Consider the following 72,089-nt stretch of genomic DNA (forward strand, 5'->3'; position numbering starts at 1 on the left):
CTTTCGTTGGAGACAGCCAATGGCGCGATGTCCTGCCTGGCCACAAACAAAGCAGTGAACACAGTTCGTTTGGTTGTTCTGTACACAGTCATTACATTTACCTCTGGTCTCAGATAATGGTGGTTGAGCGCGAACAGTAGGTGAACGACAGTCTTGCAGCTTCACAGTCTCAGCGGGGGTGGACATCTGAGCTAGATGCTTGGTTAGAGAGGAAACTTGAGCAGTTAGTTCTTTGATAGCATCACGGTTTGCTTGTAACTCAGTGTCAACTCTTGTTGGAGTGTTCAATTCACTTTGGGAATGCTGAGCTGCGCTTACAGTAACTGATCTGGTTTTGCCTACTGAACCCAGTCTCTTCAGTCGCCCTTCTTCTTCAGCTGTTGATTTCGTGATTTGTTCCAAGAGCAAGTCGTCACTAACCTGCATGTCTGACAGTAACGGTTTAAGATCATGTCTGACATGGCTGTTTTTCTCACTTAGCCCCTGATAAAGTGTGTGTATGAAGGTGCCCTGAACAAGCTCTTTGTTATAGCTAAACCCTACACCAGGATGTTGTGACTCAAAAAGTACACGCTGTTTCAGACCCATTATTCTGTAAAGAAACTGTTGTGGGCTTTCTTTTTCACTTTGTTTAGCATTAGTTAACTCTTGAAAAAGTTCAGTCACACTTTTGTCTCTAATGTGAGAACGCAGAAATCTTTTCAACTCATTAACAGTGAGATCATCCTTATTAACTAACATCTCTCTGAATGTACCAGGTTTGGTTATTTTAAGGACTGCTCTGATAATTTCAGACCCACTGAAACCCTCTTGCAACCCTTCATCCATTTGTTTACAGAGACAATTGAAAGACATGTCACAACCCGTATCACAAATTTGACCACCATGTAACTTAAATTCTCTTCGTGGTAACAAAGCTGAAACATCAGACAATCTTACAACATGGTCAGAAGTGTTAGATGAGTTCATCCTACCCGACGGAGCAACACCACTGTGGTCGGGCATACCAGGCGTTGATGAGGTGACTTCTCTGGTAAGTGCATAGTTGTCTCTGCCCCGAAATGAGTGCATGTGGGTCTCTCTGTCCATGTGTAACGATTGCGTGTGAGTGTCTCTGTCCATGTGTAACGGTTGTGTGTGAGTGTCTCTGTCCATGTGTAATGGTTGTGTGCGAGTGTCGCTGTCCATAGGGGATGGTGGTGTACAAACTTCTCCCTGGTCATCAGTTGGAGTGTGCTGTGTTGGTGAATCCCCCATCAAGACAGGTGCCACATTACCAGGTTCAGCGGTTCTGGCGCCTGGAGCTGATAGCACGTCATTAAGTAGGTCAAACAGGAGGAGGAGTTGAGTCATGCCCTCATCTTCTGCAGCTTTTAACTCCTCACTTCTGATATAGTCAACAATTAGGTCGTAAAGTTCAGGTTCACTTAGATCTGCCACATTGTAAGTTTCATGGCCGTCATCTATCGAACTTGCAACAGTCTGCAGCTGACTAAAACTCAAATCTGAAAGTTTCTTTTGGATCTTGAAGAGCAGCACTCGCCGTGGGCTTAAAGTAGTCATGTTGCTGTATCACCTGTGGCAGTTGTTCTCTGGAGGACACTCAGCGAAGTAGCCTTCCCTGAAACACTGGGCACAGGATTCCACCGTTGCTATGACAACCGTCCCCGACGAGATGTGCAGAGGATCCCGGACGAGCCCCCAATTGTTACCGGCCTCAGACCTAGGGGAAATCTGGGCTGGCAGCAAGGGTACACAGGCAGTGAAGCACTGTGCACCTGTGAACCACTGTGAAATAATAACGAGACAGACAGGGTAAGCGTCTTTTCTCTTGGCGCGTCAGCTTTACTTCTGAGATCGCACAATATTAACTGTAAACATTTCTTGAATTACATACAGAAAAATAACTTCATCTGCACATTAGCTGATATGTAATATGACTCATACATACTCTCAGTATATGAATACACACCTGTAATCCATCACCAGTTTCACAAATGTAATATATGAGCTACATATTATGTGCATAGAAGAATAAGTACAAAATAAACCAAGAAAGATTCACATAAATGTCACTTTTAGGTTACACACATAAGCAAAATATTCCCACACACAAATGTGTATAGCTTAAATGTCCAGTATGACAAATACATAAATCAAGAATACCTCTGAACCCCGAACGCCATGTTCTATACACCATTTCACTCTCATTACCTCGTGTCACACATTTACACGACACGTGTACCCGTAAAACACTCAAAATGGCGATCGAATTAAAACTGCGTCACATGTACTTAACTACTCAGTTTAAACCCAAATATAACAAATACCCTCGCATTACTAATGCGATTCAACATTACAACAATGTCATCTGTCTTGTAACACTTTTAAATGCATTGAATAACTGATTAATCTGTTTATATCTATAACCGTCGAGTTAATGAAATCTATATAAACATATTAAACACGAAAAATGTACTTCAAACACTTCACAGTTACTTCCTCAAACCTTCTCGTTATCTCATGAACAGTTAGAAGTATGTCTAAAGTGTATTTTATTTACCTGTGAAATAATAACGAGACAGACAGGGTAAGCGTCTTTTCTCTTGGCGCGTCAGCTTTACTTCTGAGATCGCACCCGAGAGGAAGCTAGTCTCAATCATATACTTCACAGGAGCGCTCCAGCACCATCTGCTGGTGTGTCGGCGAACTGATTCCTAACTGTTAGTGTTCTTATTAAAAAAATAGGGGGGGGGGGTGGCGTTTTCCATGAATTATATGGTAACATCATAAATGGTAACATCTTTTATCACACCCGTTACATATACGTCATTTTTTAAGGTCAGTGAGCGACTTACACAATCTTTGACATCACTCTTCTGTTCATCTGTGCTTTCATTAAGCTTGTTGACAGGCGTCACACTGCCTATGTAAATAACAAAACAAAGAATGGTTTTAAAAATACATTGGTCAAATCTTTCTATTGTAATTTATGCTGATAGTAAGCATAGCTTTTTTAATTTATGTACCTGTACCTGTACTTGCTGACGTCTTGACTTTTTTCCTGTACTGATGAACAGCAATCAATCCAGCTACAAGTATGATCCCTGCTATGACCAGACCACCGACAGCATATAGTGTGTATCCTGTGTTCGAGGATGCTGAGTAAGATAGAGATATTTTTGTATCATTAAAGTCATTCGGATAACCGTCATCTGCATAATTTCCCTCCAATTAAAGGTGCATTGACTTCTTGTTGCACTCAAGTACACCGTACAAGATCGCCATGAATTTACAGGATTAAAAAGTATTATTTGACAGTAAATGAATGTAGTAAAATTTACTGTGAAATTAATGCATGCTGTGTCATTTTCTTACAAATGACTGTGAATCAACAGAAAAATAATGCTTACATCCCAGTAATTTACAGCTCGAGTTTTACCGTGAATTCACATGATACAGTTGTCTTTAACCATGCCACTGTAAGGAATATTGTTTAATTGATTTGTAATTTATTTGAAGTCACCATAATGGTGATTATTGTTACATTATTGTTACATTAGCTTGGGATTTTGGACCTTGTATATTTATTTTCATATTTGTGATCTAGCCCAATCAGAAGAGTGAATGCGTATATTCAAACTATATACTATTATTAGTGTTATTTTAGCATTAAGATTGACCAATATCTTATTTCAAATTTATAATTGTTTATAGATGATTGTTTCGGATTAGAGAAATGTATCTCCATGTATCTCTATCTGCTGAGATTCATCTTTGAAAGATAAGGTATCATCTTGCAACTCAAGTTCCCTCGTCATTCACATGACCGATGAATAGGAATCTCGCTAGAGAGGCCAATCTACTTAGAGTGAAACTAAACGAGCCAATGAACATCGGCATGTAATGATTTGCAGCAGCTGCTCTGCCTTGCAGCGCGGGTATATAATGAGCAGAAGGTGGATTGCATCTTTTTAGGTGAGGAGCCGAGTGTTTCATGTATGCTGTTGTCTGCAAGCAGTGTCTTCTGAACGAGCAAGCTCTTTAAGGAGAACCTCTTGATTGCATCTGTGTTGGTGTCATGGCATGGCAGTTGAATCAATTTCCTCTTTTTTACAAAAAAAAGTGTCTACACAGCAAGATCCCCAGTGTTATATTAACACTGCTCAGTGTTTATATGCGTCCACACTCAGAGTTACTTTTTTAACTTTAGATTTTGTTTGGCTGCTGTAATTCAGTTATAAAAGACAGATGAACAAAGAGAAAAGGTGAGCTGATGGTTTTGGTTGTGTTCTAACATAAACGACATTTGGCCTGAAGTACTGAACTCATTGAGAGCATAATTTCTGAGTTAAGTTTATCTTATGGATTATAACAGCACTGTCCTTGTAAAATATGCCTTTTTCTAGCCTTTTCAATTAAATGCAAATGATCAAATATATTGCAAAATAAAAAAAACCTTTTAAAAAGTATTTCAGGGAGGCACACAAAAAGATCAAGATTTAGCGCATGAATCTCAACAATGGTGACAAACAGATCACCTCTGAACATAAGTTCATTATTTATTCACGCAGCAATGCATGATGGGAGCCATGAATGAGATTTGATTGGTGGCATCCAGAATGCACTGCAACATGCTTTATAATATTCACCATTGTTGAGATTCACAGGCTGATTCTTGATGTCTGTGTTTAAAACAAAAACATAAAAGTTTAATATGTGATTTAGTTTTAAGAAATTATTTGGATTACATTGTAAATGTTACAAATAGTGTTGGGTCCGAGTCCACCTTTGTCGAGTCCGAGTCGAGTCCAAGTCCTTAACAACCGAGTACAAGTCCAAGTCCGAGTCCAAAGAGGGTCGAGTCGGACTTGAGTCCGAGTCCTTAACATCCGAGTCCGAGTCGAGTCCGGCCGAGTCCACAAAGATTTAAATGATTTGAAATTGACCTTTCACAAAGACCCGCCCCTCTTGGTTACTGTTGCTACGTCCGACAAGCCATTCCTCTCTCACTCCACATGTTCTCGGTCGGAGCAAAGAGGACACTAACAATGTGCCAACAGACAGAGCAGGGTACTTTTGGTTTGAAATAAAGTCTCAGCTTTCAATTTTTTTAATTTTTATGAAATTCAAACGATAAATACTGTTTTGTGGTGCTTTAATGTGTAGGCCTCAGTTCAAGCAGCACGTGAACTGATAATCTCTTCTAGTTATAGCACAAATTTCTAAAAAAGAAATCAATACACACTATTTTTCAAGTTCAAGTCCACTGCCTTTAATCTACTAACTGATTTGGTTTGTTTGTCGAACAAAAATGGCGTGTATCTGCATTATAATTGGTCAGATCACCTGTCAATCAAATCCCGGCGAAAGGTCTCAACACTGAGCTCTTAAATTAATATTTTAAACCTTACAAAATGATTGTAATGTATAGTTACAGTCATACGTTTACCTTTTGTACATCTTTTAGAATCTGCAAGGTAATGCTTAATAATGCAACACGATGCATTAAGAGCCAGGGGTAAACTTTTGAGCAAGATGATGATGTTTAAATTTTTCTTATTGTGTTGTACATGCTAATATCTTATTTAGCCTCTGAAGGGTTGGACTAAATTAATGAATGCATTTTTAAACAAATAAGACCAATTTACACCAATGATCCAGTTCAAAAGTTTACACCTCTTGTGCATCACTAAATGTTTGCAGGGTTTGTAATAGTTGTGTATGAGTCCCTCAGTTGTCACCAGTGTGAAAGTATGGATCTTACAATCATAGTCACTGCTAGTAAGGAGTCAAATATGCAGAAGATGCTGGAAAAGCAAAGAATGTGCAGGAGCTGGATGATTTTTCCTCAACCATTAAAAAAAAAAAAAAAAAAAAAGTTCTGGATCATTCAGGTAATGACACAATATTAAAATCGAGCCTATGTAATTTGTCTTTATTTTGTGTTTGTATTTTATTTAGGCTATTAAACATCTGTTATGTGAAAAAGCTTTTTCAGGGCAGTACTAAATAGAAACAATGTGTATGATCCGTCTTATTAAAAAACATATAAAAATAACATTTTGGAGATTCTGCAAGGAGTATGTAAACTTATGACTAAAGTATAAATGCAACAAAAATGATAACATTATTAGACGCCAAAATGTTGCTATGGTTATCACGTTCTTATGTTGCTATGTGTCAAATCATCGCAATTTCATGACTCAAAGGACAAAAGTTATCACTCTTTATAATTTACAGTGTGAATGTAACCACTGGTCCTCTAGAAGTATGAAAAACAAAACTATTTAGATTGTCAACAGCGCTCCCTTTAAGCCATCACTTACCGCGTTCGGCACTCTCCCTAAAACTCTCGTCATAAACACTGACTGAAGTTGTCCGCACTGCACAGTGAATATCTTATTTATATTGCGTCTAGAGAGACTTTGTTGTTTATGAGGGGATTTGCGAAAGGATAAAGCTGTGCTGATTCTAAACATACATTTTGAGCGAATTATTCGCATGCGGACTCTAAAACGCCTCTGATTTGCCACTGTGTTTATGCACTTAACTGTGATTGGCTACAATGCTCAACGCTGAAACAACGTTGTTTCGTTTCGTTTTTAAATAAAACAAATTCACAAAATTTCGTTTTGTGTCATCCAGTGCCCGGACTCGACTGGACTCGGACATTTTTCCGAGTCTAAAATGTCCCGAGTCCGTGTCAAGTCCGAGTACAAATTCATTCGAGTGCGTGACAAGTCCGAGTCCATTCAAAATTGGACTCGAGACCGGACTCGAGTCCGAGTCCGAGTTCGAGTACCCCAACTCTAGTTACAAATATTATGCTTTTAAGGACGGTAATGTTATAATTAATAAAGTAAATGTAATTCAGTAATTGGGCTCTATATGAGTTCAGTGATTCAGGGCAATTGATTGTGAAACATGATAATGTTATAAAACACAACCAACATCATCATATCACATATACTCGTTGATGATCTGGCCGTTATAACTCATGTACAGCAATCAAACAAAATCTGAAATTTATGATTTAAGGGTCAAGAACCCAAATAAAACAAACACTGATCTCCATAATGGTAACATACCAATTACGATTTTCTCCTTCAGTGATTCTGCTTGTTAACATCAGGTGTCTTCAATAATGCTCAATCATAACTCAATTAATCACTTAATTATCGCATTAACTTTAACACTGCTTCAGTGTTCATTTAACACTCTCTGAGTGTGGACTCATATAAACACTGAGCAGTGTTCATTTAACACTGTGGATTTTGCTGTGTATTAAAAGGAGGTAAACAAAAAGGTGTATTTTTCGCAACTTGTGTGGAATATGTGACAATCAGGTCCAGTCGGGTCTGTGTCTTCCCGCCGGGTTCGGGTCCAGCTTTCAAAATAATTGATGGGTCCAGGTCGGGTCTGGGTATCACATTTATGGCAGGATCTACACGGATCCGGGTCCAGCTTTTGAAATAATAGACGGGTCCAGGTCAATTCGGTGTAGCACATTACGGGTCTCTACGGGTTCGGGAACAAAAATGTTTGGGCCTGTGTAGACCTCTACTCTATGGGTTCCAGGCAAGAAGGGGCAAGTGGCTTGCACAGGGCACTGGAAGGGGAGAGCAGCTGTGGCGCTTTGGTAGGGTCACGACTAGGGCTGTGACTTTTGTGAAAAAATCCTTTTCGATTTTCGAGACATAAGTGTTCATTGAATCGATTGTAAAATCGATTTTCCATGTCTAAAGACGTTTCCATTTTCAACGCCAAATATAGGCCAATCCACGGACAACTAACAGGCATTAGGATGAACGCAAAGAGGGCGCTTGAGACGCACAATATTTCTGATGATTTATTGGTATGAAATTTCGTGTACAATTACAAACAGGAGTGTAACATTCTCGAAAAGCCGAGTGGACTGCCATAACATCAATGAAAAACATTACTGCAGGCTTTAGCATGGCTGTTTTCACGATTAGAAATGTCAAACAAATTTCACCTACGTAGCCTGTAGCCGAGTCTGTAAGCTATCTGTAGCCTATGCTTGAACTTTTCTAAATACTGGCGACACCTTATGCAGAAGTAGGCTATAATTTGCTGTCATGTGTGTTTATCAGAACCTGCAGTTGCTGTGTGATGCGCGTTCGCTGCGGGCGTATCGTGACGAGCTGGACGCGCTCTGAGAGAAAGTGCCTTTCAGACAGGGCACGGCATTCGCGGCGATATGAGACCCATTCATTTCAATGGCTTGCGAGACATTCTGTTTTGTGAAAGCAGCTCTTTTGTTTTTACCTTCAAAACACACCAACAATTGGTCATATCTATGCCATTGGACTGTGCGGTTCAATGGCTGAGCCATTCAATAGGCTACAGATAGCGCGAGACGTTTTGTTGCTGGGTCGACCAAGCGGTGCGCACGCCACGGTCAAAATTCAATCGCGCAAATCGCGTTGTATCTGAAGTGCAACGCTGAACCCAGCGGCCAGCGCCGCGCATTCTGTGTCCTGAAAGCCGTTAAAATCGATTCCCTATTTTCATTTTCAAAACTTGTGTTGGTTGGTCCGATTGATTGTTCAATCGATTTTCGAACAAAAAGTGACAGCCCTAGTTACGACATACATAGAGAGTGACCAACAGATAGGGAACGTCTCGGTTACATATGGTAGCCCGTAAACGAAAGTCCCGTTGCCACAACTCCTGCACCCTGTTGCGCGGCAGGGTCATCTGCTTGGACTCCTCAGCAAAAAACTGAAGATGCAATACACCTGCTACTTTTTTATACCCAGCTAACAGACTTTTGTTATAAGAACGTTCTCCAAACATTCAGTGTTGGTTCCGGGAATGTTAAAATGTCCAGTTTTCTTGACGTTAGAGGAACGTGTTTTAAAAGGTACACAGAAAAAACTCCAGTGTTAAATGGACTTTGGACTCCATGGATTGGAGTTTATTTCCAGTTATATGGAGTTATATAGTTCCTCTAACGTCAAGAAAACTGGACATTTTAACATTCCCGGAACCAACACTGAATGTTTGGAGAACGTTCTTATAACAAAAGTCTGTTAGCTGGGTATACCCGTGCTGCGGCAGAGCAGCTGCTGCAACTGATTGCATGTCGTTTAGTTACACTCCAAGTACATTGGCCTCTCTAGCAAGATTCCTATTTGTCGGTCACTAAAAGTAAAACAAAAATAAGTTCAGCAGCACAGATAAAACCAATAAAACTTTTTCTGCAACATGGCTGATTTTTAGATTAGACCCCACATTTTTTTATTTCCCATTAATTTCTAATGTGGTCATTTTTTACTATAAGGAGTGCAAGTGTGACAATTTTTAGGCCCATTTGACTTTTTCCAATCATGGTAATTTTGTGTGTGTGTGTGTGTGTTTGTCATTAAAATTAAAACAAATAGATACCTTTAGATACTGTCAGATTGACTTTCTGATACGTGTCTAGAATAGTTCTATCCACTCCACACCAGTAAATCCCAGAGTCGGACTCCTGTAGATCAGTGATGGTCACGTTGAAGGTTCCTGTCCCAGAATCCTCTAGTGTGTATCTCCCTTCAGGTGACCGGTCAGATTGAACTAAAATATCTCTGTCTTCACATGGATCTCTGCAGAAATACTTTATGTTGTTTGAAGCCAATTTATGAGAACAAGAAATGATGATGTGTTTCCCACTGTATCCATGTAACTCAGTTCCATCCGTTGCTGAATCCCTAAATCCTGATAAATGAAATAAAATGTCATTAGTTCTCTAAAAATATCTAACATAGTGATACAATGTGATCTAAGAGTCTACATGGAAAACATGGGTTTAAATATCTAATTTAAATCATGAATTCAAGTTTTTGAACAAAACAAGGAAACGTTGTGTTGTAAAATGAATAAGAAATTGGTGAATGTTGGTAAATGAGTGTCAGTCATGTGAACCTTTGTACAAATGGTCAAATGTTCTTCCACTGAAGCTTTTTGGAACATCTAAGGAGAACATCATGAGGTTTTGTTCATGTCATCTTCAGTTATGTTGCCATCAAAGTAAAAAGAGGATGTGGAAAATAGTAAACTTTCATAAAGAGACTTTTGAATCCCTCTGTGTTTTTCCCATTTAAAATGTTCTGAACATAAGTAAAACTCTCTTCCATGTAAATCTGAGTTGTGTCCTAACCAGCCACAACATGGAATTAGGCTTGTCATGATAACAATTCGAGCAATATATTCTCCCAGAAATAATTGCGATGAATTAAATTATTGTCATTTTAAAACCATTTAATGCCATTGAACGGCCCCAACTGTGGACTGTCTAGTCATTAAAAACACTAAAACGCCTCAAATAACGCCTTTTTTCACCTGTCGTCGATGTTGCCTGAGCCCCACACAGACGAGATGACAGAGACATTCATTATCATGGAAACATAATGAGCTATAAATCGTGTGACCAAATGTTATCGAGGTCATGCCCATAGATATGGTATATTTATCACGACAGGCCTACACGCAATGATAAGCAGGACACTAGCTGCATTTAAGTCCATTTTTTTATGCCCTTTCCTCACTTCTCTACTCGTGCAACGTAAGCAACAACGTACATCCAGGTGAACTAGTGCCCAATACTGGCGGAGCCCTTGAAATGTGACTAAAGGGAACAAGCCCTTGATCACTTGGAATCCAATATGGACTTGATTTATTATCTACAGTTTTTTCCTCATAAATTTGTTTACACACCATTTTATAGGCCTGAATGTACAGTATGTTTGGGCTGGTGATTTTTTATATTTTATATATATATACGTGTATATATATATATATATATATATATATATATATATATATATATATATATATATAAAAACACAAATTTAATATTAATATAAAATATATATTAAAACGAAAAAGATAACAATATAATAAACTATAACGGTGCACAGCAAAAACTCCAGTGTTCACAGCAAACACTCCAGTGTTAAATTAACACTCCTGGGAGTTTATATGAGTCCAGACTCAAGAGTGTAAAGTGTTAAAATATGAGTGTTAAAAGAACACTCAAGAGTGTTAAAGTTAATGAGATAATTAAGTTAATAATTGAGTGATGATTGAGCATTATTGAAGACACCTGATGTTAACAAGCAGAATCACTGAAGGAGAAAATCACAAATTGTAAGCCACCATTATGGAGATCAGTGTTTGCTTTAGTTGGGCTCTTGACCCTTTTATTATTTACTTAAAATTCTGTGTGCCTGCTGTTATTAATTAATAACAGATAGATGAACAAAGAAAAAAAGTGTTCTGTTGGCTGTGTTATGTCAATCATAATATGAATTTGATCACTGAACCCTTATTTCTGATTAAAATTTCTGTTGTTTATTACAGCATAACTGTGATTCTATATAAATATCCAGCATTTTTGATAAATAAATATTGAAGAATTTATTTTAAAGTTGTTTTGAAAAAAAAAATCTTCATTTTAGGCACACATAGAGATCAAGATTCAGTCTATGCATCTCAACAATGGTGACAAGCAAAATGTTCAATTAGGAAAATGAAATTACTTCATATAATTTGTTCATTCCGCAATGCATGATGGGAGCCATTAATGAGTTGATTGGTGGCAGCCGCTGCAACATGCTTTATTATTGTCACCATTGTTGAGATTCACAGGCTGATTATTGATGTCTGCGTTTCTATATAAAGTATTTAATAGTCTCTTGATCAGAACAATGTTTATTAAATATTTTGGATTATATTAAAAATACTGAGAATCATACGCTTTAGCATCAGAGAGCTGCTTTATAAACAAGTTAAACCAAACTATGTAAATAAGTTTTGTTTATTTCAGAACACAATATGATTATGTCAAAACATGACCAACACTATCAGATCACATTTTTTCTTTGTTCATCTGACTGTTATTAATCAGTAAACGCAGACAAGCAAAATCTAAAGTTAATAATATAAGGGTCAAGAGCCCAACTAAAACACAATGGTGACTTACAATTTGTGATTTTCTCCTTCAGTGATTCTGCTTGTTATCATCAGGTGTCTTCAATAATGCTCAATCATCACTCAATTATTAACTTAATTATCTCATTAACTTTAACACTCTTGAGTGTTCATTTAACACTCATATTTTAACACTTTACACTCTTGAGTCTGGACTCATATAAACTCCCAGGAGTGTTAATTTAACACTGGAGTTTTTGCTGTGTGTAAGGTGTAAATAAAAAGTGTCAGCTAAAGGGGCCCGCTATCACATATCAGGGCTTAAACACACACTGTAAAAACATATTTTCATTATTTGTTATCACAACTTTGAGTTTCTGTTTATTAAACCATTCCTCTTCATTGTATTAACTCAAACTTTTAATTACAACGAACTCAAAATTTGAAGGCAACAAGGTAACTTTTTTAAGTTAAACCAACATTTTTTTTTACAGTGCAGACCTGTTTCACATCGCCATATATTAAATCACAACTATGTTCAGATTTGTTGTGATTTATTGCATAATTCAATGTGGAGAGACAAACGAAGCAAAGCACATACTAATGTTAGTCAAATATATGCTCTTTAGTCTTTTATGCACTTTAGAGACACTCTCCTGTTACTCGCAGACGCTGACAGAATAACAGCTTCCTCTGTTTCTAAGTTCATTACCCTTGAACACAGAGATTGGTTTCGTAATTCGCATTTAGTGAGAATGTTCAGCATTTGTTGAAAAGCTGATTCCAGGTCAGTATTTTAAGTTGGAGCATTTATGTTAAACTAAATAAATGTTTCATGCACTTTAAAAGTTTGATTTCAGTCAAACTAAAGCAATGATTTATATGTTTTTATTTTTTTATTTTATGTGATGGCAGTTATGTTTTTGGATTAACAGACTATAGACGATGTGATCTGTCCAGCATGTATAGTAGTACTCAATATGTGCACGTTGGGCTAGTGCACTTGCTTCGAAAGACAAAGGTGATTTGCAATCACTTAGAACTGTGCATTTGTTGTGCAAATTATATTTGACCGTACTCTAGAACGAAAGTCAAAATATGAAACAAAAACTGACCTGACAGAAAGATCCAGATCCACAGCACATGAAAGGTCTTCATTGTCATCAGTGCTCTCGAGTCTCCAGGCTATTTCATACTGTGAAGTGCAGCTGATTCTTTATTCGTCATGACTCAAATACTGCATCCTAAAATGTCAGAGATGCTTTAAATAGAGACATGTCTTCCTCTTGTTTTCACACTTCATGTGTGCATGTTAACCATTTTGCACACAGGTACATTATGTCTTGGTGCTTGCTTTGTAATTTAAAAAAGTTTTTTTGGATATTGGGAACGCCTGAAGAGCGTACACGAGTACATACTAATCCTTATTGTTTGAATAAGACATTCAGCAGTCCAACAACCCAAAGGTATATTTTATTACACAATGACAAAACCATGTTAAGACATGAAACTTCAACTTTTTACAGCAAACACACATTTAACAGTCTATGATGCTGATATGAGCATGTTAAAGAGTAGGTTTTGGAAAATTCACCGTGTCATAGGTTACTTTGTTTTCTGGCCCTATAATTGTAAGTGATCCAAAACCTTTAGCATGTATGCTAATGGCTGCATATGAAACTGACTCTACCCAATCAGAACTGGGCTTTGGGGTTTGTTTGCAGCTGGTCTCTGTGGTGATGGTGGAGTATAGGGGAGGATCTTGGATTTGATTGGCTGCAGGAATTTGATTGACAGTAGAAGAAATGGTGATGTTTGCAACCTCCTCATAATCACCAGCAGTCTGTGGATTCAGTGATGATTTATTATATTGTGAATAAAGAAAAAAACTTTCATTTTTTTTGTATTATGAGAATATTGGGGCATTTCATTGTACATTAATTTAATACATTAACTTAAACACTGTACACTCAAATTACACTATGAGCGATATTTAAAAAAATATATATATTTCAATTAAGTCAGTACACCACAGTATATATCAGTAAATAAATATGATACACAAATGTCCACTAGAGGGCAGTATCTGTATATTCCCTCATTACATTGAGATCATGTGTTCCTTTCAATTTGTATTTATTGTATTGTGCAATACTATACATAGTTCCCACAGGCCAATTAATGTCACATGACCTCCCCGGAGACGCCATCTTTGATGGCATAAGCTGCATACTGTCTATGATAAGCTGCTGTGTTTACAAAGTTTTACAAGCAAATTTCGAATATTTCTTTGTTTATAATGTTACGATTCATGAAGTGACAGAGATTATAAAGAGACTCTATTAACACAAGACAGAGAGAGGTACAATGTGAAAATGTCAGTCATAAATGGTGTGGATCTGTATGCGCTAACGAAGGAAGCACTGCATAAGCACTTATTATGCAGCTTTGCCGCAGATAACGTTACAGTATTATCATGTGTACCATTATCTGGTATTGGCTAGGAGTTTTTACACATGTGAGTAATTCCGAGCCTGGAAATCACTGGAGGCGTAACGTTACAATCAGTTTGGCGAGGGTTGGGTTGGGGACGTTTCTTTTAGTTGATGCTTTAATATATTTAATATAATATATATAATGTGCAAATATAGGTGTTTATGGAGAAAATTTCTGCATTGATAAAGCAATTCAACATAGGCTACTGTATAAATAACAGTCAAATGATGGCTTTTTCTGTAATGATGAATTAAGGAATTGAAACAATAATTAAAAATATAAAACTCAACAAATGTGAAAAAGATCATTTGTAACATTGCATGATTGATGATAGGGGAGCGCGGGGCACAACCTAACGCGGGGCTAAATGTAACACGGACCTTTTACGTAGTTACTCAGGGTCACGCGGGTTGTGTTTACGATCTTTTTCTCTCGCTGCCAGAAGACGGTCTCCCATGGATTTGTGAAAATTTTTGGTAATATTTTGTGAAGATACGGGACAAAGAGTGTTTTGACACCATGTTAGTATTTTTTTTCATCATACGTATTTTTCTGTTTCTGAGTTGTGTGTGTACGTCACCAAATCTAACTTTATATTGCCTTAATCACTGTCTTGTTGGCTAAAACATGGCACCATTTTGAAACATGTCAGCAACTCCTAGCAACTGTTAGCTAGGTTTAAAATATTTTTTACACAGCGGGGTTAGTTGTAACACAGTGTTACAACTAAGCCGCCAAGTGTTCACAATATTGTAGGCTATGGGATTTGTTTACTATATTGATCACTTGTTTATTTATTAAAAATATTGCCTGTTTTCATGTAATAAACACTTTAAAATGTGATTTTAAGCTTGTTTTTATTATTATTACTGTTACTATTAATAATAATAATAATTTTGCCTGCAAAACTGTTCAGCCCTTTCCTATTTCTCTATCCATGATATTGATCCATAATAGAAGGATGATTGGATGAGGGATGGATGTATGGATATCTATCTATACAGATGTACAAACAATATCAAACTATACAGATAAAATAGTACTGAATTATGTGTGTTAGACACAAGTGTTACAACTAACCCCTCTGTCTGTTACAACTAACCCCGCATATGGGGTAAGTTGTAACATTTGCACTTCTGTCACTTTCAGTGCAACTGTACGAAAATGGAAGGTCCTAGAAAAAAACTTTAAGTGTTCATTTGTAGCAGAGATGTGTATGTTTCTTGTGTAAAAAAAATAATTAATCTAACCTAATTCTTTTTTAAATAATTGACCGTTCGCAAAACCCCGCCCTCTAACGGTTCTCGTCCAATCCTAGCTCAGCAACTGTAACTAAGGAGAAGGACCTCCGTCAAACATTCCGATTTCAGCAAGATAGTGCAATGATGCGCCTATGGCAGTGAGGTCTGCACGGGCTTAAAACTTGCTGTATTTTATGATTGCTTGCAACTATTATTAAAAAATAGGCTACATGTACAAACACCGTTTCATTACGGCACTGCGGCCCCCTCATCAGTCAGCAAACAAGAGAAAAAAAGAGAAAAGCACGGACTTACTAACTTAATTACGAAACGTTTATGTGGTTGAACAGGAACACAGTCACAAATTCCTCTGGAACTCAAACATTAAACTTCAAAACAAAGTTTGCGCAGTTGCACAACTATTTACACAAATATATCCTTCTCAGTCAGTCGGCTACGAGTTATGAATGAAGAGAACAGCATCGAGAGTTGATGTTTCAGCGCGTCCTCTGTTGCGGTGTTGTGACTGAAATAGCGCGCGCGGGAGCACATGCGCAAAACAGTTTTGTAAAATGATTGTAAAAATTAAAAATTATTGATATATAATTTTACAAAACTGTTTTGTGCATGTGCTCCCGTGCGCTATTCTGTCTATACTTTCTGTCGTGCCCTGGAGGATATATCTGCTGCATTACTCCAAAACCAATCACTTAATGTATGGATCTCAACCCAGCCATGGCTATGGTTCTCAATTGTTTGACGGGCGTAGTAACAATAACTAAGGGGCGTGGCTTTTGCGAACGGTCAATTGAGCCAAAACCAAAATGCGTTAGGTTGTGCCCCGCTCTCCCCTATATATATATATATATATCATCAATCAGCAGCTGAAAAAACAATAATATTGTTGCAAATGATATTTTGATTGTTACACATATTTTCTGTGTTTGGGTCAGACTCAAAAAGCCCTTTACCACATTTAAAACCCAAGATGCATTGTGATTGAATCACTAAAATGGCATTCAGAGGGATTCATTCAGCAGGTAACAGTAAAACAGTTTTATAACAGCGCAAATGTTGTTTATGAAGATCACGAGCCCTCGCTTTCCTTTTATTTAAACGGGTGAGATGTTGAAATCCGTTTCTTTCTGTTGCGATTATGCAAGGTATTTTACTCTAGTTGTACTGGATGTACACAAGACACTTTTCTACAAGCCCAAATTCAGAAAAGTTGGGATATTTTGTAAAATGCAATTAAAGTGTGATGCCATGCAACCCCCCTGTTTTAGCCTGGCCGTTCACACCTCTGAGCTGGAAGAAGAAAAAGAGTTAATGGGTGGAATAAACATATGGCAGGACTTTTACTCTCTGACCCCTGGACTACACACCTCTGCTACAATACCAATATATGCCTCCATGTCAGTGATACACACATGCAAGTCACTCGTGCCGTTTGCACTGATGCACCTCTACATGACAGATGTTTGCTTTTGTACCTCTCCCTGATGAACGTCTGGATGGTCCCTTTCATCTTTGAGACTGAGACCTCAGTGTCCGTTGCTGAAACGTGGACTCATCTGACTGCACAGATTTCCACTGTGTTTCGGATCATCTGAGATGAGCTCGGCCCCTGAGAACACGCTGGCATCTCTGTGTTGAACTGATGTATGGCTTTCTCCTTCAGTTACAGAGATGCAAGTGGCCTTCCTTAATGCAGCAGCAGACTGTGTTTAGCGACACTGTTTTCTAAAGTTTTCCTGAGCACATGTCGCTGTATTTAATATGGTTGCATGATGATTTCTCAATCAATGCTGTCTGACGGGTCAAAGGTCACGCACATTCAACAGAGGTTTCCTGACTTACCCTACATGTACTGAGATTTCTCTGGATTCCCTGAATCTTTACACAATATTATGTATGGTAAAAGGTGAAAGACTAAAATTGTTTTCAGTCTTGCATGCAGAAATGCCATTTTTTAATTGTTTCACGATTCTCTCATGCTCCTTTTACACTCGATCACCCTAACCTATTACCAATTTATGCTTTTCAGCATTCTGTAAAACAACACAACCCTATTGATACTCGATAGATGCTTTCCTGAAATTATGTAAATTATGTGTGACGAAAGTTTTTGAATATGTGAGGGCTGTGTGATATTCTCGACTGAATGCAAATGCATCTTCCTCGGAAGCCGTAGTGATCACATCAGTTAACTGTTCAGAGGCTGACAGTGGACACTACTTTCTCTTTAGAGGATTATCAATGTGAAGCCTTTTCAAGATCACAATGAACATCATCCTTCATTTAACAGGTGAGTATTGTAACGGCCACCTAGTGTTAAGTAGTGTTCATGACATGAATGTTAATATGTCTTTAAGATGACTTCTGTGCTGTACGTTATTGTATGCGCGCTGTTCGTATGTGAGCGCGCACGCACAGTGAGTGAGAAGGCTCGCGCAAAGTGGAAGATGACCGCTCTACTGCTGACTGCTATGTTATTTTACTGTGTTTACTTTCACTTTGATTTGTAGCGTATTTCAGAGTATTTTTCTTTTCCCTGTTAACATTCGCTCTCTGACATGCATGTGAAGAGTGTGCTTAACTGAGAGGAAATATATAAAAGACTCGTGGAACTACCAGTCCGGTGGCACTGTCTTTTTCTATTCTTCATCTGGGCAGACTTTGAACAGACGTTACAGTATCTGCTTTCTTAGCTCATGTTAAACAAAATACAAATGTTCCTTTAAAAGGGAATGAGCAAAACTATTTTTCAAAAGAAGTAACGCAAATGGAGCGAATAGCTATGTGAAGACATGTAAAGCAGTTGGTCTTTACCCACAAAATATTTTTTAAATAATGTTTATTGTAAAAAAATATATATATTGCCCTTAGAAATATTATATTACCAAGTGCATCAAAAGTGTTATTCTGTTATTCTCCAAGGAGTTCACACACATATACTTGACTTTGCAGGGAAAAACACCCACTATATCCAGTGCTTTTCTCTCTCTAGTAATCAAACACGCACTGTGGTTATATTTACAGTAACTGATGGATTTATCTCTCTAGCGCTGCAGCTGATGATAATCACAAGTAACGCAATCGTAAAATCTCAAGGAAGCTCTCCTCTGGCGAACACAAACTGCACAAATGCGTCCAGTTATGTGAACTGTAGTGGACAAAAAGACTCTTGCACGGCGTATTCCTGCAAACCTCAGAGTGACGGCTGCTCCTGCAAGGTCGGATCCTACAAATGCAGCAGTGACTGTAGCTATGAAGTTTCTCCAGATATCTGCAGATACAATGCAGAGTCCCGCTCCTGCCTGAGAGGTGTGTACAGCACTGTCCTTCTTGGCTTCTTTGTGTGTCATATGCTGTTTTTATTCAATTTCATCCCGTTTTTTTCCCCTTCCAGAGTTCACTCCAAACAAATTTCAAGAGGTATGTGAGAACGGGTTTCTAAAAGATGGTTTATAAATTATATGTTATACACTACAATTCACAATTCAAAATTACTGTTATAAAAAAAAAAATAACGGTTTGTTTCTTTCACCCGTTGTCTTTTTCTTTTTTAGCAGACGTTAACTGCAGATCGCATAGTGAGTCTGGTTGATCTGATTGCCAATATGACGGGTCAAATGTCTCCTGAAGTGAGTCACGTTTCCTGGACCTGAACCATTCTCAGGTCATTCTCAAAAAATCTAGATTTGTCTAAAATCATAAATAAAGTAAGTCTGGTTTAATAAGTGAAGCTGGTAATGTTGTTTGTGGAGTTGTTTAATAATCCTCTGCTGAGATCTTCACAGATTTAATGTCTTCTTTTTATCTTCAGTTGATTTAATTTAAGACTGTGACTGGAAGTCCATTGTAGTTCTGTTTCTCTTTCCTTCAGTGATTCTGCTTGTTAACAGCAGGTGTTCGTCACTAATACTCAATCATCACTCAATTAATCACTTAATTATCTCATTAACAACTGCTTCAGTGTGGACCATGTGTGCTCTGAGCAGTGTAGATTTAACACTGGGTGTTTTTGCTGTGTTGAATAAGCCCATTAATGACATGTTTGAGTCATGCTCTTAACAAACTATGTTTTATTTCATCTATCCATTTTGTGAATAATAAATGTGTATCATTTTAATTAGCTTGTTACACAATGGAGCCTAACTTATTGTAATAATTATTTGACATACCCTATTTTTACACTTATAATTATTCCTTGGCATCTTCATGTACTAAACTGAATTTTTTTTAATTGTTGTGCTGGAGGTATGCTATTACGTCCTGTGCAGAGTGATGTTAACATTTATGCTGGCACTATCAAAGAGTCTAAAAAGGAAAGTTGACAGCGAAAATAGGGTATACAAAGAAGAATGGAAAGACAACTATGTGTTCATCCTACCTATTTGGTGTGTCTAGCGATCCACAGACTCTTTTGAATGTCTTTCAAAACTTTTCAAATTAAAAGCTCCCAATTCATCTCAAAATTAAACATAGGCCATTATCACGCTGATACGTATTACTTCCGCATTCAGTGATCTTTGTGCACTGCCACTTCCGGTGAATCCCTCAGGTGAACCCATGATGGACGACCCTAAGTTTTCTTATACTGCATCCCTGGTAAATTTACCCAAAATAACTTTTTCTGACGTACATCGACTAACTGAACAACACTCCATTACAGCCCGCTCAAAAGTGGACAAGGGATACAGTTTCTTTATCGAGAACTTCATCTCCGACTACGAAGTTGAGTGGCTACTAGCTACATACATTACACATAACATAAGCTAGGTAGGTTAGCTTATGCTAACGTCAGTTTGGCGTCAGCTCAGATGTTTGTATGGTTATAAGGTGCTTAAACCCTCTGGGGTCGACAAACGCGCCGGCGCGTTTTGCTAATTTTTTTTTCACATAACAGCAAAATAGACTTAAAAAACTCCATCATTTATGGTCATACAGACTTAAGAAATAAAAATAAATAAAATACAGAAAATAAACTGTTGAATGTCTACTTTTTATGTGTCCACTTATAAGTGAAACCATTGTGCTTTTGTAAAATAAAGAAAATAAACAGGGTGTGCTTTCTGCCTCTCCGTCTCCGTGAACTTTTTTTTGGGAGCACTTCTCTAAACTTAAACAAAACTCAGCGAATACTCTTCACCAAGCCATGCGCAATATATCTTTATAATCAGTGTGTACTTTTAAATTATCTAATTCAAAACTAAATCAAATATTCTTCTGTTTATGTAATCTGTATGAAAAGAGAAAGATGTTAAACCCAACTAAAGGGTTGGCGTTGTTTGTTCGATTTACAAAGTGGAACAGAGCAGTGACATAGCCTTCGTTTCAGCCATTGTTGAACTGCGCTGGAAGTGGACATGCACAAAGTTGAAAAATCCCGCCCATGAAACCCGGAAGCATGATAATCCCCTATTGGTGCAAAAACGTTCTGGTACTTTTATTTTGAAGGCAAAATCATTTAAGTCGAAGGGATGGTGTGTAACTGTTGCTGTCATGACAGATCCATTTCAGAACCAGCCGCTATCAAAATAATCTGTCTGTAGATATTATCACCTTTTGCCGACCCCTGTCCTAAGGTCTAATACTAAGGTCTGATCTAAGCCCTGTCTGTGAAACCAGGCCTATGTCATTTAGTATACGCAGTTCTATGAATATGCAAATTAGCCCTGTCTCCACACAGCAAAAACTCCAGTGTTCACAGCAAACACTCCAGTGTTAAATTAACACTCCTGGGAGTTTATATGAGTCCAGACTCAAGAGTGTAAAGTGTTAAAATATGAGTGTTAAATGAACACTCAAGAGTGTTAAAGTTAATGAGATAATTAAGTTATTAATTGAGCGATGATTGAGCATTAGTGATGAACACCTGATGATAACAAGCAGAATCACAGAAGGAGAAAATCACAAATTGTAAGCCACCATTATGGAGATCAGTGTTTGCTTTAGTTGGGCTCTTGACCCTTATATTATGTACTTAAAATTTTGTGTGCCTGCATTTATTAATTAATAACAGACAGATGAACAAAGAAAAAAAGTGATCTGTTGGCTATGTTATGACAATCATAATATGAACTTGATCACTAAACCCTTATTTCTGATTTAAATTTCTGTTGTTTATTACAGCATAACTGTGATTCGACATAAATATCCAGAATTTTTGATAAATAAATAATGAAGAATTTATTTTAAAGTTGTTATGAAAAAAAAAAAATCTTTCTTTTAGGCACACACAGACATCAGGATTCAGTCTATGCATCTCAACAATGGTGACAAGCAAAATATTCAATTAGGAAAAGGAAATTACTTCATATAATTTGTTCATTCCGCAATGCATGATGGGAGCCATTAATGAGTTGATTGGTGGCAGCCACTGCAACATGCTTTATTATTGTCACCATTGTTGAGATTCACAGGCTGATTATTGATGTCTGTGTTTTTAAATAAAGTATTTAAAAGTCTCTTGATCAGAACAATGTTTATAAAAAATTTGGTTTATATTAAAAATACTGAAAATCATACGCTTCAGTATCAGAGAGCTGCTTTATAAACAAGTTAAACCAAACTAGATAAATAATTTTGTTTATTTCAGATCACAATATGATTGTCAAAACATGACCAACACTATCAGATCATATTTTCTCTTTGTTCATCTGACTGTTATTAATCAGTAAATACCAACAAACAAAATCTAAAGTTAATAATATAAGGGTCAAGAGCCCAACTAAAACACACACTGATCTCCATAATGGTGACTTACAATTTGTGATTTTCTCCTTCAGTGATTCTGCTTGTTATCATCAGGTGTCTTCAATAATGCTCAATCATCACTTAATTAATAACTTAATTATCTCATTAACTTTAACACTCTTGAGTGTTCATTTAACACTCATATTTTAACACTTTACACTCTTGAGTGCGGACTCATATACACTCCCAGGAGTGTTAATTTAACACTGGAGTTTTTGCTGTGCACTCACTCACACCAGCTCAGAGATCCACTCATTGAGGATCAATGAAAACCTTTTACACAAATGTTACTATGTAACACCAAAAGCTATGTTTGCGTCCAAAGCTGCGAATTTAACTTGTGCGCAAAATTGGAATATTCCATAAAATAACTGTAAATAAAACATGCAGCGTTTCTATCCAGTGGGTCGAAAATAACAAAATCATCACTTCCAGATAAATTGGCGTCCCATTGCAAAGAGAGCATGCGCTTTTTTAAATGTCTGCACATCTTGGCGTTGCCATCCAACATTTTTTAAAGCAATATCCTAAAATGTGCATAAAAAATAGGTGGATGGAAACATAGCTATGACTAATGTCTATATTTTTGAAATAAAATATATTTTATTAATGCAATATAAACACCATATGTCTACATTGTGTGTTCCTGTGTTCATCTGTCAACATTCGCTCTAGGTACGGGAACATTCATAGTGAGCATTGAAGAACAGCACAGATTTGGCACTCATGTACTCTGACATGTTTTCTCAGAGCGACTCACTGATGGAGCAGCGGAAGCAGCTGGAACTGTTGAATTGGGTGTGTGTGCCTGTTGGGCTGGTGTTCTTGAGTTTGGCCCTGTTGACCTTTGCCCTTTGTCAGTGGAGTCCTGGAGTGAATAATGTGGCTCGAATCAACATCTGCGTCAGTCTTTTGTTGGCTCACCTTCTGTTCCTGCTCACACAACAGTTCCTGAGACTCATACGCCCTCGTCAGGTGAGAATGATGAAGGAGTCCTACAGCTCAGCACAGTCTCACTGAGAATCTTTATAACCGTCTCTCATGATCTCCAGGTGTTGTGTGCCGTGATATCCGGTGTGCTGCACTTCCTCTTTCTCTCCGGCTTTGTGTGGATGTTGATTGAAGCTGTGCTGCTCTTCATCTGTGTGAAGAACCTATCACAGATCAGCACCAAAAAGAGGGAGGTGCTTAGCAGTGGATTCCTGTGTGTGATTGGCTATACGGTTGCTCTGGTGGTTGTCGGTGTGTCTGCTGCGGTGGATCATAAAGGCTATGGCAGCGAACAGTAAGTAGTTGTTGTTGTAGTTTAAAACACTTTACAATAAGGTCTCATTAGTTAAAGGGTTAGTTCACCCAAAATTCTGTCAGTGATTACTCACCCTCATGTTGTTCCAACCCCGTAAGACTTTCGTTCATCTTTGGAACACAAATAATATATTTCTGATGAAATCTGAGAGCTAGCACATTCTTTCATAAGCTTCAACGTAATTTAATCTGCCAGCCCAGAAAAGTTAGTAAAAACATTGTTAAAACAGTCCAAGTGACTACAGTGGCTCAACCTTAAGTTTATCAAGCGTCGAGAACACTTTTTGTGCGCAAAAACAAACAAAAATAATGACTTTATTAAACTATTCATTTTCTTCTGTGTGGGCATCTGAGTGAGTTCACGAGAGCCAAAACGCATGCGCAAGAACGGAGAAGATGACGCAGATGGGTCTCGATGTAGTGTTTAAAATGAGTCTAAAGTATGCATTTACTGGATGTCCGAATCGTGAGAAATCAACGAGAAAACGTAAAAGTGCCATAGCAATGCCTTAATGAATGGCTTACCTTTCACACTTTCCTATCAAATGGTCGTGAGCGTCATCTTCTCAGTTCTCACTCAGAGGCCCACACAGAAGAAAATGAATAGTTGAATAAAGTCGTTATTCTGGGGATTTTTTGCGCACAAAAAGTATTCTAGTCGCTTGATAAACTCAAGGTTGAGCCACTATAGTCACTTGGACTATTTTAACAATGTCTTTACTACATTTTCTGGAGAGACTATGAAGCCTATGAAAGAATGAGCCAGATCTCAGGTTTCATAAAAAATATCTTATTTTGTGTTTGAAGGTGAAAAAAAGTCTTACGGGGTTGGAATAACATGAGGGTGAGTAATTACTGACAGAATTTTCAGTTTTGGGTGAACTAACCTTTTAACATTAACTCACATGAACTAACAATGACCAAAACATTTATAGTATTTATTCATCTTTTTTTGATGTTAGTTAATAAAAAATACAGCTGTTCTGTGTTTGTTCATGTTAGTTCACAGTGCATTAACTAATGTTAACAAGTACAACCTTTGATTTTAATAACATATTACATGTTGAAATTAAAGGGATACTTCACCGATTAACATTAAGCTTTGTTTCTAACCCAGTATTTTCGAATGTCCATTCTTCCCTCCCTCATGTCCCCCTGAGATGAGAGATTTCTGTATTGTCTCTTGGAAGAAAAAAAACCTCAGATGACGCAAAAATCGTCATTTAGCATCATCGGAGGCTATGTTGGCCAGAGGCTAGAGACTACAGCCAGTAGTAAGAGCTAGTGCCGCATGTTTTCAACCCGCCCATAGTGGGTGGGATCTCACTCACAGAATGTACAAATAGTGTCAGCCATCTTTTTTTAAAGCTAAGCAAACAGACTCTTGCTCTGTGGAGAAAGCTGAGTAGTAGGCTAACGATGGCTAAGGTAGTTTTGAAGATAATATGTTAAAAGGGGATTTTGAAGATCTGGTGCGCGAATCCGATGCTCGTGGCTACATGCACCTGAGTCACAATACAGCGAGGAACAATTGCGGATGATAGAAATGGAAAAAACGCCAGTATTTAAATTAATTTATCAACTAAATTGTAACAGAGACTCACAATAAAACGGTCTCTTTTCAGTTTCGAGTCAACTAGTAGCCTATCATTTCTTCCGATACTGCCCTCTGTATTCAGTAGGCGTGGCTTGGGAGTGGCCTCGTAGGGCAGCGAAGCAAGTGCATTATGGGAGTTGTTGTCTTTCAAAAATACATTTTCTGGCTTTTCTCAGTCTAGAAGGCACCAACTTTTAAAATAATTAATGAACCTTATTGTAAAGTGTTACTAGTATATTTTATTAGAAGCAAATAAGGTAGCTCTGAGCTTTTGTGACATTTCTGCCATCTGATAAAAGTATAATTTTACAAACACTGTACAAAAAACACATACAAAATTAAAAAAAGAGTAAACACCAGAAATAGTATACTTTTGACAAATTAATTCAGTTCTCATGTTGTGTTTTCCTCTTAACAGCTGCTGGATTAAAAGGGATAAAGGTTTTATCTGGAGTTTTCTGGGTCCTTTTTGTGTCATACTAGCAGTAAGCACATGTCTTATTTCTCATTATTTTAAATTATATTAAAGGGAAGTGGTGATTAAGGACAAGGTGATTATCTGTTCAAGATGATTATCTGGATTTGTTTGATTATCAATTATATTCACTCATATCTGTTTTTCTTATAAGATTTTCTGTTTTTATTGTATATGTCATGTCTGAATGTGTTGTCATTCTTGTCCAAAACGGTCTTGTATTGTCTTGTGTGAGCCAAATCACCAAAATGAATTGCAGGCGACTTGTGTCGTTTTGGCAAAATAAAGACTTGAACTTGAACTTGATTAATTATTCTTTTCTACTTTTCAGTTAAACGTGATTCTCTTCATCTGCATCATCATCAATCTGAACTCAACTCTCAAAAATCTGAACGCTGAAGTTTCACAGATGAAACAAACCGAGTAACAAACAATCAGATTTTAACACTCCATAGAAAAAATAAGTAGTCAATAAAGACACATATTTGTTTGTCTGCAGGAGTATGGCATTTAAAACACTGGCTCAGTTTGTGATTCTTGGTTGCTCCTGGATTCTGGGTTTCTTCACTAATGGCAGGAAGGAGCTGGAGATCCTCTTCCTGATCTTGTACTCCCAGCAGGGAACCTTCATCTTCCTGGTCTATTGTGTCCTCAATGATGAGGTAGGATATGACTTAATGTACCATATTCCATGTCATAACATATCAAAAAACTATTACAGTTGTTTTCATGCAGGTCCTGTTCTTTTTTGTCAATCTGTAAAACAGGCAGTTGTTTACATTTACATTTAATAAATTTAGCAGACGCTTTTAACCAAAGCAACTTACACATGAGGAGAGCAATAGAAGCAGTTCAACTAAAAATAGGAAAATAATATGTAAGTGCTGTGACCCTTCCCAGTTAAGTCTAATGAAGTGTATAATAAAAAAGAAAAGAAAAAGATATAGAGTAGAAGAGAGGAGAAGAGAAAGTGTTAGTATTAATGGATCAAGTGTTGTCGAAAAAGATGCGCCTTCATTAGGGCTGTAACGATATGCGACATGAAACCGAAATCTTGACACTAAGATCCACGAACCTGTGTCGCGGTGTGAGAAGGCAGAATCGCAACACACCCCTTCCAACTCCCAGAGTTATCCTTCCCGTCCAGATCCAATGCTACCACATCTTTAAATTATTATTTGAAGTTAACATTATAAAATGCGTAGACCTACACCACAAAACTAGTTGAGGATAAATTCTTTAATTTTACCTGTAACAGCCGGTTCACACCGCAAACGTCAGCAGCCCATATTTTTTTCGCCGTAAATGTTAATCAATGAGTGCATTCACACCGCGAGCAGGAGCAACACGTGAGCGTCAAGAGCATTCACGTGAGCAGCAGTCCATCAAGGTCAGCCAGGAACCTTGGAGTTGTGATTGATGATCATTTGAACTTCACAGACCACATTACTAGATCTGCCCTGTCTAGCAGATTTGCCATATACAACATTAGGAGGATCAGGCCCTTCTTATCAGAGCATGCTACACAACTCCTTGTCCAAGTGTTTGTTCTATCCAGACTGGATTATTGTAATGCTCTTTTGGCAGTTCCTTGATCCAGCAATAAATGTCTGTCAGATAGGCTGAGATGTGATCAGCTACCATCAAAACCTCTATTTGGAATGAGAGGTAGAGTTGTGTGTCGTCAGCATAACAGTCATAGAAAAAAAAACATGTTTCTGAATGACAGATGCCAGTGATGACATGTAGATGGAGAAAATAAGTGGTCCAAGTACTGAGCCCTGAGGCACTCCAGTAGCTAGATGTTGGGTCTTAAACACCTCACCTCACCCCTCCATGTCATGACACCCTAAATTACCTACCTGAGAGGTAAGACTTGAACCATTGGAGTGCGGTTTCCCGATATGGCCTTCATCTTTAGGATTGACAGGCGGATCTGGTGATTAACTGTGTCAAACACAGCACACAGATCCAGCAGGATGAGAACTGAGGATTTGGAAGCTGTACTTGCCAGTCTCAGAGTTTCAATAACCAAGAGCAGGGTAGTCTCAGTTAAGTTTCTGCTTTTTAATTCAGACTGGTTGTTGTCCAGGAGGTTGTTCTGTGTGAGAAAGGAAGATATCTGGTTGAAAACAACTTGTTCAAGAGTTTTCACGACGAATGGAAGAAGGGATACCGGTTTGTTTAAAGTCCACCTAGAGTCAATCATTTTATCCCGGCCGTGGAACACTGGACCAGCTCTATACCCTCTCTAAGGTGCTGGAGGGTTCATGGGAGTTTGCCCAACCAATCCACATGTGCTTTGTGGATTTGGAAAAGGCATTCGACTGTGTCCCTCGAGGCATCCTGTGGAGGGTGCTCCGGGAGTATGGGGTCCGGGGTCCTTTGCTAAGGGCTGTTCAGTCCCTATACGACAGGAGCAGGAGCTTGGTTCGCATTGCCGGCAGTAAGTCAGACTTGTTCCCAGTGCATGTTGGACTCCGGCAGGGCTGCCCTTTGTCGCCGGTTCTGTTCATAATTTTTATGGACAGAATTTCTAGGCGCAGACAGGGGCCGGAGGGTGTCAGGTTTGGGGATCACACGATTTCGTCTCTGCTCTTTGCAGATGATGTTGTCGTGCTGGCCCCTTCAGACCAGGACCTTCAGCATGCACTGAGTTGGTTTGCAGCCGAGTGTGAAGCGGCTGGGATGAGAATCAGCGCCTCCAAATCCGAGGCCATGGTCCTCAGTCGGAAAAGGGTGGCTTGCCCACTTCAGGTTGGTGGAGAGTTCCTGCCTCAAGTGGAGGAGTTCAAGTATCTTGGGGTCTTGTTCACGAGGGAAGGATGGAACGGGAGATTGACAGACGGATTGGTGCAGCTTCTGCAGTAATGCGGTCGATGTACCGGTCTGTCGTGGTGAAGAGAGAGCGGAGCCGCAAGGCGAAGCTCTCGATTTACCGGTCAATCTACGTTCCTACTCTCACCTATGGTCATGAGCTTTGGGTCATGACCGAAAGGACAAGATCCCGGATACAGGCGGCCGAAATGAGCTTTCTCCGCAAGGTGGCTGGGCGATCCCTTAGAGATAGGGTGAGAAGCTCGGTCACTCGGGAGGAGCTCAGAGTAGAGCCGCTGCTCCTCCACATCGAGAGGGGTCAGCTGAGGTGGCTCGGGCATCTGTTCCGGATGCCTCCCGGCTGGCCTGGGAACAGTCTCAGACGCCCAAGCTATGTCAGTCTCAACAACCTATGTCTCCCGGCTGGCCTGGGAACGCCTCGATGTCCCCCCGGAAGAGCTGGGGGAAGTGTCTAGGAAAAGGGAAGTCTGGGCATCTTTGCTTAGACTGCTGCCCCTGCGACCCGGCGCCGGATAAGCGGAAGAAGATGGATGGTTTGTCTTAAAGCATATTAAAAACACCACATAGACATATAAACAACATTAATAGCTTGATTTTCATCAAAGGGGGATTTTAATCTGTTTCTACTTTTCCATTTCTTTGTTCAAATGAGCCAAAATTATTTAAACTCCAACTGTCAAAAATTCTATTTAAACAGACTCTGTCTGTCTGACTCCATTAATGCTTTCAAATTCTAAGCTTGTAAAACGACTTCAGACTTTTAGGCCCTGCTTTCTCAAGCTTTTTTCTATTTTGTCTATTTCTATCATCCCGCTCCATGGGAAAAATGTTTCACTCTCTCCAGAGACAGTATTTTGAAGAAAAGTATCAGTACCCGCATTTCCATTACAGATTTGCGCAAACATTTTGCAGATATAAATGTAGATAAAAAAAACTATTGTGAAATGACAGCATTTCCATTAACCGATGTTATGCGACTGAAACGTAATTTTTCCTCTTGCGATAAGTTATTCCAATAATCATGGCAACGGATGCTGGTAGGTTTCCGTGCATCCCAGCCACCGCACTAACCATTATTTTTTATCGAAGGAGACGTAGGCGTGTTTTCCAAGCATTAATGGCAAGAAAAGCCTCTTTTACTTAAATTTTTCTCCCTCCTATCTGCTTCAAGGTCTTGATTGTGGCATTTCTTTTTGGTTTGGAATCCAGTATTCCTGTGATACTTTTGACTTTTATGAGTTTAATAAAGAACTCTGTCTCGTTTTTCCATTGCAGTTTTGCGAAATATTCCTTTTTCAAATGGCCTGAAAAAACAGCTCAAAAACTTTTTTTGTGATATATAGGAGATTTCGCGGAATTTCCATTGGACGTATTTTTAATTCACAATTTCAATTTGCGCAATTTGAATGGCAATGGAAACAAAGTCTCCATGTCTTACCACATTGTCTTACTCTAAAAAAATTCAATTGTATTTCATTAGATTTAGAGGTTAAATTGATGTCATGAAATCACTCAGCTCCTCTCGTCTCATTCTTGTCCAGGTCAGACAGCAGTACAGGAAGTTCTTCAGATGTCTCTGCTGTGGATGCAAACAACACTGAGGACTACCGCATCATGTTTGGGAAATAAAAAGTACTGATCAAGTGCCATTAATATACAGATGATGTTGCCGTATTTCCAGCCTGTATTCCCCTGTCTCGTGGTTAAGGACTTTTAAGTTGAAGTGTTTCTGTTCTATTTGTTTCTGTGTTTACTTCCTGTATTTAGTTCCTGGTTTCCTTTGTTCTTTCAATTGCTACCCTCGTTTTTCACCATGGCCACTCATTGCATACACCTCATTAGCCCCTTGATTTCCTTGTGTATTCATACCCTGTGTTTTAGTTGCGTTTTGTTGGTTGTTGTCTTTGCACATTTTGTAATGCTGTTACTTGCATTTTGTTCCTATTCCTGGTTTGGATTTTTTATATGGATTTTTTTGTGTGTTTTTGTAATCAATGTCGCTGCATCTGAATTCTTGCTCTTCTCTTCACTGTTGCTTAATAACAGATGCTATGATTATTTTACAGAATCAATGTTTTGGATTATGATTTCCCTTTTCTAACTTCAGTTAGTGTGTAATGTTGCTGTTTGAGCATAAACAACATCTGCAAGGTCACGACCTTCAAAGTTCAAAACAAAGGGAGATATTTTCTTTTTAAAGATATTGCTTTTTAAGGACTACACAAACGGCTGGTAGAGACTACATGGCATTAGTGATGAGCAAATAAAGCTTTGGTGAAGCACTGAACCACTTAGAAGAATTGTTTTGAAAATGGGTTCATTACTCAAAGCTTCAGTAACAGCGACCTCGTCTGGTGAAGTGGCGACAAGATAGTGGACAGGAGGCTTTAAAGGAGAACTCCGGTCAATTTGAACATTGAGCTCAATTTTTTGTAAATTTGGAGTGCTGTCAATACAGAGAACAACGACAAAAATCGGTGTTGCCTACACCGTGTTATCCTCTTTTTAAAATTTGCACCCTATTGACTTGAATGGGGCAAATTTTAAACCTGCTTTTATTTCTCTTATCATCCTTGATGTGTCATACAAGTGCCCAGCCATGTTGAGTGATAATCTTAGCCCTGTATTATTATTGTCTAACCCGTATTATGATTGACATTTGACAAATTGCTTTGTTCCTTTTTTGGATAAAAGCATCTCTAAATATGTAGCATAATACATGTTTTAATAATGATGATGATAATTATTATTATTATTTGCGTACACAGATCCCAAACACACCGCGTCTTCTAAGTCAGGTGACTGTAAATGCGCAAAAACTGTTTCCATTGCAGTTTTGCGAAATATTCCTTTTTGCACAGTTGGTCGCAAGATCTGTGTGCTTTGCAAAGGACAGCTTGTTAAAAGGCAGGACACACCTTGGAAATGCCAGGCATGTAATGTTCACTTGTGTCTTCAGTTGAACATTTAGTTCCTCCACATAGAGGAATTACAATAAAACAGATTGAAAAACAAAACATTTGAATCTCTTTGTTTAGGCTTGCCTCATGATGGGCCATTGGGGGAGTGTCTGTCACACACCGGGTCTGAATCTCATTAATATTGATGGGCCATTACCACTTCATGCATAAACCTCTTACAAAGTCTTACAAAGTTTAAAACAATATATTGTTTTATGAGAACGATTAGGCAGGATGTTTTTCACATCATTTTGAAGCCAGAACTCGAAGCGACAACATCCATTAGTCAAAAGTTTTTCGGAACACATATTTAGTAATCGTTTTGTGGTCTATTTCAGCAACTTTCATTTTTATTTTTTTCAATAACCACGCATAAACATTATTCTCTTAAAAATACAAACATGTACATACATGTTGCTCACATATTATGGTAGCCCTGTTTGTGCTATATAGAGTGAATTTACACCTTTGCCATTAACATGTTTATAAATAACTGAAAAAAGCACAAATGTCAGGGCATTTCAAAACATCCCAAGGGCCCCAAAAACACCTTGGTCCCCAGAGGGTTAAACACTGTTGCTCAAACATGTCACCTTTATTTATATAGCGCTTTTTACAGTACAGAATTATTTTTTTTCTGTACTGTAAAACACACACACACACACACACACACACACACACACACACACACACACACACACACACACACACACACACACACACACACACACACACACACACACACACACACACACACACACACACACACAAAGAATGGGATATCATTCTTTATACAAATAAAGATTGATGAAATTGTGTTATTGGGTATGAAGCAGTTGCTGCTTCGGACGTCATATGTCACGTGATTTTTCCGTACCAAAGCAACCTTCGGAGCAGTGGTTCAAATGGAATTGTCGTTAATGGTTTGAAGCACGTATCGAAGCTTCAGTGACTGCCATCACTACATGACATTCCTCCTGGGTTAGTGACATCACTAACCCTATAATTTTCAGAATACGCTAATAAATTACTTGAAGATAACTGTAACACATAACCTACATAAATTCATCAACTGTTGTCTATGTAACTGATATGTTGTCTGCGTTGCTTTGGTTGGTATGAGAAGAACAAGACGGCATTCGGCAGTTTCACTGATCTTTTATTCCTGATATAAAACAAATGTAAAGTGTAAGAGTCGCCCTTGCTTCATCTCTCCAGTGCATCACCAATGCAAAGAGAGGAAAATCACATTGAACAAGAAAATTAATATAATAGAAAACATACTTGATATAAAACAAATGTAAGCAGCCTCTTAGTGAGAGTCATCCTTGCTTTATCTATAAACAAATGTGATGTACACTTGTCACATGTGCTCTCATTTCCACATTTAGGCCCAGATGTAAAAATATAACTTAAACGGGATGAAATGACAAAAATAACCACACAGATAGGTAAAATAATATTATATACATACAGACATAAAAGCAACAATTAAAATTAGGATTAAAAAAGATTATCAGGAGCCCAACATAACCTCACCTCTCCAGTGTATCACCAATGCAAAGAGGAAGAGAACAGGAAATGATATTGACTTATGATGTCATCACCACAATTAAAGGGAAAGGCACTCACACTTCAATTAGGCAGTCATATCAAGTGTATGTAAACTAACAATTTTGTGTGAATTCTAATAAACAATATATACATTCATATGTAACTTTGCCCACTGTGCCAGGAGCAGCAGCTCATTTGCATTTAAAGGGACAGACACAAAAATGGTGCGTTTTTACTCACCCTCAAAAAGTGACAATTATAACATGCTATATTTTATATAGCATGTTAAAATGGCCACTTTTTGAGAAAATAACCTAAAATGGTCACCTACCCATACCAGCACACCTGGCCCTAACCTTACCTGTATCACACCTAATTAGCAGGAAAAGTGTTTTAAAATACAACATGAACACAATAAGTACATTGCACTTATTTTTCGATATAAGTACAACGTACTTAAGCCGCGTTTCCACCGAAATTACCCGGAACAATTTGTCCCAGGAACTTTTTTCCCAGGAACTTTTTTTGCCCCAGACCGGTTGCTTTCTGCGTTTACACCACGGTCTAAAGTACCGGGAAGATTATAAACTGCGCGCGTCTGCTCCTCCCAGTCTGCGGCGGACAGTAATCCGTTTTGAGCGCCACATTTATAATAAGTATGGAGGAGATTAAAACTGTGCTGCAGTTGTGTTTGTGATGTATTGCGGACATTGAATGTGAGATGGCTGGGACGAACGCGCAGAAAATTTCCTGTTACACAAATAGGCTACGTAACCTCGTCGTCGGTCCAGCTGTGTTTAAAAAAAAAATGTAAATTCCATATTTGCAGACGGACAACTCTCGCGCATGAAGCCACGAACCGCAATAGATTTTTAAAAATGCCGGTTAAAATAGAATGCTGCGTAGAGTCATCCAGTCAAAATGCGGCGTGGACACAACCAATCAGCATGTTCAGCGCACAAGTCCCGCCCCCGAAAGTTCCTGAACTTTGAAAAAGTACTACCTCGCCAGCAGGGACTTTCTGAGGGGGAAATATTTACCCGGAACTTCATTTAGACCCTGATTCCTGCGGTGTAAACACACCGAGTACCACCCCAAAGTTCCTAGTTCCTGGAGAATGTTCCCGCGGTGGAAACGTGGCTTTAAAGCCACTATATATAGTGGGACCAAAATATCTGTGGGGTATTTTGAGCTAAAACTTCACATACACACTCTGGGGACATCAGATACTTATTTTACATCTTGTGAAAAGGGGATTATACCCTTTAACTGATATCTGTGAAATAATCAGATAATCTGATTAGAATTTATATTTACGACTAGAGTCAATAATCAGAGTTTGAGGGATGGATCAGACTTGAAATTGTTACTTTTTTTGAAGACTAATAAATGTTTTAAAAAATATATAGCTTTCAACTGTAATGTTGGATGGCTATAATTAATGTTTAAAAAACGTATCTTAAAACTGTCTCTGCTTGGGCCTGCTTTCACAGACAGGGTTAGGATTAGGCCTTAGTTCAATTAGGGCATTTCAGTAGCTTTTATAAACGTGCCCTATAGGGGAAAAAAACACATTACTGGTGTATTTTGAGACAAAACAATGGTACTGACATATTTTAAGATGTGTCAGTGCAAGTTGCTTTCAGCTAAAACACATCAAACATGCATTTGTGTGTGTGTGTGTGTGTGTGTGTGTGTGGTTTAAAAAAGCATTTTCACACTGATGATAAACATAATGATTACTTCTATTCTCTTCCCGTAAGAGCATGTTGGCATTGTTAACTCGCTCGCAGATAAGAGATCAGTTTGTGGTGGTTGTCAGTTGTTGTGGATCACATTTGAGCAGGGTGGTTTGATCTTAGACCAGTCTGAAAGAAAAACACACGTCTGTGGCTTTCATGTGAGCGTTAGTGAGTCCGTCCAGCATATGCAGTAAAAACCAAGATACATTGTGATCGAATCACTAAAATGGCATTCATACCCCTTTTCCACCAACAAGAACCAGGTGCTGGTTCAGAGCTAGAACTAGAGCCGGTTCGGAGTTGGTTCTACTGACGGTTCTTCTAAGAACCGGTTTGCCTTTCCACAGGCTAGAGAGCCAAAACAGAGCCAGATATTACGTCACTGTGTATACATCTCATGTTGCCCAGCAACGCTAGCGCGGCAGCGCCAAACAAAAACACACCAGGCTTGTTCGAGATGGTTCGGCTTCTCGCAGACCGATCGCCGCGTGACATCAAAGCACTGCGAAAGCGATCAAAAGCACAAGGAGTCACATGCTCTCCAAATACTCCCGGAGCTCTGATCGGTCCGCGCCGCTCCGATGCATCTCGAACAAGCCATCAACAATAACGGACGTTGCAATACTATGGATCCTCATGGGATTGCAAAAATACATCGGAATCCAACGCGTTCGTGCAGCTCGCCGTAACTTACATAGACGGATATTATAATCGAGCTGCTATTAGCTCGACTAGCTGCTATTTAAAAATGGCGGTCACAAGTTTCTATTCGTCTTGTTGGTCACGGTAACCCCGCCCCCAGCCCCTGACGCAAGCGGTTCTTACTTGGCTCCGTTCTAGACCCTGCAATGATTTGGTGCTACTTAAGAACCAGTTTTACTGGTTCGGAGCTGGTGCTTTGGCGGTGGAAAAACAAAGAACCGATTTGAAACTAGGCTCTGGCTCCGAACCAGCACCAGCTCTGCCTTGGTGGAAAAGGGGTATCAGAGGGATTCATTCAGTCTCAGATGACACAATCAAAACAGTTTTAGAACTGTGAAAATGTTGTTTATGAAGATATTGGATATTTTACTCTAGTTGTACCAAATATATTTTTCTACAACCCCAAATTCAGAAAAGTTGGGATATTTTGTAAAATGCAATTAAAGTGTCATGACCTGGCATTGACTTAATTGCTTCCCAGAAATCTTGATACCATTACATGTCTCTACAATCCCAATAAAGGCATATATGCCTCCATGTCAGTGATACCCTCACACACATGCAAGTCACTCGTGCCGTTTGCACTGATGCACCTCTACATGACAGATGTTTGCTTTTATACCTGTCGCTGATGAACGTCTGGATGGTCCCTTTTGTCTTCGAGACTGAGACCTCAGTGTCCGTTGCTGAAACGTGGACTCATCTGACTGCACAGATTTCCACTGTGTTTCGGATCATCTGAGATGAGCTCGGCCCCTGAGAACACGCCGGCATGTTGAACTGATGTATGGCTTTCTCCTTCAGTTACAGAGATGCAAATGGCCTCCAATATGGTATATGATGATTTCTCATTCATTGGTGTCGATTTCTCTGGATTCCCTGAATCTTAACACAATATTATGTATCGTAGAAGTTGAAATTAAATTCTTGCAGTCTTGCATTCAGAAATGCAAATTGTTTCACGATTTTCTCATGCTCCTTTTACACTCGATCACGATAACCTCACCTATTACCAATTTATGCTTTTCAACATACTGTCGAACAACACAACCCTTTATTGGCTATTGATAGATGCACAATATTTTCCTGAAATTATGTAAATTATGTTTGACGAAAGCACAGTGTTAAAAGCCACAGTTTTTGAATATGTGAGGGCTGTGCGATATTCTCGACTGAATGCAAATGCATCTTCCTCGGAAGCCGTAGTGATCACATCAGTTTACTGTTCAGAGGCTGACAGTGGACACTACTTTCTCTTTAGAGGATTATCAATGTGAAGCCTTTTCAAGATCACAATGAACATCATCCTTCATTTAACAGGTGAGTAGCTGCTTTCTTAGCTCATGTTAAACAAAATACAAATGTTCATTTAAAAGGGAATGAGCAAAATTATTTTTCAAAAGAAGTAACGCAAATGGAGCGAATAGCTATGTGGTAAGACATGTAAAGCAGTTGCGCTTTACCCATGTTTGAATCCTGGCAAAAAATGCCTTAAAATCATCTTTTAAAAAAAAAATTAGAATAATGTTTATATAGAAAATATTGCCCTTAGATATATTAATATTTATTTTGTTTATTGCAAATTTTAACATGTATACGATACAAAAACGGACAAACTTACAAACAATAACAAGTTATGGCTCAATAGTCAACTAGAAAAATATAAAGAAGCCTCCCAGCAAACACTGTACGTCAATGTGACGTCAGGAAGACGTTGGACTCCAACTAATCCAACGTCAGTCTGACGTCATATTTTGGTTGAAAATTAAAGTCGGGTTGATGTCTAAACCCAAAGTTTGTTTGGCGTCAAGCTCCAACGTCAGACAGATGTGTAATTTTGGTTGGAATAAGCACCGCAAAAAAATATGACATGCATGGCAGCACATCAAATCTCTGAAGATCTCAGCAGAGGAGGAGTCAACAACTCAAACTCCATTGACTTGTATTGGATGTGCTGTGAGGTACAAGTCAATGGAGTTGGACAAAAACTACGATAAAACCTGTTGGAAAGCATCTTTTGCAGCGATTTTTGTGTGAGCATATCAGTGAACAACCCTGACCACTCAGTGAGTTTCACGTCTTCGTAAACGAAAGTTTAATGCGTTTAAGGAAGGATATTTCAGTGCACCTATCCAGCCATTGTGGAGGTGGGGGGGAAAGCGAAAGAAACCAAAAATTCTCGGGACAGCAGCATGTGTCCAAATTTTAATCTTAACCGCTCTATTTCATTAGAAATGATCTGAAAACAGGGCAAGTGTAAAATACCAAACTTGTCTTTTAATATTGTTTTATAATAGAAGCCATTAAATTGTATAGCATGAGAGCAATGTTGTTAATCAAAAATAATAAAATATTTTTAAAACATTTAGTGCATTGAACTTTTTCCTCTTCATTATTACTTATCCATCAATAATCAGTGTATGACTCTCAACAATGGTGACAATCTCTGAAATGCTTCATGCTCCAGTGCATGCTGGGTACCACCAATCAAAACTCACCCATATCTCCCAGCATGCATTGCGGCATTAATAAATTATGCAGATGAATTTTTTGTAGCTTGTTTTATGCTCAAGAGTTGATCGGATTAACTGGATATGTTGTTTGATTGTCACCATTGTTGAGATTCATATGCTGTTTCTTAAAGGATAGTTCACCCAAAAATGAAAATTCTGTCATAATTTACTCACTCTCAAGTTGTTTCAAACCTGTATGAGTTTCTTTTTTTGTTGAACACAAAAGAAGATATTCTGCAGAATGTTGGTGAACAGACAGTTGCTGGACCCCATTGACATCCATAGTATCTTTTTTTCCTAATATGGGAGTCAATGGGGTCCAGCAACTGTCTGTTCACCAACATTCTTCAAAATATCTTCTTTTGTGTTCAACCGAAGAAAGAAACTCATACAGGTTTGAAACAACTTGAGAGTGAGTATATTATGACAGAATTTTTGGGTGAACTATCCCTTTAAGAAGTCTGGGTGCGTCTAATCGATGCCGTAGATGAAAGGTTTTTGTGCACTAAATACACTGAAAAAAGTGCACATGGCTTGTCATTGGTTTAAAAAACTTTTTATACTTGATCTGACTTAATAAAATCACTTTTCTAGCTTGTCGTTGGTGTGAAAAAAATGATACTTTGGACCAACCTAAAAAAATTGCTGTAATTTGTTACAGCTAAATGTATTAGTTTTTCTCAAGCTATATTTTTGATTTGGTTGAAACGTTAATTGAGTTATGATTGAGCATTATTGGAGACACCTGATGATAACAAGCAGAATCACTGAAGGAGAAAATCGTAATTGGTGTGTTACCATTATGGTAATTAGTGTGTGTTTTAGTTGGGCTCTTGACCCTTAAATTATTAACTTTAGAATTTGTTTGGCTGCTGTACGTGAGTTATAACAGCCAGATGAACAAAGAGAAAATGTGATATGATGGTGTTGGTTGAGTTCTAACATTACCATAATTTCACAATCAATTGACCTGAATCACTGAATTCACATAGAGCCCAATTACTGGGTTACTATTGCTTTACTGATTATAGCAGTACTGTCCTTGAAAAGCATGATTTCATTTTCATTTATGATGTTTGTTACTTTTACAATGTGATCCAAATCATTTCTTAAAACCTAATCACATACAAAACAGTTTTTTTTTTTTTTTAAACACAGACATCAATAATCTGCCAGTGAATCTCAACAATGGTGACAATTATAAAGCATTGTGCAGTGCATTCTGGATGCCACCAATCAAATCTCATTCATGGCTCCCATCATGCATTGCTGCATGAATAAATAATGACTTATGTTCAGAGGTGATCTGTTTGTCACCATTGTTGAGATTCATATGCTAATTATTGATATCTGTGTGTGCCTACCTGAAAGACTTTTAAGAAGTTTTCTTCTTAATCTATTTGGATTTAAATGAAAAGGCTAAAAATGGCATACTCTACCAGGACAGTGCTGCTATAATCCATAAGGTAAACTTAACTCAGAAATTATGCTCTCAATGAGTTCAGTGTTTCAGGCCAACTATTGATTATGTTAAAACACAACCAACTCCATCAGATCACCTTTTATCTTTGTTCATCTGTCTGTTATAAATGAATTACAGCAGCCAGACAAATTCTAAAGTTGAACCAGTAAGGGTCAAGAGCCCAACTAAACTAAACACTGATCTCGATAACGGTAACCATTTTACATAAATTTTCTCCTTCAGTGATTCTGCTTGTTATCATCAGGTGTCTTCAATAATGCTCAACCATAACTCAATTAATCACTTAATTATCTAATTAACTTTAACACTGCTTCTGTGTTAATTTAACACTGGGGATTCTGCTGTGTAAAAAGTAGTTTTTTCCAAAATAAAAATGCTAGTTGTACCAAAATAAGAAAATGATTTATGGTCTCTATAATAAACAATATTTTAACTTTGTTTGAATGTAAAAAAAATTATTGGGTTAAAGAACTATTTTGATTTATATTAAATAAAATTTTAACGTTTCAACCAAATCAAAAATATAGCTTGAGAAAAACTAATAAATTTAGCTGTAACAAATTACAGCAATGTTTTTAGGTTGGTCCAAAGTATCATTTTTTTCAGTGTAGTTTTTTTTTTAACCATATTATTTGATAAACAGCACTGCTAGATATGCTGTAGAATCAAATGACTTCTGTTACAATATTAAAATCACAAGTGCTATATAATCAAAGCATTAGACACTGTATAAGATCAGGGGTTCAGCCATATACATGATGATATTTTTGGCTTCACAAGTAAACAACCAACATCAAACATAGCTACAACATTTATGCTTTAAAAACACACAATTATAGCAGCCATTATAAACTTTATATCAAAGAGTCAAGGGTCAATAGCATAACTAAAGAAAACGCTAACCACCACCATGGTGACTTTAAAATACAAAATATGATTTCATTAAAACGTACATTAAATAAAGTAAATCTGGTTAGTTTTAGGTGAAGCTGGTAATAAGTGTATGGCCATGCATTTCACCTTTTAGTTTGGTTTATTCCAACAAAAATTCAACGACTGCCCAACATTGGAGCTTGACGTCAAACAAACATTGGATTTAGACATCAAACTGACTTTCATTTTCAACCAAAATCCAACGTCTGAATGACGTTGTAGTCTATGTGCTTGCTGGCCTAAATATCCTCTTGAAAATGATTGCCAAGAAATGTAAAAGAAAGAAAAGAAAAAAGAGGAAAAAGAATGAAATCATATTATGAAAGAATATTAAACGTGGGATACATTTTATTTTTTTAATATAGCTTTCTTTTTTACAGACATTGAAATTGTATTTAAGTACAAATTTAGGTAACACTTTATTTCGATAGTCCATTTTAGACATTCTACTAACTATAAGTAACTTTGCTACTACATGTCAACTAACTGTCATTAGAGTATTAATAGACTGTCTGCTTAATATTTGTTAACACTTTATTTTGTTGGTCCCCCAACACGCATTCTACTGACTATAAGTAACTTGGGAACTACAAGTCAACTTATTCCTGTAACCTGAACCCTAACATCTAACCCTAACCTAACAGTCTGACAGTCTACTACAATCTACTAATACTCTAATGAGAGTTAGTTGACATGTAATTGACAAGTTACTTTTAGCTATAGAATGTCTAAAGTGGACTATCGAAATAAAGTGTAACCCAAATTTAATTCTAGTTTGAAGAACAAGCGGGGTTTACTTTTTGCATATTTATATTTATGGATTAATTAATATAAAATCCAATAAGAATGTGTCTAAGATAAGGAAAGATCACTGAACACATTTTGGACAATCATTAACATTACTCCAGGAAGACTGAGCAAAAGGACACTCCAAAAACAAGTGGCCTACAGTTTCAGAAGAAACTTCACAATAAGAGCAGGATGTATCAATGTTACTTCTATATTTCTGCAAAATAGATCATCAAAACAACTTTTTAGGCATAGTCTTGTCAAAAGTGTTATTCTGTTATTCTTTAAGGAGTGAGAACTGTTGCCAGTCAACACGGTGATCTCACAGTGATCTCATCATGTGGTCACAACGTGAGCAATGTGAGTTCACAGTGAGCTAAAAGTGTAACCTCACAGCGCACTCACTGTGTGCTCATGGCCACAATATGAGCTCATCCCAGCTAGAAATGTTATTGTTCTATGAATGTTTTGAAAGCATTACACAGTAAAAAATAAAACATAGATTTTATTTATATTTAATTAATAAAAATGAGGCAACAGATTACAAGCAATATTATTAATTCAATTTACCAAATTAGAATTGAGTAATAATTAATCAAATTAATTCCTTAAATGTTAACCATTTCAAATGAGTAAAAATTACAAAATATATGTTATTGCCAACATTGAAGACACCTGATGTTAACAAGCAGAATCACTGAAGGAGAAAACCATAATTAAAGTCATCATTATGGAGATCAGTGTGTGTTTTAGTTGGGTTCTTCACCCTTAAATTAATACGTTTTGTTTGGCTGCCTTACATGAGTTATAACAGCAGATGAACAAATAGAAACGTTGATCTGATGGTGTTGGTTGTGTTTCATAATTTCACAATCATTTGACTTGAATCACTGATCTCATGTAGAGTCCAATTTATGAGTTAAATTTATTTTATTAATTCTAGCTGCATAATATTATTAGCCTTTTCAATTAAATCCAAATGATCAAATCAATAATAATAAAAAAAAAGCAATGCATGATGGGAGCCATGAATGAGTTTTGATTGGTGCAACCCAGAATGCACTGCAACATGCTTTATAAATGTCACCATTGTTGAGATTCACAGGCTGATTATTGATGTCTGTTTCTTTTTTTTTTGTACAAGAGAAACTTTTTAGAATTGTTTTGGTTTACATTGTAAAAGTTAAAAATATGATGGAACACAAGGCCAGTACTGCTATAGTTAATAAAGTTAACTTAAGTCACAAATTGGACTCCATCTGAGTTCAGTGATTCAGGTCAAATGATTGTGAAATAATGATTATGCTAAAACACAACCAACACCATCAGATCACCGTTTATTCATCTGCTGTTATAACTCATGTACAGCAGCCAAACAAAACTTAAAGGTAATAATTTAAGGGTGAAGAGCCCAACTAAAACACACACTCATCTCCATAATGGTGACTTTAATTATGGTTTTCTCCTTCAGTGATTCTGCTTGTTAACATCAGGTGTCTTCAATGTTGGCAATAACATATATTTTGTAATTTTTACTCATTTGAAATGGTTAACATTTAAGGAATTAATTTGATTAATTATTACTCAATTCTAATTTGGTAAATTGAATTAATAATATTGCTTGTAATCTGTTGCCTCATTTTTATTAATTAAATATAAATAAAATCTATGTTTAATTTTTTATGGTTTCTGTAGCTAATTTTATTTTTGTTACAAGAATGTTCTCCTAAAAAGTAGGATAACAGTCTCTAAAAACATTTTAAAAATGTTTAGTGATTACATTGATAGAACATTATCCCCTAACATTATTATAAGGGTTTAGCGGGAAGTTTCCCAACAGACACAGGACTGATCCTCTTAAAAGAGGTTTAGATGTCGAAGTTGGTTTGAAAGTAGTTGTTTGGTTTGGTCACCATTATGGAGGTCAGTGTTTGCTGTAGTTGGGCTCTTTGGCCTTGACTATTTGATGTTAGTTTTTCTCTGGCTGTTGTGTTTGTTAAAGAAAGAGAAAATGTGAAGTATATACACAGCAAACACTGTGTTCACAGCAAACACTCCAGTGTTAAATGAACACTCAAGAGTGTTAAAGTTAATGAGATAATTAAGTTATTAATTGAGTGATGATTGAGCATTAGTGATGAACACCTGATGATAACAAGCAGAATCACAGAAGGAGAAAATCACAAATTGTAAGCCACCATTATGGAGATCAGTGTTTGCTTTAGTTGGACTCTTGACCCTTATATTATTAACTTTGGCTTTTGTGTGTCTGTTGTTATTATAACAGACAGATGATCAACGAAAAAAAGTATCTATTGGTTATGTTATGACAATCATTTATAATTTCTGAATTTGATTTAAATAGTTTATTTCAGCATAATTGTGATTCTACATAATCCAGAATTTTTGATAAATACATAAGGAAAAATTTATTTTAAAGTTGTTTTGAAAAAAAATAAACACTTGATTTTGGGCACACAGAGACATGAAGATTCAGTCTATGCATCTCAACAATGGTGATGAGAAAAATATTCAATTAGGAAAAGGAAATTACTTCGACAAATCAGATCATAATTTATTCATTCCGCAATGCATGATGGGAGCCATTAATGAGTTGATTGGTGGCAGCCACTGCAACATGCTTTATTCTTGTCACCATTGTTGAGATTCACAGGCTGATTATTGATGTCTGTGTTTTTGATCAACTATAATTGGATTATCTTAAAAATACTGAAAATCATATGATTTAGAAATATAGAGCTGCTGTATTAGCAAATTAAACCAAACTATTTAAATATGTTTTGGTCATTTCAGATCACAATATGATTATGCCAAAACACCATCAGATCACAATTTCTCTTTGTCCGTCTGACTGTTATTACTCAGTAACAGCAGACAAGCAAAATCTAAAGTTAATAATATAAGGGTCAAGAGCCCAACTAAAGCATTTTTTTTTTGTAATAAGTGAAGCTAGTAATGCTATTTGTGGAGTTGTTTAATAAAGTTGGATCCTGACATCAGAAACATGTTTAGACGTCAACCCAATTTTACTTTTCAACCAAAATTTGACATCTGAGTGATGTTGGAGTCCACGTCCAATAACATTTTTAGCTGGGATGAGCTCATATTGTGACCATAATATGAGCACACAGTGAGTGCACAGTGCGGTTACACTTTTAACTCACTGTGACCTCACATTGTGATCATATGGAGAGATCACTGTGAGATCAAAGTGTTGACTGGGTTATTCTCCACTATATCCAGTGATTTTCTCTCTCTAGTAATTAAAGACTGATATCTGATGGATTTATCTCTCTAGCGCTGCAGCTGATGATAATCATAAGTAACGCAATCGTAAAATCTCAAGGAAACGGTTACTGCTCTCCTCTGACGAACACAAACTGCATAAATGCGTCCAGTTATGTGAACTGTAGTGGACAAAATGACTCTTGCACGGCGTATTCCTGCGAACGCCAGAGTGACGGCTGCTCCTGCAAGGTCGGATCCTACAACTGCAGCAGCAACTGTAGCTATGAAGTTTCTCCAGATATCTGCAGATACAATGCAGAGTCCCGCTCCTGCCTGAGAGGTGTGTACAGCACTGTCCTTCGTGTGTACAGCATCTTTGTGTGTCATATGCTGTTTTTATTCAATTTCATCCCGTTTTTTTTACTTCCAGATTTGAAGACTTTAGACAACTTCAATGGGGTATGTTAGAACGAGTTTCGAAAAGATGGTCTATAAATTACATGTAGCTTAATACACTCTATAATTCATGTTTACTTTCTTTCATCCGTTGTCTTTTCTTTTTCTGGAGCAGTTAACTGCAGATGTCATAGTGAATCTTGTTGATATGATTGCCAATATGACGAGTCAAATGTCTCCTGAAGTGAGTCACGTTTCCTGGACCTGAACCAAGGGTCATTCTCAAAAAAATCTAGATTTCTCCGGTTTACAAAATGTTTTGAATTCAGCTCGGTTTATTTATCTGCCCTAAAATGTTGTCGTATGTTTTAACAGCTTGTTACTATTACCTGCACATAATGGACACCATACCTTGTATTTTTTTATTTCATGAATTAGGATTAAGATTTTTTTAAGCTTTGTGTTATGAATATAAAATAATGACTTATTAGTTATAACATTATGCCCCAGTTTCACAGACAAAGCTTAAGGCTAGTCCCAGACTAAAATTAAGGTTTGAGCTGGTGAAACTGTTTAACTTTTAAAAATGTCAGTGCCATTTTTTTTTTTGTCTCAAGATGCACACCAGTACTGGTTTTTATTTATTTATTCCTAAGGCATTTTATAAAAGTTACTTAAAAGTCCTAATTGTACTAAGGTCTTATCTTCCTGTCTGTGAAACCAGGCCGATGCCATTTAGTATACGCGGTTCTATAGATATGCAAATTAGCCCTTCCTCCACTCACACCAGCTCAGAGATCCACGAATCTTGGCGTTTCCATCCAACCTTTTTCGAATGCAATGTCCTCAAATGTGCATTAAAATAGGTGGATGGAAACATAGCTAATGACACGTTTAAAAGTTTTTTTTTTTTTTTTATAATTTATTTTATTAATTCAATACACACAGTAACCATATGCATATTTGAACAGCATCTTGTAACAAATCAAGAGACAATCATTCTTCTTAATTTATATTATTATATTTATTTAGTTTATTTGCACAATTGACCTATGGCTAAGCCACGCCAACAAACGCGATGAGCAAATCACAGTAAAGTAAATGTGCACTGTGTAATTGTTAGCGGTATCTAGTGGTGAGGTTGCGAATTGCAACCGACAGAAGTTACAGTGGCCGAAAGGAAAAGATGTCGTCGTCTGAGACAGAGTAGCCAGTTAAGCAATGAGGTTTCTTTACAAAGATAACCACATAAAGTAAAGTAAGACATTATGTTTACTTCATTATTCAGTAAAACTAAATGTTATTGCAAATATTATTGTTACTTGTTCATCATTGTGTCAGTGTTTTATCCGCTGACTTTAGCTCGCTTCTTTGCACGAAGAACAACATAGTGACGAAACACATTTTGTCCGTTTAGGGCCACTGCAGAAACATGTTGATGTAAATGGACCCGCGGTGTATGTAGATAGAAATGGCTATTTTCTAAGGTAATAAAAACATAACGGTTCATTAACCCTGGAAAAGTAAATTATTTAAAAAAATTAACAAATAATTGTACAAGATGAAGGGGATAAGGCTTTGTTTTTGACAAGACAAGTAAAATTTAACAAAAAAGTATTTATATAAAAGTAAAACTATTTCATATTGTTTTTAAACGTATTGTTCTAAAATGAATTTATGTCACTATTTGACTCTAAAGTCAAGGAGCAAGTTTGTCACCATATTTTGAGAATGACCCATAGATTAGCTATTACACTCTTTTGCCATAGAAATCATTTGTATTTTACAGTAGCATCTCTTTGGTATTTGATTAGATGGCGGAAGACTACTTGAAGATTGTTGATGCTGTCCAGATAAACATTTCATACTTAGCCAGTGCTGAAAATAAAGATAAAGAAAAATTAGTGTCATATGGAAACCGTTATCTGAACGCCTTTGAGAAGTTGGTGTCTGCACTGGTGAAGCCAACAGAAACGTACGACTTGAGAGATATTAATCTCACCAATACAGGTAAAGAGCTCTGTTACGTTCCTGTTTGTACTTGTGTGTTTGACAGATTTGAGAAACAAAGCTGTGATGCTGTGAAAGTTGTGCGTCATAGTCAAATATGTTCTTCTGGAGAAGTCCAGCTTTTCCTAAATGTTTTTAATTTTTTATAATTGCATAATTGGTTAAAATCTAAATACCTTTTTTCACTATAAAGAAACCTTTTGTTAATTACAACGTTTTTCATGAATGTTAAATATTCTTACTGGAATCAATGCCAATTAAAACTTTTAGATTTAAAGGTTACAGGGCTATAATTAGAAAAACACATCAGCAAATAAAAGATTATATCTGTTTTGTTTTCTTGTTTCTTGTAGAAGTAAGAGTTCTTGCGGTGGGACCAAATGCATCTGTAAATAACGAACCTCCGATCCGTACAGAAAAAGCTAACATGGATATTGACCTTTTTGAGATTGCCAAGAACAGCACTTCAAGTATGTGAGAAGTATGAACAAGTACAATAAAAATACACATGTGAACATTTGTTCTGGCTGCTGATAAAGCCCAATGTTTATTATTTATTTTTTATTTTATCTGAAGAAGTTTAATTTTTTCCCCTTTTTGTGCAAATTGATGTGACTAATTTTATGTTGGTCTGTCTCACAGGATCAGCTGCTGTGGCTTTCATGAGCTACAACTCATTGGAGAATCTACTGAAGCCCGACTTCTTCAACACATCAAATGACACGAATAAAACCATGATGTCCACTGTGATCTCAGCTACTCTTCAACAAACCAACACCAAACTCACCAAACCAGTCAACTTCACCATTAAACACATCAGAGTGAGTTCATTTATATGACTCATACAAGCCACTGTTCTGATCTAGCAAGCTTTACTGTGAACGAAAAAGATTTGCTGAAAAAAAAAAAAAAACTGATGTACAATGTTGTGTCTACCCTGTGAAGGAGTTTGAGCCCAGCGGTTCTCTGTCCTGTGTGTACTGGAATATCAGCGAGTGGATTGTAGATGGTTGTTCTGTTTTAAAGTCCAACAGCAGCTTCACTGTGTGTTCCTGTGTTCATCTGTCCACATTCGCTCTCATCATGCAAACCAGCCGCCCACCAGAGGTACGAGAACATTTATAGTGAGCATTGAAGAACAGCACAGATTTGGCACTCATGTACTCTGACATGTTTTCTCAGAGCGACTCACTGCTGGACCTGTTGAAGCTGTTGAATTTGGTGTGTGTGATCGTGGGGCTGGTGTTCTTCAGTTTGGCCCTGTTGACCTTTGCCCTTTGTCAGTGGAGTCCTGGAGTGAATAATGTGGCTCGAATCAACATCTGCATCAGTCTTCTGTGTGCTCACCTTCTGTTCCTGCTCACACAACAGTTCCTGAGACTCATACGCCCTCGTCAGGTGAGAATGATGAAGGAGTCCTACAGCTCAGCACAGTCTCACTGAGAATCATCATAACCGTCTCTCATGATCTCCAGGTGTTGTGTGCCGTGATATCCGGTGTGCTGCACTTCCTCTTTCTCTCCGGCTTTGTGTGGATGTTGATTGAAGCTGTGCTGCTCTTCATCTGTGTGAAGAACCTATCACAGATCAGCTCCAAAAAGAGGGAGGTGCTTAACAGTGGATTCATGTGTGTGATTGGCTATACGGTTGCTCTGGTTGTGGTGGCCGTGTCTGTCGGGCTTTTTCCTGAAGGATATGGAAGTGAAGAGTGAGTTGTTGTTTAAAGACAATTTGATTAGAAGCAAATATTGTAAGGTAGCTCTGGGCTTTTGTGAAATTTCTGCCATCTGATTAAAGAACATTTTTTACAAACACTGTAATTCAGTTAATATATAGTGTTTCCTCTAAACAGATGCTGGATTAAAGTGGATAAAGGTTTTATCTGGAGTTTTCTGGGTCCTGTTTGTGTCATACTAGCAGTAAGCACATTTCTTATTTCTCATGTTTTTAATTTATATTAAAGGGAAAACAAGGTGATTAATTATTATTTTATACTTTACAGTTAAACATGATTTTCTTCATCAACATCATCATCAATCTGAACTCAGCTCTCAAAAAACTGAACGCTGAAGTTTCACAGATGAAACAAACTAAGTAACAAACTTTCAAATTTGAACACTCCATATAAAGAAAAAAAAAGTAGTCAATAAATACATATTAACTCTTTCTCTGCAGGATTATGGTATTTAAAACACTGGCTCAGTTTGTGATTCTTGGTTGCTCCTGGATTCTGGGTTTCTTCACTAATGGCAGTAAGGCGCTGGAGATCCTCTTCCTGATCTTGAACTCCCAGCAGGGAACCTTCATCTTCCTGGTCTATTGTGTCCTCAATAAAGAGGTCAGACATCGATCAATTTACCAACATGCATGTCAAAACTGAATATGAAAGAATATTACAGTTGTTTTTCTGCAGGTCCTGTTCTTGTCTTGGCAGTCCGTGTCTTTTATAGAGAAATGTCAGAGGCAGTTGTTGAAAGTCCCCCTCCCTGTCCCCCGCCCTGTCCCCCCCACCCTGTCCCCCGCCCTGTCCCCCGCTCTGTTCCCCCCCGCCCTGTCCCCCCCCGCCGTGTCCCCCGCCCTGTCCCCCCCGCCCTGTCCCCCGCCCTGTCCCCCGCCCTGTAACATATTTGAATATAACGACTGAAACGTAATTTATTCCTCTCTCGATAAGTCATTCCAACAATGATGGCAACGGATGTTGGTAGGTTTAAGTATACCAGCCACCGCACTAGCCATTATTTTGAATGGAAGGAGACATAGGCGTATTTTCCAAATATTAATGGCAAGGAAAGCCCCTTATACTTGGGAGCGGCTTCTGGGTGTTTTCCCCTGCTTCAAGGTCTTGATTGTGGCATTTCTTTGTGGTTTCTTTAGTCTTTTACGGGTTTAATAAAGAACTCTGACTAGTTTTCTGTCCAAACACACCACATAATCTACATTAGGTGACCTTATTTGAATTGCCTTTTTGCGATACATTGGAGGTTTTGCGAAAATGTACGTGTTTCCATTGGGCATATTTTCAATTTTCAATTTGAAAGGTAATGGAAACGCAGCTAGTATTTACTTCAGAAAGTCTCTTAAAATACATTGTCTGACCTGTTTATTATAAAGAAATTCCATTATGGTTCATGGATTTCTGAGGTGAGATAGATGTCATGAAGTCACTCAGTTCCTCTCGTCTCATTCTTGTCCAGATCAGACAGCAGTACAGGAAGTTCTTCAGATGTCTTTTAAGTGGATGCAAACAACACTGAGAAATACACCATCATCTTCAGGAAATAAAAAGTACTGCTTAAGTGCCATTAATATACAGGTGATGTTTTTATGATTCCAGCCTGTATTCCCCTGTCTCGTGGTTAAGGACTTCTATGTTGAAGTGTTTCTTTTCCATTTGTTTAGGTGTTCACTTCCGGTGTTTAGTTCCTGGTTGCCTTTGTTCCTGATTCCCTTGTCCATTGCTACCCTCGTTTTTCACCATGGCCACACTTGCCTACACCTGTCCCTCTTTAGCCTCTTGTTTTCCTTGTGTATTTATACCCTGTGTTTTAGTTGCCTTGTGTCGGTTGTTGTCTTTGCATGTTTTGTAAAGCTGTTACACTCTTGTTCCTTGCATTTTGTTCATGATTTGAATTTTTGATGTGGATTATCTTTGTGTTTTTTAAATCAATGTTGCTGCATCTGAATTATTGTTCTTCTCTTCACTGCTGCTTCATAACATATATTATGATTACAGTAAAACAATCAATGTTTTGGATGTTAAATGTAATCTCAGGCCATTTCTTAAAATGTTTTTTTTTTTTTTTAACCTACACTGTGTGATTTTTAAGTTGATTCTTAGCAAAAAAACACTTTGATCTTTAAAAATTATATTTGTTCATTCATTTGTAATTACTTCCACCAACTAATCAAGTATTCTCGTAAGCGTAGAATCTGCCATTCAGAATGCATACGAGCGAGTCGCTCGAATGGCGGAAGCCATGTTGCGCCTCCATCTTGAAAATACATTAGCCAAAGAGGGACACACCTGGAAATTCAAGTTTCGCCTTTCGCGCTTTTACTCAGTGGCACCGTTACGAATGCGAGGGGGAGATTACTCGCGACTGCCGGCAGATAATACGGCCACCGTAGAAGTTAAAACGCCCTAGGAATGGGAGAGGCTAGAAATTAATATGCAGTTGGTAGTCATATAAAATTTCACCTCTAGATGGGAGAAAATCCTACACAGTGTAGCTTTAACAGTCTTTTGATAAATACTATTAATGTAGAACTTCTAAATGGTATTATTTAATCTTTTTTGAAATCACAATATTTTCTTGGTGGAGGGTGAAATGCATATTCTTTTTTTACAGACTGAGTTCACTGTTGAGTTCAGAAAGCTTCCAGAAAGGAAATGACTGTTTCTTCTGTTTAGATAATTTTTATATTACTTTAAATATTCATATGGCAAAATATATTTTCAGAAGGGAAGGTCACAGGTTTTATAGGTGTAGTGTATTTTTGTATTAAAACATGTTGATTGAAGATTTATTTTTGCTTTCGTTCAGGTTTTATTTCAATAAATTTTTTGTTACAAAGTTATGTCTTAATAAACTGTGATATGAGTGGGTTTGTGAACATGTTTTTCCACATTCCACGAAAGACTGACTGACTAATTTGTGAAGAATATCTAGCTTGAGAAATGAAATCAAGCCATCTTCTGCAATAACTTTTTAGAATAACGTTTGAAATTATTTCATGATGATTATAAAACCATTAACAAGAAACCATCATCACCTGGGGCCTCATTTATAAAACTGTGCGTAGGATCCTTACTAAAAGTGTACGTGCGCCCAAAAGCCAAAAATGGCGTGAGCAAAAAAATATTCAGACTTATAAAACCGTGCGTACGCCAGAACCTGCGCAGGATTCACTTCATAAATCCCACTCAGCGGAAGATTGTGCGCACATGCGTCTCCTCCCCGAAATAACCATATATGGAGCTTACAACGCCTAGTTTTACTAGGCATAACCTCATCTGCATATCATTTGCATATGATTATTCATCCACGTGATAACATGTTTAACGGTACAAGACATTAGGAAAATATGAAATATGGATGTGCCGTACATTAATAAAAATCATTTAGTAGCCTATCCTTGCCTTGTTTTTGAATAAATAAATCAAATAGTGTAAAGTACATTTCAGAGAAAGCTTTCCACTGGCCAAATAGTCTTTTTAATTGATTTATATTTTTAATGGAAACAGATAGACCTTGTTGTGCATTATATTTGCACAATCTGCTATTATCATGATAAGCAATCTTAAAACATTGAAACACAGCATGCCAAAGGAAACGTGTTCAAAAGCATTGCATCCACAACAAATATTTATAGGCTATTTATTGAATATATATATATATATATATATATATATATATATATATATATATATATATATATATATATATATATATATATATATATATATAGGCCTATTACTTTTCAGTAAATGTCATGTAGTTTAAGTGTTTAACTCCGTTAATGATATGGCATATTTAAACTAAATGTTTATATCAGAAATAAAACATAGTTTAAATCATTGTTTTATATAAACTGTAGCCTATTTATGATTAGGACTCATAATGAAGATTTACAGTTTTACTTCATCTGCCGTTAGATATGCGTCAGTTTCACTAAACGGCCTGACGCGCTCGCTGGCGCGGACATTTAAGGTGTGGATATTTGCTTCAAGTGATAGGCTTGGTGAGTGAAATTATATTTGTATTATCTTTCTGTATATGTATAATTTTATTTTGATTTTCTGTCTAAAAGTGACAAAAAAAGACATTTAACTCCAGCTCACCATCGGTGTTGCCAAACTGCTCCATCTCCAAAGCGTTCGTAGGCTACGCATGGGTCAGAGTTTGCGTGCAGGTGCGCACATTTTCCCGTCAAGTTTGTTTTTATAAATCACAACTTATGCGTCGGAAGTGGCGTACGCTGCTTTCAGGGCCTGTTTTGTGCGTACGCAACGGTTATAAATGAGGCCCCTGATCTCATGTCACTTTAGCTTTCTTTGCTGCAGCAAATGTGATTGACAAACACACTGTCATAACATCCAAAAAGATAACTTAAGAGTTAAGAGCCCAAGTAATGGAAACACTAATCACTGTTATGGTGACTTCAAATGAAACGGAGTTAAACCTCTGTTAATTCTCAATAAAACTTCTGTAGACGTCTGACAGAAATAATCAGTCAGGTTAGTAATAAGTGAAGCTGGTGTAACAGAGGCCAGCTAGTAGTTGCTGTGCGAGTAAACCTCACTCCTCTGATCTCAATAGGCGCTCTAGCGACAGACACTAGAGGCTGCAGTCTTTGGCCTCCTTGATAGAACGCCTGACTCTCATGCCGGAGACTCGGGTGCGAGACCCGCACGGAGCGGGGTGAGAAGAATCCGGGTGGAGGGGTTACACTGGTACACTTGTGGAGTTGTTTAATCCTCCTCTGCTGAGATCTTCACAGATATAATGTCTTCTTTTCTCTTCAGTGGATTTCATCTAAGACTGTGTCTGAAGTCAGTTGTAGTTTGTGTTCTTATTTCTCTCTCGTTCAGTGCTTGTTCACAGCAGGTGTTTTGATTGGTTGAAAGAATGTTTTAGGAACATCACACTAACCTTTAAATAACATTATATTAACATTCAGGAAATAGGACATTTTTATGTTCTTGGAATGTTAGATATTAATTTTCCTAGAATGTTACATTTTAAATCGAAATTAAGTTGAAAGAACGTTTGAGGAACATTATACCTTTTAAAACAAGTTCCTCTAACGTCTAAGAAAACTGGACATTTTTTTACGTTCACAGAACCAACACTGAATATTTGGAGAACGTTAACAAAACTCTGTTAGCGGGGGCACTGAACCGGATTCAGCTGTGGCTCCCCATCCTCAGTGCTCACACCAGTATGCAGACATTTCAGATCCTATAAACATTTACAAACATAATACAAAAATAATCTTAACAGCACACTGTAATTTTCTATTTTAGAAGTAAAAAAAAATAAATAAAAAAAATTCCACAGCTGTCGGTATTTGACCGTACATTTCACAGTTTTTTTTTAACAGTGTAGTTCAACAAATGTGAACTTTCCTTCAGTGATTCTGCTTGTTACCAGCAGGTGTTCATTTCTCAATCTTCACTTAAATGCGTAACTGGCAAATACACACCGATACAGTCACATGTGACACATATCTGACACAAGTTGTGTAACTAACACATTAGTGTGTAAAAGGTTTCAACACACTGCTGTTTAAGAGGAATAACACATTAGTTGTATATTAAAGGTAACACAACATGTGTAGTCCTTATAAACACAGAGATGTATTAAGAATCGACACAGGTTGTGTGTTAAATTTGACACAACATGTGTTGTCCCTAAGCACACACACTACATGTGTTAAAATCTACAAAACATGTGTTAAAATCTACACAACATGTGTTGTCCCTTAGCACACACACTTCATGTGTTAAAATCCACACAACATGTGTTAAAATCTACACAACATGTGTCATTTTTAACATCTCTTTTTACAGGTTGTGTTGTTTTCACCTCATCATTTTAAGAGCGTGTGACACTCACCATCACTGTGGTATGGTAATGGTATGCAGTGTTTGCTACAGTATGTTCTCAAACAAACCAGCCAGTGCAAATAAAAGTTATTTATATACAATATTTTGTCAGTTGCTCCATTTTAATTAAATTCAAAGTACAAACTTGGTTAGCTGTTATTTCTTCATGAACTTTTCTCAAAAGCCGCATTATCAATCAGGGGTTGAAGCGGGAATAACTGAATAATGTACAGTACAGTGAGTCTGTCCAGTCATTGAGCTTGAAACATTGTCTTGTACTTTGTGTGCACATGCATTCTGTACTCGACTATTGATTAAACGGTTCATATTTTTACATCTGCCCCTTTCGCTTTATTTTTAAAATGACACAATTTGTGTGTTAAAATGACTTACACATTTATTGTGTTACATTTGACACAACATGTGTTGTCCCTGAGCACACTCACTATATGTGTTAAAACTGACACAACATGTGTTGTCCCTGAGCACACTCACTATATGTGTTAAAACTGACACAACATGTGTTGTCCCTGAGCACACTCACTATATGTGTTAAAACTGACACAACATGTGTTGTCCCTGAGCACACTCACTATGTGTTAAAACTGACACAACATGTGTTGTCCCTGAGCACACTCACTATATGTGTTAAAACTGACACAACATGTGTTGTCCCTGAGCACACTCACTATATGTGTTAAAACTGACACAACATGTGTTGTCCCTGAGCACACTCACTATATGTGTTAAAACTGACACAACATGTGTTGTCCCTGAGCACACTCACTATATGTGTTAAAACTGACACAACATGTGTTGTCCCTGAGCACACTCACTATATGTGTTAAAACTGACACAACATGTGTTGTCCCTGAGCACACTCACTATATGTGTTAAAACTGACACAACATGTGTTGTCCCTGAGCACACTCACTATATGTGTTAAAACTGACACAACATGTGTTGTCCCTGAGCACACTCACTATATGTGTTAAAACTGACACAACATGTGTTGTCCCTGAGCACACTCACTATATGTGTTAAAACTGACACAACATGTGTTGTCCCTGAGCACACTCACTATATGTGTTAAAACTGACACAACATGTGTTGTCCCTGAGCACACTCACTATATGTGTTAAAACTGACACAACATGTGTTGTCCCTGAGCACACTCACTATATGTGTTAAAACTGACACAACATGTGTTGTCCCTGAGCACACTCACTATATGTGTTAAAACTGACACAACATGTGTTGTCCCTGAGCACACTCACTATATGTGTTAAAACTGACACAACATGTGTTGTCCCTGAGCACACTCACTATATGTGTTAAAACTGACACAACATGTGTTGTCCCTGAGCACACTCACTATATGTGTTAAAACTGACACAACATGTGTTGTCCCTGAGCACACTCACTATATGTGTTAAAACTGACACAACATGTGTTGTCCCTGAGCACACTCACTATATGTGTTAAAACTGACACAACATGTGTTGTCCCTGAGCACACTCACTATATGTGTTAAAACTGACACAACATGTGTTGTCCCTGAGCACACTCACTATATGTGTTAAAACTGACACAACATGTGTTGTCCCTGAGCACACTCACTATATGTGTTAAAACTGACACAACATGTGTTGTCCCTGAGCACACTCACTATATGTGTTAAAACTGACACAACATGTGTTGTCCCTGAGCACACTCACTATATGTGTTAAAACTGACACAACATGTGTTGTCCCTGAGCACACTCACTATGTGTTAAAACTGACACAACATGTGTTGTCCCTGAGCACACTCACTATATGTGTTAAAACTGACACAACATGTGTTGTCCCTGAGCACACTCACTATATGTGTTAAAACTGACACAACATGTGTTGTCCCTGAGCACACTCACTATATGTGTTAAAACTGACACAACATGTGTTGTCCCTGAGCACACTCACTATATGTGTTAAAACTGACACAACATGTGTTGTCCCTGAGCACACTCACTATATGTGTTAAAACTGACACAACATGTGTTGTCCCTGAGCACACTCACTATATGTGTTAAAACTGACACAACATGTGTTGTCCCTGAGCACACTCACTATATGTGTTAAAACTGACACAACATGTGTTGTCCCTGAGCACACTCACTATATGTGTTAAAACTGACACAACATGTGTCATTTTTAAAACATCTCTTTTTAGAGTGCAGGGACCCAGAAGACCATGAGTGTCACTCTTTTTTTTCACGCTAACATAAAAACAGATATTATTAAAACATTTTTTCTTTTTTGGAGATCTAGAAAGGGTTGAGATCTGTACAAAGTTTCATGCCTGGACAAAGAGAACCTTTTTTTTTTATTCAGTAAAAGTCATTTGCAGGTTAACAAGACCCTGATGACCATCAGAGGGTTAAGTTGTAAAGTTGGTTAATCTTATATTTGTTTTGTTTGCTGAGCTCAGAAAGCGGTGTCTTCTGTAAGGAGAGTGATAAACATTTAAAACTAAACTATAACAATAATTCACTGAGCAGCTAAGGTCTCAAAAAAACCCAACAATGACACGAGGATGACAAAACAGATTCACTTTCAATTGATCAAAACAAGTAAATTAGTAGATTGGATTTTGGTTTGGTTTAGGTCACATTAAGGCTTTCCTATATTATTGTAATGTTTTTTGTTGTTGTTACAAAATACCTTAATAAGCAAGCATAATAAACAATACTATAATAATTGTGTTTTAAAACATGATTTTTCACATTCCACAAAAGAAAAAAGCTCAATAGACTGACTCTGATTTGAGAGGAATACCCTAGAATCATATGAATGAGACTTGAAATGTCCATCTTATTGAGGAAGTTACTGTTGGGATTAGTCATGATGACTGGTCGTGTTGAGCTGAGAGAAAACAACATCAGCTAATGGTCAAGCAGCGGTCAATGTCATAGCAACCATCACAGTCCTCGAGTCAAAACTGATAACCGATAAAAACCTGATAGTATACCTGATATATACATTAGTGTAATTTTCATGCTAGAACAGAAAAGTCATGTTTTTATGAAAATGCACTGACAAGGAACTGGAATTTGTGACTGTTTTATGTACAGATTGAATTTGAATTTGAGAAGGAAAAAGTGGAGCTCATATTTCCTCATTGGAATGATAAACAGATAACCTCTATAAACACCACAACACACACATTTCCTTCAGTTGTGTTGGGTGAGGATCACTGTATATCAGCGTATATCAGGTAAGATCGTTATAATTCATATACAATAACTGTATATTATATTCATAGTTAATTGCCCACTATGAAAACACTATTTTTTACAAGCATTTTTTCATTATTTATTGCATTATGCTTTGACAACAAGTGTTTAAAACTCTCCTCAATCTTAACTCTTCTAATTTGCAAACATATGAATGCTGTGGCATGTTTTTCACGTGTGTTGAATGTGCTTTTTTTTTTTAAGTCATGTCAATGCAATGGCTAATTAGATTATTCTCCAACTGTACAGGAAACTTTTCCTCTGAACTGGTTTGTGGATAAACAGAAATACACTGGATTGTCAAATGGCTTCCACCTTTCATAAAAGTAAGTATTTTTCTTTTATTTAAACGGTAGTTCCTATTGCCCCAAACACTTTTATAACATGACCTGCTGTCAGATGAAAAATGGAGTTATCTCAAGCTTAAAATAACACTCCAGGAAACTGTATTTTGTGACAGGCTTTACAAGAACACCAGCTACCATCTCTGTAATGTTGTGTAAGTAAGCAGTGTTTTTTTTTTTTTTTTTTTGCTTGTTGCTTGTTGCTTTTTCTGTTGTAATGAATATAACACAAACGGCCCACAGAGTGTTTTATTAAATATTTAGCCAAATATGGTCTTGCTCTTAGTTCTCTTTAAAACATTTGACCTTGTTTCAATTATTTATGCAAAACCCCAATACACCTCTGAAGTCCAGGATGAACTCACCAAGCTGAATACAAACAAATCTGCTTGTCTTGATCCCATGTTCTTAAAAGCAGCCTGCATTGTTGCTGCTCCCGTCACAAGACTATTTGACATGTCTATACAGCTCTTTGAGTTCCCTATTGATTGGAAATCAGCCATACTTTTCCCCCTCTTCAAAGGGGGTTCTGAATCTGAGCCAAATTGTTATCGCCCAATTTCCATCCTACACAGCAAAATCCCCTGTGTTAAATTAACACTGCTCAGAGTTTATATAATCCACAGTCTCAGAGTGTTATAAGTAACAACTTTAGTGATTCTGCTTGTTAACATCAGGTGCAATAATGCTCAATTATCATTCAAATATTCACTTAATTATCTCATTAACTTTAACACTGCTTCAGTGTTACTTTAACACTCCGAGAGTGTGGATTATAAAAACTCCGAGCAGTGTTAAATCACGCAGAACATATAAGGTCCCACTCTGCAGAGTGTTAAAATAACACTGAAGGAGTGATAAAGTTAATGAGATAATTAAGTGATTAATTAAGTGATGATTGATCATTAGTGATGAACACCTGCTGTTAACAAGCAGAATCACTGAAGGAAAGATAAACACAAGAACTACCACTGACTTTTAGTCACAGCCTAAAATTAAATCAGCTGAAGAGAAAAGAAGACATTAAATCTGTGAAGATCTCAGCAGAGGAGGAATAAACAACTCCACAAACAGCATTACCAGCTTCACTTATTACTAACCAGACTGACTTTATTTCTGTCAGACGTCTACAGAAGTTATATTGAGATTGAACAGAGGTTAAGATGTTGATGTTTTAAAATCACCATTATGGTGAACAGTATTGCCTTTAGTTGTGCAAGTTGACTCTTGACATTTGATGTGAGTTTATGTTCTTTGTAACAGTGTTTACCAACATACATCATTTTTTGAAAAGAAAGCAAGAAACAAAGATGGTTAGGTGATAGGCCTATAGTTTACAAATTCACAAAGTACAAAAATTCACAAATTTTATAATTTACTGAAAATGGTTATTTGGTATTAAAAAAATATTTTCAACAACATTACTTTCTTTCTACAGATCAGTCATCAAGCTCAAATTTTATTTTTTAATTAGGAAAATAATCCTTGGACAAACATCAAGAATCGACGTATGAATCTCAACAATGGTGACATGCTTTATGCCGCAATGCATTCCCGGGAGGTACCATAGTATAAAACTCATGGCTCCCAGCATGCATTGCAGCATGTAGCATGTCACCATTGTTGATATTCATACACTGATTATTGATGTCTGTTTGTTTAAAAAAAAAATATAGTGATGAATGAAATGTAAAAATGAAATGTTTATAAAAATCTAAATGTCTGCACTGTGTTAAATAAGGTGATAGTGATTTAATAATAGCAAATGACACATTTTGTCAGGGATAAGATTAAATTATTATATTTTATAATAATGAAAACTCTAACATCTGAATATAATTTTTTTTGGGTTCCTTTGTAATAAATTATGTGATTTGGTAAACATTGTTACAAAGACCACAATTGCACTTAAACTGCCAAGAGTCAAACTGCCCAACTAAAGGAAATACTGATCACCATAATGATGACATCTAAACCTCTGTCCATAGACATATAACAGAAATAAAGTCAGTCTGGTTAGTAATAAGTGAAGCTGGCAATGCTGTTTGTGGAGTTGTTTATTCCTTCTTTGCTGACATCTTCAGAGATTTCATGTCTTCTTTTTATCTTCAGTTGATTTAATCTAAGGCTATATCTGAAAGTCATTTGTCGTTCTTGCTTGTTAACAGCAGGTGTTCATCACTAATGATCAATCATCACTTAATTAAGCACTTAATTAACTCCACAGAACTTTTCTAATCCATTTCAGATCATTGGAGGAAAGTAATTTATGAGTAATTGTTCCTTACTCTGTTCCTTCAGAAGATTTCAGGGCATCAAGCTTTAGCCCCATTTTTATTATGTGGAAAAGATGGGTTATATATTAAAAAAAAATCTATTTTTGCGCTCTGAGGTTTGAGATGACATGTGGATGATAAATGATGAAAGAATATTCATGTTTGAGTCAACTATTCCCATGGTTAAAGCCAACTTGTATGATTCATGTTTCAAATGTTAGGCTATTTTGTTGATTCTTTTTTATTCATTTTTCCCCAGGTGTCTTAACACTTAACTTGGCTGTTACATCTGGCGCACAAGAGACGACCACAATTGGTAATGTGTTATGATTTATTGTGTCATTTGTTGGCATTTTGGCAGTGTATATGAGCATGTGTATCACTTTTAATTTGTTGTGTGATGTTTAATGTTTTCATTTTCACAAATATACTTTTCAAATTCTATGTTTGTGCTTATGGAAATGGATCTTTAATCTTTTGGCTTCTTTTGCATTTCAGGCTAATTTTGAGCTCAAAGTTCGTTCTGCAACATGTTATTGATGCAACTTTGTCTTGTTTTTTATATATTTTTAATTCATACAAAAATACACACATTCATCTGTGTGTACTTTCATCCACTTTGTATAAGATCCAAAACTCTGAATATTTTGTCCAGTGGAGAGTTCTACACGCTTGTGAATCGTCTCATTACCGACACTATATAAACAATAAATTCAGAATAGCATGAACTGAAGTGACTTTTTTAGTGGTTATAAGGTGAGAGCCCTTTGCGCTCTTTCTTGGCTATAATCCATTTACAAATTTGAATATTATATGTTAAACAAACTTCGAAATATGAGATGGCAAATAAAAAAACACAAAGTCTTATGTCACACTCATATTAATATGAATGGGAGTGTGTGCAACGTGGAAAATGGTGGCATAATAAGTCCCGCCTTTTAAATAAAGCCAATTGGTAAAATCATTGCATCACTGAAGCTGCCGTTAGACGCTCCGGTTGTCATAGACACAAACAGTGTTTTGAGACACACGCTTAGGACAGTACATGCGCATTAGCACAACCAGCCTGAAAAATAAGGTTTTTGAACACTGTTTGAACATTAAAAACATTTAGCATAACATAACATTATTTATTTGACAGTTATATAATGTCAGAAGTGGCTGCTGTTTTAAACATGTTATTTAAATGTGAATGTGACAAACAGGTTTTGAAATTCAGGATTTCCCAGTCTGATTCTGAAGTGCAGAATGAGCCATCAAAATTTCTAATCCTTATTGCTGAAAGAGAAAAAAATGCAAATGTTGAAAGCATGTGTTTTTTAAACGTCAAATTTGTCATTGTACAGAAGCACATTAGAATAGCCTGTAGATAAGATTAAAGGATGACATATTTTGGCTATAACCACCAAACTCCAGTTTGAATATTTTTGTTAATACTTAATAAAAAGAGATGTACATGACTTCAGATGCATTTAGATTTCAGACCACAAGTTAAATAATAAAACACAATAACATCATTTATAAGAACAATGCATTTCCCCCCCCAAATCCATTATTTTTCATGACAGATTCTCATCCTGTTGACCCCTGCTTCAACTACAATGTGCTGGATAATGCATGGAGAGCCACTAACAGACAATCTTACACCCCCATGTGTGACGTCTCTGTCTCCTGGAGAGGCTGGTACCGTCTCTTCCTTTATGGCTTTAGTGTTCAAATCCCAGACACGTGTGTTCAAAAGAATCGCTGTAGCACTGGTGTCCCACTGTGGATACATGGTGGACACCCAAAAGTTGAGGATGGAGTCGTCACTCGAGATGTCTGTGGTCACTATAGAAATTACTGCTGCTATTATGGGTCTTTTCCCATTAAAGTCAAAGCCTGTCCAGGCAATTATTATGTCTATGAGCTGGTTAGTCCAACTGACTGCAATTTTGCATACTGTGCAGGTAATAATATTCACATGAGCTCTTTCTACACATTCATGATATTTGTGTCTCTGTTCATTAATCACTATTCATCCAAACTTTCAGATGTTAGCAGCATTAACACCAGCTCTACAACTGTCTTACCAGCGCCCATCTCAACTGGTAATGTAACACACTGTCTCTATAGGTTATTTTTCTGGCCTGATGAATGTGATGATCTGTACCATTAAATGTGAGTGAGTGAGTGAGGTATAATGTTCCTTAAACGTTCTTTCAACTTAATTTCGATTTAAAATTCAACATTCTAGGAACGTTGATTTCTAACATTCCAAGAACATAAAAATGTCCAGTTTCCTGAATGTTAATATAATGTTATTTAAAGGTTAGTGTGATGTTCCTAAAACATTCTTTTTAATCATTCAAACTCCTGCTGTGAACAAGCACTGAAAGAAAGAGAAATAAGAACACAAACTACAACTTTATTCAGACACAGCCTTAGATGAACTGAAGATAAAAGAAGACATTAAATCTCTCAAGATCTGATTAATCAACTCCACAAACAGCATTACCAGCTTCACTTATACTAACCAGACTCACTTTATTTCTGTCACACGTGTACATAAGATCTTATTGAGAATTAACAGAATGAATATTTGGAGAACGTTCTTATAACAAAAATCTGTTAGCTGGGTAGGACAACTCGAGGTATCGCACACTGGACACGCACTTTCTCAGTTTATGGGAATAGGGAAGAGAAGGCTATCGCAACTCCAAAATCATGTCTTTTAAATAAACAAAGTTGTAGATAGTAAAATAAAATAATAGTTTCCACACAAAACTAGAATAATTTATTTCTAAACAGTATTATCAAAGCAACAGATTCTCACATTTTCAGATTTTCGTTCCGCTGACCCCTGCTACAACTACACTGTGCTGGGTGATCCATGGAGAGCCAACAGCAGACAATATCACTACTATAACTACTACTACTACTACTACTATAACAACTACTACTGCAAAAACTACTACAAGTGTGACACCAATGTCATTTGGAGCGGCTGGTATCGTCTCTTCATTAACAACATGAGCGCTCATATCCCAGACACATGTGTTGCTATGTACAGCTGTGGCACTGAAGTCCCGCTCTGGATACGTGGTGGACACCCAACAGTATCAGAAGGAGTCGTCACTCGAGATGTCTGCGGTCACTGGAACAAAGAATGCTGCTATTACGGGACTTTTCCCATTAAAGTCAAAGCCTGTCCAGGCAATTATTATGTCTATGAGCTGGTCAGACCAACTTTCTGCTGTTCAACATACTGTGCAGGTAATAATATTCACATGAGCTCTTTCTACATATTCATGATATTTGTGTCTCTATTCATTAATCATTGTTCGTCCAAACTTTCAGACACTGGCAGCATTAACACCAGCTCTACAACTGTCACACCAGTGACCATCTCAACTGGTAATGTAACACACTGTGTTTCTATTGGCTTATTTTCTGAACTAGCAGTTAATCAGAAGTTCATGCTATAGTGTCCGGACCAGTTGTCTTTCTTGTGGGTCGTAGTGCCGGCCCGTTTGTAATGGTAATAATGTACCATTATAGGAAATCAAGGTTTAAAAAAAACAAAACAATAATAAACCTCCAATGTATTTGTGCAATAGGGATGGAAATAGCGATGACAATAGTGGCTGGGTTTTTTTGAGAAATGAAGAAGTGTATAAGGACTGGATCAAACACTTTGATGAGCCTGTTGGTTATCTAGGAGAGACAGATTTCACCAGTGCTGCACCCTTAGACTTTCTGTCCCTTTTTTTCTGACTGATGACTTCTGGAACCTCATTACAAATGAAACCAATAGATATGCTCATCAGTTTCTAAACTGCCAACAGCTGAAACCCAATTCCAGATTTCATAATTGGTATGATGTCACTGTCTTAGAGATGAAGTCCTTCCTAGCACTGCATTTGTGTATGGGGCTGGTTGAATTTGGAATGAGGATAAAAAAAATAAAATAAAAAAAAAGCATGTAAATAAGTTCCAACATCAATTCAATATCTAGTATTTCCTGAATATTACTGATGAACTGATCAAAAAGTAGGCTGTTCACATGCGTTTTACTACTATATAGTATAGTAATAATTTAGTACTTTCTCCTGTTATTGTTGGTTTCATCTTTTCTCATCATTTGGAATGAGGATAAAAAAATAAAAAACAAAAAAAGCATGTAAATAAGTTCCAACATCAATTCAATATCTACTATTTCCTGAATATTATGAAATTCAAGAGGGCCGCCCCTTGATGACGTCATAGTATGCAAATTAGATGAGTATATTTACACCCCACATAAACTTTCAGTCATCCCCAACATTTTTCTAATTTACTGTAGATCTCTATCTTTAAGTCATTTCAAGCCACAAGCTTTTGAAATTTTGATGTAAAAATCCAGCATTTTTTAAAAAAAACCTTGGCGCCTAAAGGGTTAAGGGGCATTCACACAGTGTTGGAATTACCAAAATTACGAGATTTCGATTTGTAGAAAGCTTTCACCTTCATAGAACTCATAATTACAACTTGTAAACTCAGAATTTTCAGAGAGCTCCAACTTGTACCATGTGACCGCTGCAGATCCATTTTGCTGTTTATATTGTTGCCATAGAAATGCATAATTTTCTGAGCAAGGAAGTGAACATTAAATATATATTATATTTAATATATATATATATATATATATATATATATATATATATATATATATATATATATATATATATATATATATATATATATATATATTACACATTTAAATATCTGTCTTCTTTCTTGTGTTTTAATGTTTTCGATACAGATCTCACTGTTGACCCCTGCTACAACTACACTGTGCTAGACGATCCATGGAGAGCTACCAGTTATACATTATCCTCCTCCATGTGTGACGTCTCTGTTACCTGGAGAGGCTGGTACCGTCTCTTCTTTTACGGCTTGAATGTTCAGATCCCAGACACATGTGTTGCAACATACAGGTGTGGCACTGCTGCCCCGCTGTGGATACGTGGTGGACACCCAAGAGTTGAGGATGGAGTCGTCACTCGAGATGTTTGTAGTAACTGGAACAATGAATGCTGCATTTTTGGGTCTTTTCCCATTAAAGTCAAAGCCTGCCCAGGCAATTATTATGTCTATGAGCTGGTTAGTCCAACTTTATGCAATTCAGCATACTGTGCAGGTAATTATATTCATATAATTCAAGAGTTCTCTTACGAGAGATACTCTCGTACTGCGTAGCAAGCTACGCTTTGGGGAAAATCCTTTTCCACGAGAATACTGAAGCCAAAAATTATCCTTAATTTTGTATAAATGTAAAACGCGTTGCCGCAGCATACAGACACAGGCGAGGCAGCTTGCGCGCCGATTGGCTGCTGTGCGGGCAACTGGTTGAGCCTATCGAGCGAGACCTAGAGTGACGTCACACCCAATGTTAGTCCAGACAGACTGTCCAGGAACCATGTTCCGACAGGAGAATGGTCCTTACACCCACAGACAGTACGGCTGCTGTGGAAGAAGTTCGGCAGAGCGAATGTAGACCTGTTTGCGTCTCAAGAGATTGCTCATTGCCCAGAATTTTTTCAAAAAGCAAGGACGCTCTAGCCCACTCGTGGCCTCGTCGTCCTCTTTATGCTTTTCCCCCTGTCTCCCTCCTGACCCAGGTGGTGGAGCGGATCAGGGAAGAAGGATGCTCAGTGCTGCTGGTAGCGCCGCTCTGGTTAAATCAGTCTTGGTTCCCAGCTGTGATGCAGTTAGCAAGCACCGCCCCGTGGTCAGTGTCTCTGAAGAGGGATCTCCTCTCTCAAGCCAACGGTTCGATTTGGCATCCTCACCCGGAACTATGGTCCCTTCACGTGTGGGCCATCAACGGGTATCCGCTGACCTCCCACAGGAAGTGTTAAACACGATCACGCAGGCCAGAGCTCCGTCTACGCCTACGTCTCTATGCCTCTAAGTGGTCAGTATTTTCTGGTTGGTGCACGACTCGTGGCGTGTCACCCCCGGATTGCGGAGTGACAGAGGTTCTATCTTTCCTACAAGAGCTGTTGGATAAGGGAAGGTCCCCTTCCACGCTCAAAGTATATGTGGCGGCCATAGCAGCGTTCTCTGAGACCGCGCTTGGCCAGTCTATGGGAAGGAACGATTTAGTCATTTGGTTCCTTAAAGGAGCTAAGAGATTGAATCCCCCCAGACCTCCCACAGTTCCCATATGGGACCTTTCCACGGTGCTGGACGCCATGAAGGGTCATCCTTTTGAGCCTCTTCAGGAGATTGATATTAAATGATGTTTTATTAACAAGGTTCGGGAGGAACACGTTCCAATGATCAAGCAATCAAGTCACTCCAACCACTCCAACTCAATCAGCATGAGTAAAACCTATAAATATTCACAGTCAACTCACCCTTATTCCTTGACAGTTTTCAGCATCCCTCCACCACCCCATCTCCTCACACTTGCATGGCTATCTTCCTAACCAGAGACGGGGGAGTACTCTGGGTTCGGGCATAATTTCCGAGCTCGGAGCCCTCCCCCGGATAGCACGCCAAATACGCATAACCATTTACTCTCTGATCATTCGTAAGTGTGAACTCGTGAAACACCTGTCATTCAAGATGGTGTTTCTCCTGGCTCTCGCTTCAGAGAAGCGCATAGGGGACTTACACGCGCTCTCAGTGAGTGCTACGTGCATGGAGTTTGGGCCTAATGACTCTAGGGTCATACTCAAACCTAGGCATGGGTATGTTCCAAAATCCCTAAATACACCATTTAGGGCACAGGTCATTTCCCTGTCTGCCCTTCCGGTCACCGAGGAAAATGAGGACGAGAGTTTTCTCTGCCCGGTTAGGGCATTAAAAGCTTATGTGTCTCGCTCGTCTGCCTTCAGACAGACGGAGCAGCTCTTTGTTTCGTTCAGCGGGCGTTCTAAAGGACTAGCCGCCTCGAAACAGAGCCTGTCCAGATGGATAGTGGACACTATAGCTTTGGCTTATGCATCCAAAGGCATTCAATGCCCTTTGGGTGTCAAAGCGCACTCCACAAAGAGCATGGCTTCTTCGTGGGCCTGGTCAAGTGGGATTGCCTTACAGGATATTTGTATGCAGCAGGCTGGGCCTCCCCATCTACATTTATCAGGTTTTATAACCTAGAGGTTCCTGCTTTACAAGCCAGGTTACTATCGGTCTAGTATGGCCAGAAAGTTATTAGACTGAAATCTCAGTCTCTGATATAGGGCTATGATAAATAGCTGGGCCGCTCTGAGCTGCCAGTTTTTTGGAAGATAGTGGCTAAAACCCACTTCTTTCAGGATTCTCTGTGAGTCCTCTGGGTGATTGTGCACTGTATGAACCCCAGCTGATTGCTCTAGGTCTATGGTGTCGGATCCCGGCATACACAGCGTTTTACATTGCGTTCCCCAAAGCGTAGCTTGCTACGCAGTACGAGAGTATCTCTCGAAAGCGAACGTACTCGGTTACTAACGTAACCTCGGTTCTCTCTAGAGAACCTCGACCGTTTCGGCGGGACGTGACGCTGAAGGACGCTGAAAGGCTCAAGCATTTGCCCGCACAGCAGCCAATCGGCGCGCGAGCTGCCTCACCTATGTCTGTATGCTGCGGCAACGCGTTTTACATTTATACAAAATTAAGGATAATTTTTGGCTTCAGTATTCTCGTGGAAAAGGATTTTCCCCAAAGCGTAGCTTGCTACGCAGTACTCGTTCCTCTCTCTAGAGAGAACCGAGGTTACGTTAGTAACCGAGTACGTTCTTTCTACACATTCATGATTTGTATGTTTCTATTCATTAATCACTATTCATCCAAACTTCCAGACGTTAGCAGCATTAACACCAGCTCTACAACTGTCACACCACCGACCATCTCACCTGGTAATGTAACACACTGTGTCTCTTCAGTTATTTTCTGGCCTGATGAATGTGATGATCTGTGGCAGTGAATATGTGTGAGTGAGTGGGTTTGTGTCAGTAAGTAAAGATGCCTGAAATGTAGTTATAAGGAACACATTTCTTTGTGAACCACCATCTCTGGCTGCACATAAACACCATGGACATTACTTTAAAGTCGTGATGAAACAAAGTAGTGACAGATCTTAACACATTGTATCGTACAGCTAAGTGTAACAGATTATCAAAAACTAAAAATGTAGGGTGAACGTGAACGCTTCTGTGCTTGCAGAAGCACACTGTAAAATCCAAGACTTGTTTCTAATGTAACCAGTGGTTAATTAAAACACAGGATACAAAAATTACTTGAGGGGCTTTATTCTGGCTGCTGCCTCTATTTTGGACAGCGGTCGAAAGGAGCAAATATTTTGAAATAAAAATAATACAATTAAACAACAAAGTCTTTCTGATTCCTTTGGTGTGCTTATTTGGTATAAAAGAAAATTAATAAAACAAATTTACGCCCAATTATGGAATGCAATGGAAAAAAATGAAATGCATTCGTATAATGAAATACTCCAGTTGAATATAATAAAATTACAGAAATGAAATACGGTAGAGGCTAATAGTCAAATGAAAGACAGTACATTAGTCTACCATCAAACTTCACTGTTATCTGCATGTATTTACATATAAAGAAAAGAATAAACAGTATTCAATAAGTCTCAATAGCTCTTAACCAGAAATTAAATGTTTTTGAGAACCCCCTGTTCTTAACATGACATTATATTTAAACATTCACGAACACTAGGCTTTTTAATAAGGTGAACAAAAATAAATTAACATTTATTACAACACATACCCAGTCTTTGCACGTGTCCCACGCGTGATCAACCCAGATCCAGCGCACACAAACTCACAGGCGTCCTTAAAAGCCGATCTATAAAACATTTCTCATTGAACACATATGTAATATGTAAAGATAACATGCAAACATTCTGTTCACTGGTCTGAGAATGGATATTTACCTCACCAAACCTTAAATAGGTGTATTTGACCAAAACCAGGAGCTCTAGCGTGCAATCACTGTTCTCTCTTCACTCAAAACTTGCGCATGCACACTACACAAGGCAGCGCCGTAAAGTGAGCGTCGCAACACCAACTCTTAAAGGGACCACGACCCAATTTGTGTTGTGTCATTTTGTACCGCTTATCCCACTTGGCTACATTCTCCCCTGCTAAATGTCATTGTCCTCGATGACTAATACATATTCTTTACTTCTTTGACAGCTTCTCTAAAGAACACACTGCCTAAACTTGTTAACACCTGAGAAAAGACTTCGGGGCTAAGTGACACTGCATTACATGCTGATCTCGGCTCATAAAAGGGGTTTGAGTGTAAACCAGCATTGGCCCTTTTTGTTCTCCTAGGTGCTGGTACAGGCCTTCTCAGTACTGGTTCTTCCACTTCTAGAACACGGCTAGTGTCAGGGGCAATCTGCTCAGGCACAGAATCTTTTTGTTCAGTACTAGCTGAAACTAAGCTGGATTGATCTACCAGTACTTCATCTTCCGCGGAACTTCCAATCTGTGTTATCTCCTGCGAACTGGGGTAAGTGACTTCCTCTAAAACAACAAAATCAGGATCAGAATGCACTTCAACCGGTTCAGGTTTAGAAACTTTTTTAGACGGAGGAGTTGAAGGAGGATGGTTCTCCATCACTTCTGGCTCAGGAGTATAAAGGACACATGGTCGCAAATCAGCTCTATGCAGTCTTTTTATAGGGCCACCCTCAAGAGGCTCCACGGTATGTGTGGTACCTTGCACATCTATGACCTTGTATACAGTAGGACCCCATGAATCCTGTATCTTATTCCTACCCAAAGGTCGGTGACGCAGATACACCTGTTGACCAACATTGATCACAGGACAATACACCTTGTCATTCAGAGGGGCTAACCTCTCAGCGGCCTTGTGTTCAGCATATTCTCTTGCCTTTTTGTGTGCTTCCTTTAATCTCTCCTGATGAACCACTAACCAGTCTTGTTTTCTGTCCACAGGTTGTTCGTGACCTAGCAAGGTATCGACGGGAAGATGTGGATGGACTCCAAAAAGTAAGTAATATGGTGAGTATCCAGTGGTCGCATGTGGTGTGACATTGTATGCATAAACCAACTCAGCAAGGTGTTCTGGCCAGCGCCTTTTCTTTTCAGGGGGAAGTGTGCGTAGCAAATCATGGAGCGTTCGATTAAAACGCTCGCACTGAGCATTACCCTGAGGCCGGTAGGGTGTAGTGCGGGTTTTCTTCACACCATACATTTTACACAGCTCAGCAATCACTTCGCTCTCAAAATTTCTTCCCTGATCAGAATGCAATCTTTCAGGTACACCATACTTCATGAACCATTCCCTCAACAAGAGTTTAGCGGTAGTTTCAGCTCTCTGATCTCTAGTTGGGAATGCTTGTGTGAATTTTGTGAAGACGTCGGTCACAATTAACACACTTTCTCGGCCGTCAGAGGAGGGTTCAAGCACAGTAAAATCAACTGCCACTACTTCAAGGGGTCTGGACGCTAGAAAGGGTTTCATCGGAGCATGTATCCTGGGTTGTGGCATCTTTGTTAAGATACATCTCTGACACTTTTTGATCCATTTCTCCACATCGGTATACATACCCACCCAGAAGCATCGCGGTCTCAACAGACTAATGGTGCGCTCAATCCCCTGATGTCCCATGCTTTCATGCACACTTTCGAGAACAGGTTCTTTTAAACACTCAGGTAAGAGCAACTGTTTAATTTCACCTTGATGTTGATCCTTCACAAGGCGATAAAGCAAACCATCTTGTTCCTGGATACTTTTCCACTGCTTTATCAGAGATAAGGTGGGCTTCGAAAGGTGATATCTTTCAGAGTGGGATGGCTTTCTCCTGCATTTCCAGAAAGTTCTGAAAGAACTGATGGTAGGATCGTTCTTCTGGAAATCTACCAGCTCTTGGACTTTATAGCCTGGCATAGTGTGCGTACTTCCCTGATCGTCATTGCCCGTATCTTCTCCACAATCCAAGGCACGAATTTGTCTGACCCTGCAACAGCTCTCACCAGCAATTACCAAGTCAGGTTCCAGGACTGTCCCTTTGTTAACTACATTACAAATAGCAACACAGTTGTCATACTCGTCAGGAATGTTAAGCTCCCCTGCTGAAGGGTATCTAGACAGAGCATCAGCAGCTGCATTGTGTCGGCCAGGGCGATATTTCACCTCAAAGTCAAAAACAGCTAGTTGGGCGACCCACCTTTGCTCAATTGCACCGAGCTTGGCTGTTCTAAGATGGCACAGAGGGTTGTTATCTGTAATGACTACAAATTTGGAGCCTAGCAGATAACCACGAAACTTTTCCGAGATGGCCCATTTAAGGGCCAACAGCTCCAGTTTCATGCTGCTGTAGTTACGGTCATTCCTTTCCGCCTTCCGAAGTCTCCTACTAGCGAATGCAATGACTCTCTTACACTCGCCCTGCCGCTGGTGTAGTATTGCTCCCAGACCTTCATTACTCGCATCAGTCTCTAAGATGAACGGGAGACTAAAATCTGCATAACCCAGCACAGGAGCAGAGGTGAGTTTCTCTTTCAGGAGCTCAAATGCTGACTGGCATTCAGATGACCACAAAGCACTAAAATCCTTCTTCGCACTGCCAAACTGGGAAATACACAGATTCAC

General features: G+C 37.9%; 2 protein-coding genes across 3 annotated transcripts; both read left to right on the forward strand.

Annotated features, from left to right (window-relative positions):
• Positions 1-18,754: 18,754 nt before the first annotated feature.
• Positions 18,755-31,661, forward strand: LOC307000228 (adhesion G protein-coupled receptor E3-like; the record flags this gene model as incomplete). The annotated part of the gene is made up of 9 exons (XM_079615661.1): positions 18,755-19,004; positions 19,090-19,115; positions 19,250-19,324; positions 23,190-23,414; positions 23,492-23,724; positions 25,760-25,826; positions 26,148-26,239; positions 26,316-26,478; positions 30,196-31,661. 9 exons carry the CDS (start codon positions 18,755-18,757, stop codon positions 30,253-30,255), a joined length of 1,191 nt encoding a protein of 396 aa, XP_079471787.1. The 3' UTR covers positions 30,256-31,661.
• A 15,653-nt stretch (positions 31,662-47,314) lies between these two features.
• Positions 47,315-50,981, forward strand: LOC306999676 (adhesion G protein-coupled receptor E3-like). Of its 2 annotated transcripts, XR_013797893.1 has the most exons (10): positions 47,315-47,455; positions 47,628-47,806; positions 47,931-48,092; positions 48,168-48,383; positions 48,461-48,693; positions 48,838-48,904; positions 48,988-49,079; positions 49,161-49,323; positions 50,180-50,298; positions 50,385-50,981. XR_013797893.1 is itself a non-coding variant. In XM_079614553.1 (9 exons), exons 1-9 carry the CDS (start codon positions 47,413-47,415, stop codon positions 50,237-50,239), a joined length of 1,215 nt encoding a protein of 404 aa, XP_079470679.1. In that variant the 5' UTR covers positions 47,345-47,412; the 3' UTR covers positions 50,240-50,335. The 2 variants fall into 2 exon arrangements, 1 of the variants encoding a protein (XP_079470679.1); XM_079614553.1 differs by lacking the exon at positions 50,385-50,981 and having other exon boundaries at positions 47,345-47,455; positions 50,180-50,335.
• Positions 50,982-72,089: the final 21,108 nt, after the last annotated feature.

The sequence above is a fragment of the Phoxinus phoxinus genome (genome assembly GCF_949152265.1).
Source record: "Phoxinus phoxinus genome assembly, chromosome: 6".
NCBI lineage: Eukaryota > Metazoa > Chordata > Actinopteri > Cypriniformes > Leuciscidae > Phoxinus > Phoxinus phoxinus.

What these genes read in the sequence shown, in the direction of transcription:
- LOC306999676 (XM_079614553.1), top strand. Translation starts at nt 47,413, where the DNA reads ATGGATATTGACCTTTTTGAGATTGCCAAGAACAGCACTTCAA. An exon ending in AAACCAGCCGCCCACCAGAG is followed by an intron (nt 48,093 to 48,167) that starts GTACGAGAACAT and finishes ATGTTTTCTCAG; the next exon opens with AGCGACTCACTGCTGGACCT. An exon ending in GACTCATACGCCCTCGTCAG is followed by an intron (nt 48,384 to 48,460) that starts GTGAGAATGATG and finishes CATGATCTCCAG; the next exon opens with GTGTTGTGTGCCGTGATATC.